Consider the following 72,089-nt stretch of genomic DNA (forward strand, 5'->3'; position numbering starts at 1 on the left):
GTGCAAACTGGTGCAGCCACTATGGAAAACAGTATGGAGATTCCTCAAAAAAGCAAAGATAGAACTACCATATGATCCAGCTATTCCACTGTTGGGTATTTATCCAAAGAACTTGAAAACACCAATTTGCAAAGGTACATGCACCCCATATCACTTTAAAATCTGTTTTTACGTCTGGCAGTTTTTTTGTTTATATTCCCAATTTCTCCTTCTGCTCATCTTAAGAATTTAGCAAATTCCATAAGGCTGAAAACATAGTGTTGTTCTCCCTTCTCTGGGTCTCCCTCTTTCTAGGATTTGGTCTCTCAATCTGACCACATAGAGAACACCAAATACCGCTTTTATCCTCCTGATCCCCTTGGGATTTTCGAAAGCTTCAGTCTCTATTCTACTCTGTAGTTATGGCCTTCTGTTGTGTTTCTCAGTTTCTACACCAAGGATCTTCAAAATATGGAAAAAAAAGCTCATAGAATGTTAGTTCACCTCTCCGCTGATCTCTTTTCTCCAGGATTTTGGCTGCTTAAGTCTTTGTTGCTTCATCAGCTCTCCAATGACTTCAAAGAGATGTTATTTGTGTTTTACCTATACTTTTTTTCTTTTCTTTTTTTCTTTTAAACAGTTTTATTTATTTATTTATTTATTTATTTATTTATTTATTTATTTATTTATTTGTGAGGATGATCAGCCCTGAGCTAACATCCATGCTAATCCTCCTCTTTTTGCTGAGGAAGACCGGCTCTGGGCTAACATCTGTTGCCAATCCTCCTCCTTGTTTTTTTTTCCCCCAAAGCCCCAGTAGATAGTTGTATGTCATAGTTGCACATCCTTCTAGTTGCTGTTTGTGGGATGCGGCCTCAGCATGGCCGGAGAAGCGATGCATCTGTGCGCGCCTGGGATCCGAACCCCGGCTGCCCGTAGCGGAGCGCATGCTCTTAACTGCTAAGCCACGGGGCCGGCCCTACCTATACTTTCTGATTGCTCTTGGCAAAAGCATTTGTCAGCCACAATCTACTCCACCATGGTTGGTCATAGAAGTACAAAATTATTTTTAATGTCTTAATAGTTGCACATTGCATGAATTATGATACATACAAAATGATATAACTTTTTCCCATTGCTTTGATTTCTAGTCAGATAAAACAGCTTTTTATATACGTAGCGACTGTTTTCTATATTTTATTTGTTGACATCCTTTGCCTATTTTTCTATTAGTCATTTTATTCTTTTTTAATTATGAGGTATTTTTATTTATTTATTTATTTATTTTATTTTTATTTTTTTTAAATTTTTTGTTTATTTCAGTAACATTGGTTTATAACATTGTAAAAATTTCAGGTGTACATCATTGTACTTCTATTTCTGCATAGATTACATCATGTTGACCACCCAAATACTAATTACAACCCATCACCACACACATGTACCCAATTATCCCTTTCACCCTCCTCCCTCCCCCCTTCCCCTCTGGTAACCACCAATCCAATCTCTGTCCCTATGTGTTTGTTTATTGTCGTTATTATCTACTACTTAATGAAGGAAATCATACGGTATTTGACCTTCTCCCTCTGACTTATTTCACTTTGCATTATACCCTCAGTGTCCATCCATGTTGTCACAAATGGCTGGATTTCATCGTTTCTTATGGCTGAGTAGTATTCCATTGTGTATATATACCACATCTTCTTTATCCATTCGTCCCTTGATGGGCGCTTAGGTTGCTTCCAAGTCTTGGCTACTGTGAATAACGCTGCAATGAACACAGGCTACATCAAACTAAAAAGCTTCTGCACAGCAAAGGAAACCATCAATAAAACAAAAAGACAACCTAACAATTGGGAGAAGATATTTGCAAATCATACTTCTGATAAGTGCTTAATCTCCCAAATATATAAAGAACTCATGCATCTCACCAACAAAAAAACTACCAACCCAATTAAAAAATGGGCAAAAGACCTGAACAGACATTTTTCCAAAGAAGATATACAGATGGTCAACAGACACATGAAAAGATGTTCAAAATCACTAACTATCAGGCAAATGCAAATCAAAACTACAATGAGATATCACCTCACTCCCGTCAGAATGGCTATAATTAACAAGACAGGAAACAACATGTGTTGGAGAGGATGTGGAGAGAAGGGAACTCTCATACACTGCTGGTGGGAGTGCAAACTGGTGCAGCCACTATGGAAAACAGTATGGAGATTCCTCAAAAAATCAAGGATAGAACTGCCATATGATCCAGCTATTCCACTGTTGGGTATTTATCCAAGGAATATGAGGTATTTTTAAATTAAGGATATTAACCTTCTAAGTTTTATATATGTTAAAATCATTTTCCTAGTTTATTTTTCAGTCCAGCTGTGGCATTTTTCATGTATAATCACTAAAAATGTGTGTGGCCTCTATTTTTCCTCTTCCATATGGTTTTGCTGTCTATCATTCTTAGAAAAGTTATCTCTATCACCAAGTTAGGGTATTTATCTATATTTTATGAGTAATACTGTTTCATATTTTATATTCAAGTATTTGAGACACCTGGAATTATTTTTATGGATTCATGTAGGGCTTCGTAATTCATTTTTTTCTATTTCTTATAAAAATGACTAGCCAGTCATTTCACAAGTACTTAATAAATCATTCTTTCACATTTATTATTTTATTTTATTATTTTTTTTAATTTTTGCTTATTGCAGTAACATTGGTTTATAACATTGTATAAATTTCAGGTGTACATCATTATACTTCTATTTCTGCATAGATTACATCATGTTCACCACTCCACATTTATTTTTAATATCAACATTTTCTTATAATAAAATATATTAATATGTTAAATTCCTATATAACTTTAAATAGATTTTGACTTTCTATCTTATTTTATTTATCTCTACAATCTTGTTTTATGTGTCTTTTAAATATATTTTGATATCTGATAAGGTGTGTCTTCCTTCTTATTCATTTCTCAGAATATTCCTGGACATATTTGTATGCTTATCTTCCCAAATAAGTTTAATTTATTTTTTATATTTAAAAAGAATTCTCTAGAAATGCTATTGGGATTAGATTGTATTCAAATATTTAGTCTTCTTATTTGGTAGAAATTACTGCTTGGGGAAAAGTACATTAATCAGTTGTTTTGCACATTACTTCATTATCCTTCTAGATTTCAAAAAAATCAACTTTATGACCTTGTTTACTATGAGCCACTATGAATTATGAATCCAATTTCTGAAATCATGCTGAAATAATCAACTCTCCAAGCATAGCCAAACAGATCAGTCAAATTTTATTTTTATCTTATGGAATGTTAGGTTGTAGATTAAGAAACTCTAAATAATGTTGATAATAATAAAAAAACATAGTAATAATGACAAGTGTAATTATATAGTGTTTTAAAAGCACAGGACTTGTAGTGAGACTGTTTGATCTCAGACCTTACCTCCACTGTACCATCACTAACAGTCTGGCATTGGGAAAATTACTTATTGTTCTGTATGTCAGTTAACATATCTATAAAATAAAGTTATTATTATTATTACTTTTTTTTTTTGAGGAAGATCAGCCCTGAACTAACATCCGTGTTAATCCTCCTCTTTTTGCTGAGGAAGACCAGCTCTGAGCTAACATCTATTGTTAATCCTCCTTTTTTTCCCCAAAGCCCCAGTGGATAGTTGTATGTCATAGTTGAACATCTTTCTAGTTGCTATATGTGGGATGCGGCCTCAGCATGGCCGGAGAAGCGGTGCGTCGGTGTGCGCCCAGGATCCGAACCCGTGCCACCAGTGGCAGAGCGTGCGCACTTAACCGCTAAGCCACGGGGCCGGCCCTAAAGTTATTATTATTAAATGGAATGGTACAGGTTGGTGTTAGTTGTTGTTGCTGTTCTTATCATTATTATCAATATTACTATTGTTATTAGTTATTGAGCATTGATCAGATACTTTGCACTATTCCAGAGGTACCAAATGACTTCTTTTCAATCTTCACACGTTTATGTAGGTACCTTAGAAAACAAATTAGATATCCTTCCCTGTTATTTATCATGGTGGATGTATGTAACTTTCCAAATGTAGGGTAGAAACATTGTACACAGGAACAAATTTACCTGGAAGTCAATATATGCAAATAAAACTTGGGGTAATTATACAATTCCAGTGATATTGTCTAAATTTTCTACATCTCCCTCTCTCTATGTTTCCTACTAGACATATTTTGATGAAAACCCAATCACCATTTCCTAGTTCCACAACCTCTCTGCTACCACTCCCTTTGCTATCATCACAGTTGGATACTGAGGATAATTGGAAAGCAAAAGGATTTAGTCTTTAAGTGGGGGAATAAGCAGCAGGAACAGATGAAACATTTTAGAAACAGAGATTGTGATTTTATGGGCCTCCCCAAAGCCACATAAACTAAAAGAGGTTAAGGAGATGGGAAAATGATTTCCCAATGGCTTGTTTTTCTGAGTTTGTTATAATTGCGTAAGGACAAATCAGAAGCTATTGCACATCCTCTTTCTTTCAAATGGGTACATTATGTAGCAAATTCAACTTTATTTGTAGTTTTGTTACTCAGAGATGTGTTAGTCTTTTTCAAAGTTTTTGCCTGAAGCTTTGGATAAACTTCAAAGTAAGACATGGAACTTAGACATTGTGGTTATAATGGAATGATCGGTTATGTCCTTAGGAGGGATAGCTGGTCCATCATAAAGCACTGCCTAGATGGTGATATATTGTTGTGGTCACCATGATCACTGGGCATATCTTTATATTTATTGTTTTAGAAACTTGATTTTGTCAGGAATCCAGAGTAATTTAGGTTTCCTACTCAATGTCACAATAGATTGATACAGAAACCACAAAGTCAATTTAGTAATTTGTACAGAAAAATACAGCATCAAAGGGACCAACCACTATAGTCTACCGGTCAATATAATCTCTCTCTAGAGATTAACTTGTATGAAATATTATTCGGCATTTGGGAGGTTGCTAGGTGAATGTGGAGTATTAATCAAGTACACTATCCAGCTGTCATATCTTCTTACATCATTTTTATCAAGGTGATATGCCAACAACATCATGTCTGTTTGCTACCCAGCAGACATGGTATTGGGGTCTTCCTGCAGATTAACCTTTGCCTTGGAATATGTTGGTAGCAAAAGTATTTTGGGGCTCCCTCTTTTAAGCCTCCAAGCTGATAATCATCCTTTTCCTAGTACAATCTTTCTTCAAACAGAGCAAAACAAATAGGATAAGATTTTGTTCTTACCATTTATATTCTGGTCTTTCTTCTACATCAACATAAATAGAATAAAGATATTTATCCAGCTCCTTGGGCACTTCTTCAATGATTATTACTGAAGTATAAATCACTTCTACATTTAGCTGACCCGATTTCTTATATTCCATTGTCCCCAGCCAGTTTCATCTCAGACAGTTACCCAATTCAAGTCTGGGAAATATCTTGTTGTTATCCTACAGTGTTGCACATAAAATGACAATTCCAATGGCATCCAGCTATATTATAGGCAATATATTTAATAAAATATATGATCGATAAAGGCACCGAACAACTCTTGGGGATAATTATACAATCTCCCTACATCTGCTTCTCCTTCAACATTTCTTTCTCTTACTCTTACCTGCTCATTTTCTTTTTCACTCATTGTTTCTTCCTCCTTTCACTCATTTATTTTCTCCCTTTCCCCCTTTTATTTTCCTTCTCCCTTTCTTCTCCTTCATTTTCTTGTCCTTCTACCCAATGCCTGTAAGTGGCATTCATAAATGTAGCTGTTGGACAGAGAAAATAGTTCTAATAATAATTAACCACAAGTAATTAAATATAGATTCTTCTCCAATATCTGCTAGAATGGAGACACAAGAACCTTCATCAAAATTTTGTTCAAAAGTAGAAAACAATTATATATATAATCATCAGGAACTGGATAAAATCATGTTTATGGTCATGGATATCTCATGATCCTTGTCTCATTTAATGTGATTTTGGGTCTCAGCAGTCATCCAGAATGTGTGATAAATATCATCTAGGTCTTATAGAGAATTTATCATTTTCAGATATGAGTTTCTTAGCTCTTCTTGAACTGAAATTTTCCCAATAATGTGATCTCTTTTTAAGTCACATTTTTAACGTATGTCTTGAAAAAGGGCTGAATTGCTATTTATTAAATTTTGATGTTCAGTCAATTTGTGATGGAATGAAATTTCTATCAATGAGTAATTTCAAGAATGTTTTCCCTCTGAGATACATATTTCTGTGGATGAAATTTAGGCTTAATTAACTAGGGCTTTATTGTATCTCTGTCCTTTGTTATCACTGATATGCTTTCTGCCTTTTTCAATGTGGGTTCTCAAATACTAATAATTTCACAATAAAACTCTCATACTAACATGTCCAGGAAGACTCCACCATTTTTTTCTTAAATATACTGAGAATTCTAAAAGTAATGGTATTTTTGTCCAGTCTTTTTCACTCAGTGCTACTAATATTGCAACAAAGCATGCACCAGTTGAGTGAAATTACCATGGTATTCTGCACAACAGGCTGCACCCTGAGCTCCTGCAAACTCACACCAAATACGAGCTCATATCCAACATAGAATTTGATCAGGGAGGAACTGAAACTAGGGAAAATTAAATAGCAGGTCTAGAATAACACAGTCAGTGACTGGATTAGGGTTGAATATATGTTTTAAAATAAACTGATCCCTGAAAATTGCCAAAGTTTAATATCTATTAGAGGCAGTGATACTTTTCATCTTTATGTCATCAAAAGTCACATATCATGACATGTTGTTGCTTCCATGTGGCACATATGGCAGAAAGTGAGTCTCTCTGGGATGGCACACTCATAAGTGGTCTCTTCTCTGTTCCAGAAAAGTCTCTAGGCCAAGCATGGAGTGCATCTCACCTCTCTCCCATCCCATGATCATGTCACATGCACTTTGGACGTTTCCTCTGAATTATGCCCAACATAGGCATCTCGTTACAACTACAAATTGAGCAGAGGTGACACTGAGACAGTCATTCCTACCTCATATTTTTGGTCATTATACCCTTTCCACTTAAGTGCCTCTCAACACAGATGCGTCGGATAATGGAACACAATCGCACATTTCTTTCCCTTCCTTTGTGATGTTTTAAAAAACATTTTATTTTTACTCCTTTAAATTATTTAAAAACAAAGTGAATCAAAATAATATCTGAAAACATTGAAAAAAAATTTTTAAATCTTTTAAAATTGTCCTGGAATTAGACAGTGAGGATCAATGCATAACATTTTGAAATTGCTAAAAGCCACTGAATTGTACACTTCAAAGTGGTGAGCTTTATGGTAGATGAGTAATATCTCAGTAAAGGTGTTATTAAAAGAAAAGTAAAAAAATCCTGTTAGCTCTGCCTTTGGGACAACTTAGAGTTTGACAACTTCTCCGCACTTCTGCGGCTACTGCCCTCCTCGGGCCGTTAGCATCTCAACTGCTTCATCTGCTTTCGTTCTTGCCCTCCCCTCTGCCCAACAGTCTGTTTTTTTTTTTTTTTTTTTTGCTGGGAAAGAGTCACCCTGAGCTAACATCTGTTGCCAATCTTCTTCTTTTATTTTCCTCCCCAAAGCACCAGTACACAGTTGTATATTCTAGTTGTAAATCCTTCTTGTTCTTCTATGTGAGCTGCCGCCGCAGCATGGCTACTGACAGACAAGTGTTGTGGTTCCCCAACTGGGAACCGAACCCAGGCAGCTGGCATGGAGAGCACCACACTTTAACCACTAGACCATCAGGGCTGGCTCTGCCCAACAGTCTTTACTTAACACAACCACCTTATTAATTCTTTTAAGAGTCAGGTTATCCCTGTGCTCAAAACCCTCTCATGGATCCCTATTTCACTCGGAGTGAAAGCCAAAGGCGTTTTAAAGCCTTCTTATGAGGCTTTGCCTTTCCAACCTCTCCTCTTATTCCTTCCCACTCACTAACTCTGCTCTGGCCACATGGACCTCCTTGCTTGTTCTTCATGCTCAGCAAGCATGGTCCACCTTAGGACATTGCCTTGAGCTGTCTCTCTGCTTGAAATGTCATTCTTCCCAACATCTCCATGACTAACTCTCTTACCTCCATTAAGTTTTTGCTCAAATGTTGCTTTCTCAGTGAGACCTACCCTGAACCCCCTATCTAAAAGAGCACCACGTCCAGCAAACTCTTACACCTCCCATGTAAGATCACACCTTCCCTCCTGGCTTCTTCTTTTCTCGATGGCACTTACCACTTTCTAATGTGCTTATGCAAATTACTTATTTATTATATTTATCCCTATGTCTGTCTCCCTCCACAAGAGTGCATATTCTGTGAGGACAGAGTTCTTTATTTGTTCACAGATAAATCCCCTGTGCCTAAAACAGTTCTCTTGGTACATCATAGGTGCTCAATAAATGTTTGTTGAGTGAAATAAATGCAAAAAAGTTGCTTATCCAGGAATTCTTAAGCTGGAGGTATCATAGTCATCAGCGGATTCATTAATCTCTGATTTTATGCAAAAACGTGTGTATAATATCTGCTTGCACATTTTTTTCTGGAAAAAGTGTCCTTATCAGACTCAGAAAAAAACATGATCCAGAAATTATAAGTATTTTTGCTTATAATCCCTATCCATGTCCTTAGTTGGATTTTTTTGATAGACTTTATTTTTTAAAGCAATTTTAAATTCACAAAGAAATTGAGCAGAAGGTACAGAGATTTCCCAGATACCCCCTGTCTCCACACATGCACAGCCTCCCCAGCTACTGGATTTTTTTTTGTCAGACTCAATGACATTTAAGTTCTGTTGCTTAATTAAATTGCATTACTATCTTAGGTGTCAGTCCACTTCGAATCATTTCTTCTTTATTTCTGAGAGAGTTTCTCCAGAACAGACCTTCTCAAATTTTAATGTGTGTAAAAATCACCAGGCAATCAGAACAGAAAAACAGATACTGATTCACGTAATTCTGGATCCCAGGGTACTTCTTTCCTAACAAGCTCTCAGGGCACAGAGTCTTCACTGCAGGTGTGTCCCGAGTCAGTACATCTGCATCATTGGCATTGGCACCACCTGGGCACTTGTTAGAAATGCTGATTCTCAGGCCCCTCCCTAGATCTTCTGAGTCAGAATCTAGACTTTAATCAGATCCTGTGTAATTTATATGCACGTTAAAGTTTGAAAAACACTGATCTAGAGAGCAGTGCTTCTCAGCCCTGGATGTAGAGTGGAATTACTCAGGGCACTTTTGAAAAATAGTGCCCAGGCCTCACGCAGAGAGTGAAATTAGCATCTCAGGGCAAGGGTGGAGGGGTCTGCACATTAGTGTTTTTATTTAAGCACCTCAAATGATTCACTTTTTACCAAATACTCAGTCTGATGAATGTCCAACATCACCTGGTACCAACAGGATTCAAATCCAAGAGAGAGGAGTGAAAAAGAAGAAAACTGGTAACTTCATAAAATTGAGCATCTGATGGCATCGGATTTCTGAATAGCAACAAAATGAGCAAAATGATGAAGACGCAATGTCTTCAAAATGAAAGAAATTATTTCTAACTTAGACTTTTATACCAATCCAAAGAGCAATCAAATGTGAAGGTAAAATAAAGATAATTTAGATTATCTACCTTTCTCAGAAGCTATTGGAAGAATGTTCACCAAAATAGAGGAATAAATCAAAACAGAGAAAGACATGAAGGTCCAACACAGGCAGAATGACATGCGTGTGTACGAGTGTGGCAGGCTGAGAGCAAACACATTGTCATGAGACAGGAGGACCAGGGGGTCTATGAGAGCTGTCTCCAAAAAAGAATGAACATAGAGTTTACCTCATGCGTTTGCTAGTAAGATTTAACCACAATAAAAGAGGCTTTAAGCTTTAGCTGCTAAGTTTGTGACTAAGTGTGTATATACACACACGCAAACATACAACTATATACACACATACAAGTACAAGAAATATATATGTGCATGTATATGCAAGATATATATGTATATATAAAGCTAACTAATTAAAAAAGGCAATTGAACTGAAAAAACAATTTAAAAATGCACAATAATTTAGATTTAATGGCTCGGTTTTTAATAATGTCTACATGGTAAAATACAGCAAACACTGAATATTGATTTAACAAACAATTGTATATTATTATATTGAAAATGGGGTGATATGTGAGTGATTCAAGAGGAAGTGATTCAAGAGGAGAATGATGTACAGAATCAAATAGATAATGTCTAAATCTAAAACTCAAGAGATACAGTAGTAGCAGGTTATTTGGAAACCTAAATAACAGATGAGTCTTCTAAAGGAGTGGCGAGTTTGCCTCTGGGAATAGGAATCAGGGTTGGGGTGGGGAAGAGAGCTTTGCTTCATTCTTTGTTTTTTATTAAAAAAGAAATAAGATGTTTTAGGGGCCAGACCTGTGGCGTAGCGGTTAAGTGCACGCGCTCCCCTGCTGCGCCCGGGGTTCTCAGGTTTGGATCCTGGGTGCACACTGACGCACCACTTGTCAGGCCATGTTGTGGTGGCGTCCCATATAAAGTAGAGGAAGATGGGCATGGATGTTAGCCCAGGATGTTTTCCTCAGCAAAAAGAGGAAGATTGGCCTCGGATGTTAGATCAGGGCTGGTCTTCCTCACACACACAAAAAAGAAAAAAGATGTTTTATACTATGAATGTGAAATTAATTTTAAGAAAAATAAAAATCAGATTTTAAAAAGAACAATATGTGGGGGCTGGTCTGGTTGCATAGTGATTAAGTTTGCACATTCCACTTTGGCAGCCTGGGGTTCACAGGTTCAGGTCCTGGGCACGGACCGATGCACCACTTATTGAGCCAGGCTGTGGCAGATGTCCCACATATAAAGTAGAGGAAGATGGGCTCAGATGTTAGCCCAGGGCTAATCTTCCTCAGCAAAAAGAGGAAGATTGGCAACAGATATTAGCTCAGGCCTAATTTTCTTCACCAAAGAAAAAAAAGAAAAAAAAATATGTGGCTATTAATCATTCCAACTCAAGGGTTTATTGAACATTTACTACAGCATTGCATTAAGCATGGAGTGGGATATAGAGAAGAGTAAGCATGGACTCTGCCCAGTTGTCATTGCACAGTGTATCCATATGGGTGTGGTTCTGATATGCAGTATCTACTGCATAGTTATGCTACTACAATAGTTGCGTTACTGCTGCATTTATAATGCATTTACTTGCTTCTGTTTCCTAACTGACCATGGACTCATTGAAGAAAGGTTCTATATGGGATTCAGATCCTCTTCTCTCTACCTCACATACAGTAGGTGTTCAATAAACATTGCTTGAATGTAATTAGTGGATTATAATTTCAAGACATAGCCTTGAATAAATCTGACCATGCTTCAGAGTCACCTGAGAACTTTTTAAAAAGTATGAAGGTCTTGTCTCTACTTTCTGAGAATCTGAGTTAGGTGATAAACTGTGGATACCAGAAATACATATTGTTTTAAAAGCTCAATACATGATTTAGAGGTGGGGGCCAGTCAAGAGCCATTGAAATAGAGCACATGCATGTGCTAAGAGGAAAGCTATGTGCTGTGGGTTTTTGAGGAGATCAAGAGTCATTTTGATAGGGGGAATTTGGAGGATCCGGTGTTGGAAGCAGACATCCCATACTGTGCCCCTATAAAATGTACCTTTGTGTTGCTGGCTCTGGCCATCGTTGTCAGCGTCTGTTGCTATTTAAAGCATGAATTCTTAAGCTTAGCGTTAACCCTGAGGCTCTACTTAAAATATTATGGCTCCATTTTTTAAGGGTTGCATAACAGAATATTTTCTCATCATGCTTTTTATCCAGATGGATGGCAGCAGTTTTCTTCCTAGCCTCAAAATTATTTCTATGCTTTTCCTTATTGCTTGAGAATTTTTTCCCCTGCAAATACCCGAGAGAACACGGGCTGGTGTTCAAAAATTAATGACCGCTGGTTCTGGCTCTGCCCGTCTATCGCTAATGTTCTAACCTCAGGCACAAGCCGTTCACCACTCTGAGCCTGTGTCTTCATGTGTTAAATGAAATAATGATTACCAACTATTTATTTTATAGGATCGTTATGAGTATCTAACGAAGTTGTGGATGGAAAAGCCTAGACTAACTGTAAACATTTACAGATCTTGGGGAATTTTGTTATTATGATTATTGTTTATTTTGTCATCATGTTAGCATTTGTTCTGCAGACTTGGTTGCCCAGATTTAGTCTGTTGGGAGGAAGATTGTTCAGTGATTCACATGGAAAGAGGAAGCTAGAAATAAGAGTTCACAGTGATTTCATGTAGATGTTATTTATGAGAATAAACATGAATGTAGATGATCAAGGTCAAAGTTGAGAAGGCAGATTGATAATTTATCCCAGTGAATTTAAATGTCTTATAATTTCAGTTGGACATTATCATAAAACAATGGAAAAGAACAGTTGAATGTGGCTCCTGGTGAGAAACAATTTTACATTTTGATACATTTTAACAAAGTTTTGAGAAATAATTTGTGGAATAAAAAATTAATGATACAGAAGACATACACTTAGACATAATGTTCCAGAATATTAGAAAACTGGAAAGATGTAAATCTGTTGGGTACAGTGAGGATTGATTGGGAGAGTAATTTTATATTTATATATTTCCAATTTTTATTTGTGTATATTTCAAATGAAATGTAAAGATTCTGTTCATTGTCATGAACAGATATAAAGCTTTGTAAACGTACAACAAAGAACAGTTCATTTCTCTATAACCTAATAGAAAAATATTTAGGAAAATAATTTGAAGTCCAATGGAGGCATTTGTTTAAATTTCCAATTTAAATATATATGTCAATTACAAAGTACTAATTTGGGGCTCATCAAAAAAACAGAAAACTCAAGTTGTGAAGCTTTGAAGTCAAAAGAAAGCAAACAGTTAGCCGCTGCAGCCAGATAGAATGACCTATTTTTCATTGGTCATTTTTTATAACAATCATAAAAATGGCATTTTCTATCACAGCAAATTTTAGACAAGTCATTTTTTACGGAATACTTTAGTTCTGGGATGCAAGAGAATTACTTCTCCACAGCATCTATATTTCACCCAGGAGGGCTTGTGGATAATATCACCCTATTTTTAAAGCAAAAGTTGGATTGTGCTATTTTGATATCATCTGTTGATAGATACTATATTTCTTTCTCTCCTGGAAAATCTTCCCTGGGTGTAGGGAAAAGCAAAAGGTAATTTTATTATTCTTCAAAATTGCTATCTTTCATAAACATCAAAAGTAAATTACACTTGTGGAAAGCCAATGCGGAAAGTATGGGAGAAAGAACAAGCATGACTCATGGTCATAGATTTCATCATCAAACGTAAAAGTCACTTACCTGTTCTTGACGTCTTGAAAAGGATGTCTCCCTGCACCATTTCAGGCCGCAGAGAGCTGTGCCCTCGGTACTGTCCTACACGGAAAGGCATTTCTTGGATCACATGAGTTACCCTCAGAACTGCCAGATAAAATACAGGATGCCCAGTTAAATTGGAATTTCAGGTAAATAACAAGTAAATTTTTAGTATCAGTATGACTTAACTCTGGAAAAAAAAAGTATTTCTTTTTTGTCTGAAATTCCAATTGAACTGGGAGTCCTGTATTTTTATTTGCTAAATCTAATTATACTTGATATATATATCAATGACATAGCATTGTTTTTGTGGAAAGTAACCTTTAGGGCATTAAATACTATTTTCTGTGGACTATCTCAACAGAGCAAAGTTTTGATTAACATCTCCTACGTGCCACACTTGCCATTGTAAGGTGATCCCAAATTCCATCCAATATCAATGAAATGTAATGAGGTAGCCAGAATTCTAGAAGAGTTGATACTCCTGAGAAAAGCAGCAGGAGGGTCTTCAGGACTACTTTCCACAATAGTGAGGCGGCTCGTGTGTCGGGGCATGGCTGTGAGGGCTCCTTCCTGACAGAAAGCGGATGGGACCATTGTGTAGGAGGGAGTGTGGGCATCCCATGGGAACAGAGAGAGCAGTAACAGATGCCATGAATTAGAAACCTTGAGAGATGAGGGATGTCCAAGGAAGAGTTTTAGGAAACTAATTAATGTTGTTATGTATTTTGTGAAATCTGTTGCCATCTTATCAAGGGACCATTACAATTTCAAGCCATCTGAATTAAGATTGCTTTTCTTTCACCCTTTTTTTTTTTTTCCAATGTGACACCAAGTACAATCAGGCCACCAGGGAGAAGGCTACTTTGGGAATGAACAGAACACCCACTTAGGACAGTTTAACTGTTGACGGAATGATGGCAAAGGATGAAGATGGACCAGACCTAAGCTTTCTGTGCTCTTGAAAGATTATCAGAAAGCTAAAGAGATTCCACAGTGACAAGTGCTGTGAGCATACATGGTTTGTTGTGAAGAACTCTAAGCAGATGTTTGATTTAAGCAGCTTTAAGTGACTTTGCTAAATTAATCTTAAAAGCTCCTATTAAAATAAGCACACTTAAATTGTTAGTTAACTCAACGTCTAGAGCTATCCAATTTCTTAAGAAATTAGAATCCTTTTACGAGGTGCAATGACAATTGGTGGCAGATATGTCCAGACTCATTCAAGGCTTTTGCTTATTCCAGGAGGTAAAATCTGAAATGGGTCTTGGCTGCCGCTACAGGGCAATTAGTTCAGGCTTTGTTTTCCATTACACTTTTTATTTTGGAATAATTTTAGATTTACAGAAAGGTTGTGACAATAGTACAAAGACTTCCATATACCTTCCACCTAGTTCTCCATAATCTTACATAACTATGGTACATCATTATTATTGATACATTTACTATCAAATAAAGTCCAGACTTTTTTTGGATTTTATCAGTTTTTTCACTAATATCCTTTGTCTGTGCCAACATCCAATCCAATCTGGGATATCACACTAACAATTAACAAGGGAATGCCCCTGGGCAGCAAAAATAGCATGAGCTTCCCCTCTATGGAGGGCTAATGTGTGCAATGCATTGTGTGGGCACGATGCACACGACGAGTGATGGAACGAAGAAAGTGTTTTTCCCCCCACCCAAATTCCAGGATGGCTGACTTTCACGAACCAGAGAACCGTGCAAACTGTGAAGGCCCTGTGGTTATCAGCAGGGAGTGTGCAGGCTAGGTGTGGGGGAGGAGGAGGAGATGGGAAAGCTGCACTGGTGAGCTGATTACACAGAAAGAACAATAGGTAAAGGTTTTTAGCACCTGCAATGAATAGGATACTTGAGGGAATGGAATATATGATCAAATGGGATTTCAGGAACCTTCCTTTGGATGGGCTGAATGAACCACTGCACCATGTCCTTAAGAAAACCCACATTAAAGATACACATAATTCTTCAAAGCTCAGGAGGATCACAGCTAGGTTTTTATATACAATACCAGGCCAAGACTGGGCCAAGAAGAAGCCCTGGTTTTATGAAGGTTACAGATATGCTAGTGATTCTTGAGATGCATTGAGAAAGCAACTATAACAATTTTTGCCCAATACAAAAGTTTGCAGACTGTCTTTACAAAAACTATTAAGGACTCAAATGAACATACTCTGAGTGCCAATATGATAGGAAAATAGATAAATATCTAAAGTCACTAGCATCCGAACTGCACCTGTAAGTAAAAGAATACCTGACTCAAAATGGCTTGTGATGACGTTATTTTCGTACATAATAAAAAATTCCAAGATAGAGTGGGCCTCAAAGTTTTTTGGTTATTTGGTGGTTTGTCCATTTCCCAGCTATGTTGTCATTTTAGTCAGCCTTGTCCTGAAGCCAGTTCCCGGTGCTGTCACAATATACCTTCAGTAGCAATCAGGGGTGAGTGGAATATAACAGCTAACTTAGGTTATGTGGCTATTCCTGACCAAAATATTTACCAGGGGAATGACACTGGGATTAATTTAAACTAATCAGTCTTCCTCTAGTGCTGGGATGGGACCATGTTCCCCCGAGTCACATAAACAAAATTAGGGTTCAGTAAAAAACCATTTGGGGGGGAATCAGCACTGTCCCCCAGTAAAACATCTCCATGTTGCACTTTATGCTGGATAGACTGTCTTTCGATTCATCTTGTTTCTCAGATGCTTGAGAAAAGTGAAGACTTTATCTAAATCCAGCTGCTGCCATCATGGATCAATCAAATCTTAGTGTAAATATTCGATTGTTAGCTCCAATTTAGAATAGGTAGAGTTTTATGACATACGTTAGTTTATATTAATATGTATTTACCTCAGATTTGCTTTAGTTCGACTGGAAACAATGGCTGCTTTTCATGTTAGTGTTTTCATTGGGGACCATTGCAAACAGCAATCCCAAGTACAGCCTTTCCCAGCCAAGTGAGCGCAGCTGGCAGACCTTGAAGTCTTATTTCAAACTTCATTTAAATTTGCTACAGTGATTTCACAGTGCCACTGTGCTTGGAAAAAAACTGTAACCAAATGAAAAAATAAAAAAAAAAACAACAAAAAACAATCAACAACAACTAAGATTCAAAGTTTTTTTATTTTTTGCTTCTAGTGTTGCAATCAACACTACTTCATGTCTTTCAGGGGTTAAGAGCATATTCATTTTCTATTGCTGCTGTAACAAATTACCACAAATTTAGTAGCTTAAAACAACACAGATTTATTATCTCACAGTTCTGGAGGTCAGAAGTCTGAAATGGGTCACACTGAGCTAAAATCAAGAGATTGGTAGGGCTGCATTTCTTCTGGAGGTTCTAGGGCAGAATCTGTTCCCTTGGCTTTTCCAGGCTCTGTAGGCCTCCTGAATTCCTCAGATCCTAGCCCCTTCCTCCACCTTCAAAGGCAGCAATGGCTGGTTAAGGCTTTCTCAAGCTGCTTTGCTCTGATACTGACTCACTTGCCTCCCTCTTTCATTTTTAGTGATCTTTGTGATTACATCGGATCCATCTGGACAATTCAGGCTCATGTCTTCATCCAAAAATTCTTAGTCACGTCAGCAAAGTCTCTTTTACCAGGTCAGATAACGTATTTAGAGGTTCTAGGAATTCGGATGTGGATATCTTTGGGGGCCACTATTCTGCCTACCACATAGGACGAGTCAAACATTCTCGTACTTATCCATACACCTGCTGATTTTTTCATTTCAGCCACACTCAAGAAGCCACCCATGTGCTAGGACCCTAATATATGTCCACATTTTTTTCTGCTAATCAAGATTGCAGATTTTTTGCCTATATGCTATCTGGTGACAGATAGCTCTAGGTGGAATTTCTTGCTTTTTTGTGGTTTATCTCTCGTTCAAGTCGAATACTCCATACACCAGCGAAGCCCAAGAAACAGTAGTTTTCCCACTTCCCACATGCTTTTGGTTCTACTACTTTCATGCTCCCTTCTCCATTTTACTAGACTTTATTTAAACTTTAAGGCTCAACTCAATTTTCATCCCTTCCGGAAAAACTTTACTGAGGTTTTCTTCTGCAAAACTTAACTTCTTTATTCTCATTGCTCTCCTTTCACTGTTAAGCCTTGTCAAATTGCCATGGATATGCCAAAACTTTGCACATCTGCCTTCCCCTTAGCCTGTGAAAACTTGCAGTAGGTCCGTGACCTACTCACTTTTATATTCGGTATTTTTTATGTGCTAAACAAATATTGATTTAATTAATCAAAGAATAAATTACATGTTGATCTTAATATTAAACAAAATATCTCGAAAATAAGTTTTAATGCTAGTGTCAATCTCCAATTTCTCAGTTCTCATCTCTGGCACATTTTTATTTTGTTTTGTTTTGTTTTTGCAGGGGAAGATTCACCCTAAGCTAATATCTGTTGCCCATCTTCTTCTTTTTTTTCTCCCTTCCCCCACCAAAGCCCCAGTACATAGTTGTGTAGAGTTGTAAGTTCTTCTAGTTCTTCTGTGTGAGCCGCTGCCACAGCATGGCTACTGACAGACGAGTGGTGTGGTTCCCTGCCTGGGAACCAAACCCCGGCCGCCGAAGTGGAGCACGCTGATATTTAACCACTAGGCCATCAGAGCTGGCTCTAGCACATTTTGTTTTTAAACTACACATTAGGGTGTATGCTATGTTGGAGTTGGAAGTCCAAATGAATATAACAATTGGAATGTAAATTATGGACTCAGGACATGGATTATGTTTGATTCACACTGTCATTTTGAGCACACAACACAAAGAGTGGCACGCTAGTGCTCAACAAATGTATGTTACAAAAATGAATAAATATGTTTCTACTAGAGAAATCTCTTTTATGATAGAATATGCTTTGGGTTTTTTTTAATTTTCTTTTTATATTTTTGTGAGCTAAAATATAATTAAATCATAAATAGTTTAAGGTTTGAGAGAAGTGTTTTCAACACATTTTGTGTGATCTGCCATGAAAATACTGCCACATTTGCACTTTTATTCATTGACCATTGATTGTTTGAGGCCACATACAGATGTTAAGTGACCGACATCTCAGACACAGGTGAGCTTTGGTAAAGATTTGCCTGGCAAAATTCTGACTTGGTGAGGTTACTGTTTAACTGGTTTGGCCATTCTGTCTATCAGAATCATAAGTAAGTAGACTAGTATGTGTTCTAGAAATTTATTAATAACGCTCAAGAAGACATTCCCTAACAGGAGCTTAATAAAGACAACAGAATTTTTTGTTTGTTTGTTTTGTCTATTTTAGAATGAGCGGACTCATATTTACACTGTTTTTATTTGGTATCATTTACTGTTTCAATCCAACCAGAAATATTTATGAGATCAGAATGAAACCATTAGATTATTTAGTGACCTTCCTTAATTTTAAAAATCTTTATTAGTAATTTACATATTTCATTTATCTTTGTGGGCTATCTTCCCTGAATTATCCTAATTATTTTTTTTTATGCCACTAAAGCTACGTTTAGAATAAAGTGTCAGTCTTCCAAGTGAGCAATTACAAAATGTGATGGAGAGGAAATGGTTTTCTTGGTAGGACCTACTAACATAAGGGAACATTCTGAGGGCATTACTTTCATTCACCATTTTCATTTTGCCCCTCTACTTTGGCATTATTTGCCTTTTAAACGAGCATACAATGTAGAGCAGATTCCAAGAGTCCACCTTATTTCTAGGTTTTGTTGCTGAGCTAAATTCCTACACAATGGAAGCTAGTGGAAGGAAGTTGGGCATTTTGGAAAGGTGGATAACTCATTCAAGCTTTTCATTCTTTTTTATTCACAAGCTGGTCTCCATTTTCTTATGACATGGCTATTCTTAACTTTAAATGAAAATCTAAGCTTTCACAAGTCTCAAAAATTTTATATTTGTAGATCTCATGAAGAATGTTTGCATATATGGGAAAGTTCTTTTTTCAGTGATTTAATAAAAAAGTCCACAATAGCTGTCCAGCTAGTTAACAATAACAAAATCCTTGATATCAAAAGTGACATTCTCAACCAGGAGGATCTGGATATAAATACATTATGGGTCTTCCCGGTACAGATCAGGTGCTAAGTGCATACAAAATAAATAATGAATTTCTTGCCAAGCTTTTACATTATTTTTGGACACATGAAAGGGTACTGAGATTAATCAGGGTATTTTTATGGGAATGGAAAAGGAGAGGATAGAGATCTATCTTTTATTTTTTAGTTACAAACTTTGCAGAGCAGAGGAAGCACACTTGCTGGAAGTATTGACTTGTTAGAAAATTCTCTCGACAGTTTCTCCAAGGATATGAAAACTTCAGCTCTTGCCAACAACAAATGCAGTTGAATTTTAGTTCAATATTTACACAATTGGAAAACTAGGAGCGGCAACAGAGCCTCTGGTGTCTGCTAAAGGCTTTTAAATTAGAGACAGTACTTGACTTGTCCTCGGGTGTTTATTTCAAGACACCTAAAAACAAATGAATGGCAACAATGGGTGTGCCACTGGGTGCCGACATGATTAAATCATTGGACAGTAAATAACTTGCTGTTATTGGAACTCCAGGGCATCCTCCTGCAGATCTCCTAGGCTTTCTCTGTGCAGCTCCCGACCCTCCAGGGTTTTGCTCTGTGAAGTGTAGCTACCTTGGTCTCTCTGAACTCCAACTCAATGAGATTGCCCACTCTGTGTTGTGGTCTTGAAACTCCTCCAGCAGGCTATCAACTGGGCCAATAGTAGGGCTCACCTCGTCTGTTTCCCTTCTCTCAGGGATCACTAATCTTCACTGCTAATTGTCTAATTTAGACTGCCTTACTTTCTCTCTTTTCTGCTTCCAGGATACAAATTACGTGTACGTTGGACCATCTATGATTGTTCTACAGCCTCTAGATGCTCTTCTTTTTTTCAGTGCCTTGTGTGTGTGTGTATTTTAATTTGAGTAATTTCTATTAACATATCTTCAAATTCACTGATTACTTCCTCAACTGTGTCAAATCTATTGATGATCCATTGAAGGATTTCTTCATCTTTTTCTATTCACTCGCATCGTTTCTGTCCCTGTGCTGAAATTCCCAAATTGCTCATGCATGATATCCATTTTTCTACTAGAGCTTTGATGAAAATAATAAGAATAGTAATAAGTTTTCACATATTGTGGTATAGAGGGAAGACATTCTAGTTTGACCCTGATTCAACCTATAACTTGTTTTTCCCAAAGCAGCCTGACTTATGGCCCACCAAACATGCATTGTACATCTGCTTCAAACATTTTCTCAAAGCAAAGAATGCACTCTTTAAAGATAGGGATGAATGTCTCCCTTTCTCCGATGCCAATACCAGTACTTCTTTGAAGGTAAGTTTTTCTTCCCAGAGAACCAAGGTCAGGTTGACCTGCTGTGTATGTGCTAAACCGCAGCAAAACATATCCTTGTGTCTTTGGGAAAAAAGTTGTATTCCTGTCATGCCCGATGTATGTTCTTTGTTCTGAAACGATATATAACTATGCTGTGAACCACGCTTCTCTGAGTGCCTTCTTCCCTGATGAAGACAGCACTTCCAGGCTAGTCCCCAGCATTGGCTCAATAAATATCACTCTATCTTTCCTATCTATAGATTGGTTATTGATCATTTGCATCCACAGGTTTAACATAGTAATTGTAGTTATTTTTAATGCTCTCTCTGATACTTCCAACATCTGGTTGATCTCCAAATCTAGTTTTCTTGATGACCATGTATGTTGACAGTTGGTTGTTTTTCCTTGCCGTTTTGTACATCTCATTAATTTGTATGGAATCCCAGACATTGTATGTAGAAGGGAAAGAACCGAGGTAAATAGTGTTTACACTCAAGAGGGGCTTTTCTCTTCTTCTGTTAGGCTATGTGTGTGGAGTGTTGAGTAATCAACAGTTGTGCCTAGTTTGGGTTTAGTTGTTGCTGTGATGACTTGCAGCATATACAAGCTTCAGATTCCTCTAGTGTTGCCTTGGGCTTAGGCTGGAGGCTGAGGTGCTGGAAGGTTTTCATCAGTGTTTGTACTCTATCATCACTGAATGACTGCCTCAGAGAGAATATACGTCCATGTTCTTGCCCCTCAGGGCTCACTAGGCTGGTGGTGGGAGCATGGAGCCATGTTCTTTTGTCCTGGTTTATCCTTAGACTTAAGTAGATGCTGGTCTTTGCAGGCGAGGCAGTCCAAGCCCTCCTGCTCCTCTTCTTCATGTCAGTCGTGCTCTGACTTGTATCTGTGGAATTTCTTATACAGGAGAGATTCTCCTGCCTCTTCCCCAGCTGCAGAAGATCATTAATGATATTGGATAGGACCATGGGCCCAGGACCCTTTCCTGTCCTTACCCAGAGGTATTGGATTTTTTTTTTCTTCTAACTTTCCTCAGCTGATTTCTTCTTACGTACTTCCTATACTATGGCCACACCTTTTCCCCCCATGCCTGACGTAGATGAGCCAGTCGCACATCCCTTTCCTTTTGAGGAAGCCTGTGCCTCACTGGAATTCATGCTACTTTGTTGCTCTGTGACCTCAGCAATCTGAGGGCTTCAAGAACAGTTATGACTTTATAGTTTATCTGGCTTTTTTCTTATTGTTAGGTCGGGGCAAATAGTCTTTCCAGCTTTCTACATGTCAGATAAGGTAAAACTTTGCCTTTCAGTAGATGTATTCCTAGATATTTGATGTTTCTTTTTAGTGCTGCTTAAAGGTAATGTTTTGAACATTTTATTGGTTATTTGCTGCTGGTATATAGGAATACAACTGATTTTTACAAATTAATATTAGATTCAGTGGCTTTGCTAATTTCACATATGAATTTTATTAGATTATTCCTTGGATTTTTCTAGATACTCAATTACTAGTCTTCAAATTATTTCTTCCTTTCCAATTATCATAAATCTAATTTCTTTTTCTGGTCTTATACCACTGCAGAGACCTTTAGTATAATGTCAAATATGAGTGGTAATAATGAAACATTTTCAGTCTCATGGGAAAGCTTTAAATACTTTACCGTTATCAAGTATGATTTTTCGTATAGAATTTCCTAGATATTTTTTACGAAATTAGAGAGTTATCTTTTATTCCTAGTGTGTTAAGAGCTTTTCTGATAATGAATATAAGCACGTTTCCGTACCTTTTCAGATGATTACAAGGCTTTTCTTTTTTATTAAGTTAATGTGAAGAATAACATTAGATTTTAAAATGTTAAGATGGCTTTGCATTTTATGAATACACTCCATTTTGTCACGATGGATTATTCTTTTTATACATTGCGCGATTCAGTTCAATCAGTTCTTGTGAGATGATTTGAATTTCAGAATAAATTTCTGTTGTCTAGAAAGGTTTATTCATATTTTTATTTATTTTAGGTCAATATTTTTTTATGGGAATTTAAGCATTTTATCTAAATTATGAAATGTATTGACATACAGTTGTTCATATTACACTCAAATGTTTTATATCACATATACCCATATGTAGGCAGATATGTCTTCTTATTTTATTTCCAATATTGGTAATCCCAGACATTTCTCTCCCTTTATCTCTCTCTCTCTCCCTCCCTTCCTCCTTCCTTTCTCTCCTTTCTCTTTTCTCTTCTATCTTCCCTTCTCTCTCTTCTTTTTTCTAAATTAGCCTTACCAGAGACTTATGAAGTTTATTAGTGTTTTTAAAATATAATATTTTGGATTTGTGGCTTTTCTCTATTGTGTATTTATTTTCTACTTCACTGGTTTCTGCTCATATCTTTATTTCCTTCTGTCTACATTCTTTGGGTTAATTTGCTGTTCTTTTTCTAAATTCTTGAGATGGATAACTAGATAATTGATTCTGCAGCCTTATTTTACTCTGATTATGCACCTGAGGCATTTTCCTTTAAGCATTGTTTAGTTGTATCCTACATATTTGATACACATTTTTTCATAATTATTTATGTTAAGTATTTTCTAACTTCCATTTAATTGCTTCTTGCAATCCGGGATTGTCTAGACATGTATTTTTATTGTCCAGACATGTATTTTTTATTGTCCAAACATTTGATAGTTTTAAAATATCTGTTTATTATTGATTTCTTATTTTTTTTGTGGTATGGAAACATTCTCTGAATTGTTATAATTCTTTCAAATTTATTAAGATTTGCTTTATTATGCTTCATATAGGTGATTTTGGTAAATGTTCCTTGTGCACTTAAAAATTATGTATATTCCATGCTATACAATTTCAACTGGGACACGTTTATGAATGGAGATGTTCAAATTATGTTACCATTTCTTTCTCTTCCTTTTTTGTTTTACCGAGGAAGATTCACCCTGAGCTAACATCTGTTGCCAATTTTCTTCTTTTTGCTTGAGGAAGATTTGCCTTGAGCTAACATCTGTGCCAATCTTCCTCTGTTTTGTATGTGGGTCACTGCCACAGTGTGGCTGTCAATGAGTGGTGTGGGTCTGCACCCGGGAACTGAACCCAGGCCACTGAAGCGGAGCACACCAAACTTAACCACGAGACCACAGGGCCAGCCCTGCTTTTCCTTTTTCACTTGAATTCCCAGTTACTGAGAGAGGTGTGGTAAAATGTCCCAGTATAACTATGAATTCATCTATTTCTCCTTTTGGTTCTGTCAAATTTTACATATTTGCATTTTGTAAATTTTAACATATTTTGAGGGTTTTTCATCATGTGCATAATAATTAAGACTTGAGTAGTGTAAATAGTAAGTATTAATCTTTGGCTCCAGTAATATGGAACTATTGATGACCTTAACAAAATTTCATTTTATTGGCATGGAGTGCAATCGAGACAGAACGAAAGGAGACATATGGAGACAGAAGTTATAAACAGCTATACTCAGAGATTTGTTCTTTAAATAAGAGCAGAGAAATGTGACGGTGGCTAGCGATGAAACGAGAGATCAAGGGAGGTTGTGTGTGTGTGTTTGTGTGTGTGCGTGCTTGCACGTGTGTATTTAAAAAGGACATTTTTACAGGATGTTTTTATGCAGATGAGAAATATGCATGCAGTAGAGATAAATTTGACAATGAAGGAGAGAGGAAGATTGGCTGCAAAAGGAGGTCGTTGAGAGAGTCTGGACCCCAGTGTACAATGGTGAAGAGTTCATCCACTGTAATACAAGGGAAAAAACAGCAAATGGACCCACATATGAGTAGATCAGTCAATTTGGTGTCAGAAACACATGGAAGTATTTTTCTCACTGTTTCTATTTTCTCTGTGAAATAAGAAGGGTCATCATCTGAGAATGAGGAGGGGTGGGGATATTGGGGATTGAGAATAGAAGAGAATGGGTGGAATAGATTTATGAGATGGTGGGAGAATAACAGCTAGAAAAACGTAATAGGATAACAAGGCAACAGTGAGGACCTCCTTGAGGATGGTGGTTGTGAAATAAAAGTGGGATCAGCTTCATGTCCCACTAACAGAAAAGCCTGAACAGCAGAGGAGGTCTATTCTAAATCTGTGGGCAGAGCACAAAATTCTTTCCTCCTTTCTACATGAAAGTTCTGCTCCTTGTCTGGAAGCTTATCTATCACACTGGGGTCATCCACTGCCTGCCTCAATTTAGTGCCATTTGCCAGACCACAGGTTGTGTGACTACTGTAAATTTCCTGCAGATTTTGCAAACCCATTAACTTTTAGTCCTAGTTCTGAGTGTTGTAAGGGCTTGATTTTTGGGTTTCAGTAGGAAGTTAGGAAGGATTGAGCAGTTGATTTTAACAGATGTCATTTTGAAACAGAAAGAAGTGGGAAGACTTGTTTATTATCCACCTGATGACACATTTCTACTTTGTGAAAATTGTCACATTACCTTGCAGAAATGTCACATGTGCTCACCATCATTTTTTCTATTTTGCATCTTTTTGTGTCCTTTTCACTGAATCTTTAAATATCAATGCGATTGTGACTTTCCCAAAGCTGCTGTCCGAGGACACAGTTGGTACTTCTTCTTCGCATCCCAGGGTCATCTAAAGGTCAACTCTCCTTCATGATGAGATAGCTCTATTTTTGTGCTAACTTAACATGTCTGAAAAACTAATTTATGTGACAGATTAAAGTGACAGAAAAACACCCTAGGCACAGTCATTTCACATGATACAACAGATTTCCAAAATAAAACAGCTTTTGTTTCAACGTAGTGCCCTGAAGAGGATTGGATACTGTTTGGCTATTAAGTCCTTCACACATCATTAATTCCCAATCAAAAAGGTGATAAGTCTCCCCACAAAGTCAGTGCAGTGCAAGTAGGAAAACAAATAGAGCCAATATTATGTCTGACTTGACCACAGAGTGTAGGCACAGTTAAAAATAAATTCTAAATTTATATACAAATTCTGGTTGACAAGGAAAATGTAATCCATGTAAAGGCTACAAAGGGTATAAGTTCAAACATCACCTCACCACATGCTCCCCCCTCTCTGTATCAACAGGTCCACCTTGGGGCCTCACTTTCAGCATTCCATAAGGATAAGCCTTTGCAGATACTTCATGGATTCAACATGCATACTTAGAAGCAAGCATGGTTATTGATTACTTCCTTCATAATTTCCTATTCTTGTACAGGAATGTCTGGGCATAATTTTCACTTTGGATCAAGTCAGAGACATCCTTGTGGCAGGACATATTTTGGACATATTCCAACTCATGGGATGCTACAGCACTGACCACTTCTAGCCAATAGCCTGGCATAGTTTGAAATCCCAAAGCCTTTCCAAAGAAGAAACACTTGTTGGCAGTGAAGCTTGGGATAGAAAGTCTGAGATCAGAACAGGATGAGAAAGCCCAGATTATGGATGATTTTGTGAATTTCTTTCTTTAGATGAGATTTTAAAGGGGTTGATGGCATCACAAAAACTATCAGCACTGGTCTAAGCAATGAATCCCTTCAAAATGCTATCCTCAAAATGTTATGATTTTAAGGGCCAATATGAAATATTCAGCAAAACAGAAAAAAAGGTTACTATTGGAACCCAGTTGTAGATCATTCCTCCTCTATGATATTTTAAAAGCAAAAACCAAACTCAATATATAAAATGATTAAAAAAAACTTAAAGAAATATCAACATGAAACCTTTCCCATTTTACATTCAAGTAATGACTACTAAGTGGGAAAAATGCTAATTATGATGCGAGAAGACAACATTTTCATTTTCTTCTAGTTGATTTCTGATATAATGGTTGCTCACTAAAATATAATCAAGAAATGTCTCCTGGAATTCAAATTAACACAATCAACTTTAACGGGAGAGAGCACAAGGTAAATGAAAAATTTAATTATAGAAAGTTGGTAAAGTAATATGATTTCACAAAAAACATTATTCTTGAGTTTGCACTCATGTCATCAAGTACAGTATTTTCCACTTCAATTCTGCCAATTTCTTTATTACCATCTGTGTTATACCAGCCATGGGCATCAACCCAATTACTGATAATGATACCAGAATAAAATTATCTTATCAGGGAAAATGCAAACCAAGTAGATTGACAAAAAAGAACCTATTTGTCTATATGATTCTTGGTGGGACACGTACCATACTCCAAAATGAATAACTTATTGTATCTAGTATTGCCTGACATGAGAGACCATCAGGGGAATGATTTAAAGGAAGCCTTCAGATAGACTTCTAGATATGCTAACATGAACAACTTGAAAAGTTTCCAAAGATATGTCATTATATTAACACGAGTGTAATTGAGGCAATGTTGTTCAATATTCAGTTCCATCTGGGACATATAAGAAAGAAGCATCCTTAATGGTGTGTGTCTTAGCAATTTGTTTCTGTGAAAATATGCTGCACTCTATTAGTTAGTAATTGTGCTGAGCTGAGATCCCATAACTCATATAAAATGTAAAGCAGCTATTGGATGACACTGGTATTTAAACACTGGAGCAGCCACACACTCCATTTTTGTGCAATTTTTTATTCATTCATTCATCCATCAATGATTCATTAATTGAATGAATTGAATTGAATCATTGATGAATTTATTGATTGATTGATAACTTTTTCTAAGTACAACTGTAGGCACTCAAAGAAGCCATGGGCCATTTCAAAATGGTTAATATTAAAGTAAATTTGCAAGCACAACTTAATAACTGAAGATACCAACACATATCTGCTCTTTATTTAACATTATTTTCCTTTGTATGTTTTATTATGTATATTTAAAAATACACTGGTCTATACAGATTTTACTCTTTATTAAATGTTTAGACAAACACAATGTCACCCTTTATCAATCTATTTGGTTCTCTTTCTCACTTTATCAAGGTGTGAAAGCACAAACATTTTCTGGCATATAGAGATTTCAAACCAAAACACTCCCTGAAACCACAACAGAAATGCAATAAAATGAAAGAAAAAATATATTTGCTTTTTGCCCTGTCTCCCAACCCTCAGCTTTTTTTTCTTTCATTTTAGACATCTTTATAATTGGACTAATTCTCTTTAGACTCGAGGCATTTTTGGCTGGTCTAGCATACTGTTTTGTTATTTTGCTTTGAAGCACCATTTTTATGATTTTGGTGCAGTACTTTTCCTTGTAGAAACTTTGGACAATACAGGAAAGTTAAAAAAAAGCTGATAATATTTCCTGCTAGCCTTTAAGTACAATTTAGAAAGTTCTCATTTTTCTGAGATAATTGGTACTACAAAAATGATACAAACAAAATCCAATTAAAATGAGTATTACGGTATTGAGGCTTCCAGATTTAGCAAATATAAATACAGGACATCTAGCTAAATTTGAGTGTCAGATAGACAACAAATAATACTTTTAGTATCAGTATGTCCCATATAAATACTGCATGAGACATACATATAGAATATACTGAATATAAAATTTTTTCATTGTTTATATGAAAATCAAATTTAACCCAGTGTCCTGTCCTTAATTTGGCAATCCTATAATATATAAAGAAAAAAGGCTGAGTGTGACTCGATTTGAAAACTATATACAAGTTGTATCTGGTATTTAAACAAAAATTATAATTACAGTCATAATAATGCACTAACACCTCAAATGAATCGTATTGACTTTTTCTTTCTTTTGGGGGTAATTTTCACTTCAAAATTGTATGTAAGCATAGCAGAACATGTTTTACTTTATATCTTACACCCCAAAATAAAACATCACATAGGTAGATTTTACTAATAATGACTACTCTTTTCCTTTTGATATTTAAATGGTTTGATTTTAGCACTGATAATTTTATGTCCATGTTCACTTTCTTTTCTCCAATGGTTATCTAGTCAAACTCTGCTAGATCCTCAATTACTGAGGACATTGCTGCTGATCTGAACAAGCATGCTTAGGTGCCAGGAGGGCTGGGAAATGTAATCCTCACTGCAAGTGCCTAAATCTATGTTCTGTTAATGACAAGAAAAGAATGGACAGTGTGTAAGTAGTTATAAACCTCTCATTTACTTGAACAAAGTGTGTATAGGTTTTAAATTTTGATAGATGTTTCATAAAGACGCCAATTTTCTTGAAATTATACTACCACCAATAATGCATAATAGTGCCTATTTAACAATATCCTATCAACTTATGTTAACATTAAAAAAAACTGGGGAGCCAGCCTTGATGGCGTAGTGGTTAAACTTTGACGCGCTCCACTTCAGTGGCCGGGGTTCGGTTCCCAGGCACAGAACCACAGCACTCATGCGTCAGTAGCCATGCTGTGGTGGCAACTCATGTAGAAGAACTAGAAGGACCTACAACTAGAACATACAACTATGTACTGGGGCTTTGTGGAGGGAAAAAAAAAAAAAGAGAGAGGAAAACTGGCAACAGCTATTAGCTCAGGGCGAATCTTTCCAAGCAAAAAAAAAAAAAAACATTTGGAAACCTGTTAGGAGAAAAGTGGTATTTCAATGTTTTTTATTTGCATGTCTCATTTGATCAGTGAGAATGAATATCTAATGCTATAGTTTTTTGTTTTTGTTTTTTTACATTTATAAACTAGAACATAAGCCATGGTTCCAATTTATTTATTTTTATTTATTTATTTTCTTTTTGAGGAAGATTGGCTCTGAGCTAACATCTGTTGCCAATCTTCCTCTTTTTATCTTTTTTCTCCCCAAAACCCCAGGACATAGTTGTATATCCTAGTTGTAGGTCGTTCTAGTTCTTCCAAGCAGGATGCCATCTCAGCATGACTTGATGGCCAGTGAGTAGGTCCACAGCAGGATCCAAACTGGTGAACCCTGGGCCATGGAAGCAGAATGCGCAAACTTAACCGCTGTGCTACTGGACCGGCCCCTGATGCTGTAATTAATAGACATTTGTGTGTCCCTTTCTGTGAACTCTCAGCTTATGTCCATTTGCTATGTTTCCATTTGGGGCATCGATCTGTTTCTTACTAATTGGTAGGAGTTCTCTACATATGAGGGAAATTGTGACATATGCCGCCAGTGTTTTTTTGTGTATATATGTATCACGGATGTTTTCTCTCAGTCTGTGGCTTGCTGTTTTAATTTTCTTAATGATGTCTTTTCATGAGGAGCAGTTTTTAATTTTGGTTAAGACTAGTTTATTAACTCTTTTCTTTTATGTTAGTGCTTTCTGTGATCTATATAAGAAATCTTTACCTACACAAAGTCACAAAGATAATTTCTTATGTTTGCTTCTAAGATCTTCATAGTTTTAGCTTTCATTTTCAGCTTATGACCCCATTTCAAGTAAATTTTGCACTTGATGTGAGGTAGGGGTCAAGATTCATGGATTTTTTTTTTTCCCCCACAGATATCCACAGACTTACTATCATTTGTTAAAAAGACATTTTTTTCCTCCATTCGATTGCTTTGCTGCTTGTGTTGAAAATAAATCATCTGCACATGAAAGGGTTTATTTCTGGACTCTCCATTTTGCTTTATTGGTCTGTTTATCTCTATTTATGTCAATATCACTCTCTCTTAATGCCTGTAGATTTATAGTAAATTTTAAATGAGATAGTGTAAGTACTCAAGCTTTGTTCCTTTGTTAGATAGCTTTGTGTATTTTAAGTCTTTTACAGTTATACATTTAATTATAAGGCTGTCAATTACCACTAAAAAAAGGTAAGGATTTTGAATATTGATGGTGCGCAGGGCAGGCCACCCCAAGATGCACCACTCTGGTATGCGGATTATTTCGAGCTGAGGACAATAAAGACTCAGAAAACTCAGAAAGAACATTTGAGTTTCCCCTCCCAAACTGCCTAAAGAACTTAACATAAAAGATCTGTTTCAGGAAGGAGTTACTATCATGATGGCTGTAATATAATGTAAAATAAATGTTACAATAGGAAAGGCACCAAGCCCCTCTTATCAAAATTCTTTCTCTTCCCAGCCACATTTTCTGGGTGGCCCTGCTGGGAGTTGCCAGACAAACATCTACATTTATAAGGGAAGTCTCCATTTGTAAATGTATCTCCCTCTCTGTGCTGGGAGGAGGGGGGGATGATCTCATCTCTAAAAACTTATCAGTGTGAAAGGTGAGGCCTTAAATCTGCATAATAATCTTACTTTTGTTTACTGTGCTTTTCTGGTAATCTCCCGTAACTGACTGCCCCCACCCCCAACATCCTCCTTTGTCTTTGGCTGAAGATGGTATTTAAGACGAGAATCTCTGCTATTGTGTTGAGAAACTCAGTTTCCCTGGTTTCTCCCATGTATACATGTTATTAAACTTGGTATTATTTTCTCCTGCTAACCTGTTTTTTAGTTATTTGGCCAGCCAGAAGAACCTTAAGGGAAAGGGCAGAGGGGGATTCTCCCTCTTCCCCTACAATATAATTTAGAATTTTGATGAAATTGACATATTCCTATTATCTAGTCTTCCAACGCAGAAGCATAGAATATCTGTCCATTTATTTAGTTCCCTAATTTTTTCCAATAATGTTATGTAATTTTTAGTAGAGTGATATTTTACATTTTTTATTATATTTATTCTCAGCTTTTTAATGTTTTATGGTGATATTACTAATAGTACTGTTTGTATAATTTCATTTCTCATATTTAGTATGTAGAAAGACAATTGATTTTTGTATGTTGAACTCGTACCAAGAGACTTGCTGAATTCATTTATTAAACTATTTTTTTTAGATTCCCTTTACATATTTTCTACGTACATGTCAATTGAGAATAGACTGTTTTTCTTATTATTTATGCCTTATTTTTCTAGCTTTAGATTATTTCTAGGACTTCCAGTATAATACCGAGTATAATTGAAAAAGGAAGCATTCTTGACTTGTTTCTGATCTTAGGTGAAAAGCATTTAATATTTCTCTATTAAGTATGATGATAGCTGTTGGTTTTTCTTAGATACCTTTGTCAGATGAAAGTTTCCTTTAATTCCTAGTTCACTGATATGTTTTGTGTTTGTGTGTGAACATTCATTGAATTTTGCCAAATAATTTTTCTCTCTTTTCTGAGATGGCCTTTTATCTTTTTCTCTTTTTTTCTGGTAGGAGTGAATTACTTTGACTGAATTTTGTATCTTAAACTAAACTTGTGTTCCTTGAGTCAACTTTGTGTGTGTGTATACTGATACAGCTTCAAGGAGTTTAATTTGTTATTGGATCCAATTCACTAATACATTGTTGAGAATTTTTGAGTCTATATTTGTGAGGGAAATTTATCTGTACTTTTCTTTTTTCATAATGTTTGCGTTCAGCTTTGATATTAGAAGTGTGCTGGCTTCCTAAAAACAACTGGGAAGCATTTCTTCCTCTGATTTTTTTTTTTTCCTCAACTCATGGCAGTGGCTTGGGCCTCAGTAAATGTTGAATATGAACTGTAAAAGCAGGAGTCCTTGCCCTTATCCTTACCTTGAGGTACACAATTCAGTCAATACCATTACTGATTTTAGCTGTAGATGCCTTTTGTTGTTGGTAGATGCCTTTTATAAGATTTAGGAACTTCCATAGTTTGCTAAGAGGTTTTTTTTTTATCATGAATGAGTGTTAAATTTTGTCGAGTGATATTTCTTCATCTGTTTAAATGACCATAGAGTTACTGTCATTTATTCTGTTAATATGGTGAATTGCACTGATTGCTTGTCAATTGTTGAAACAACCAACCTTCCATTTGTAGGTTAAATCCTACTACATCATGATGTATTATTCTATTTATATATTGTTGGATATTTTACCAATCACAGCAGTAGTAGTAGGCTGCTGTAACAAAGTACTACAGACCGGGTGGCTTAAACAACAGAAATTTATTTTCTAGCAGTCCTGGAGGCTATAAGTCCAAGATCAACGTGTCAGCAAGGTCGATTTCTTCTGAGTGTTGTTTGGGAAGGATCTGTTGCAGGCCTCTATCTTTGGCTTGTCGGTGACTGCCTTTTCCCTTTGTCTTCATGTCGTCTTTCCTCTGTGCATGTCTGTGTCCAGATTGCCTCTTCTTATAAGGACATCAGTCGTATTGGATTAAGGCCCACTTTATTGGTCTCTTTTTAACTTAATTACCTGTTTAAAGATCCTCTCTCCAACTTCAGTCACATTGTGAGGTACTGGGTGTTAAAACTTCAACAAAGGAATTTCAATGAGAATACAATTCAGCCCTTAACACCAATATTTGATAATATTTTCTTAAGGACTTTGTTTCTTTATTCATGAGAGATACAGTATGCAATTTTTCTTTCTTTTTTTCTTTTTGTAGTGTCTGTCAGGTTTTGTTGTTAGGGATATGCTGATCCCTTATAATGAATTGGGCAATGTTCGCTTCTCCTTAGTTTTCTTTTTTTTTTTTTTATGTTCCCCCAAAGCCCCAGCAGATAGTTGTGTGTCATAGTTGCACATCCTTCTACTTGCTGTACGTGGGACGCGGCCTCAGCATGGCCGGAGAAGTGGTGCGTCGGTGCCCGCCCAGGATCCGAACCCAGGCCGCCATCAGCGGAGCCCGCGCACTCAACCGCTAAGACACGAGGCCGGCCCTCTCCTTAGTTTTCTAAAAAAGGATTTTCTAAGACTGTTGTCATTGCTTCTTCGAAATTTGATAAAATTCCAAGAGGGCCTGGAGTGTTCTGTTTGGGAATGTTTTTAGCTAAAAACATCATTTAAAAAATATTTATAGGGCTACTCAGATTACCTATTTCCTCATGATTGAGTCTTAGCAGTTTGTAGCTTTCGAAGAATTTGTCCATTTCATCCAAATTGTTAAATTTATTTGTACTATTTTTTTTTATTATCCATTCAATATTTGTAGCATCTGCAGTGGATATCAGCTGTCTCATTCTTGATATTGCTAATTGTGTCTTCTCTCTTTTATTCTTGATCAGTGGGGATAGAGGTTTATCAATTTTAATGATATTTTCAAAGCAGCAAATTTAGTTTTATTGATTTTTTCTATGAATTTTCTGTTTTCTTTTTTATTGTTTTCCACTCTGATCTTTAATATTCTCTTTTTTCCTCTTAAATTATGCTTAATTTGCTCATCCTTGGCTCTTTTCTTATGGAGAATGCTGAGGCTATTGATTTGAGACCTTTCTTCTTTGTCAATAATGGTGTTAAGTGCTATAAATGTCCCCCTAAGTACTACTATAGTACCTAGTGGGGGGTTTGTGTTTGCCGAGTTCCCTTTACTTTTTTAAATCTTTCCTTTAAGTGCTGGCCTGTGTTGGGTTATCGCACAAATTTTGATATGTTGTGTTTTTATTTTCACTCATTTCAGGATACTTCCTAATGTCCCTTCTAATTTTTTTTTAGCCCATGTGTTATTTAGAAAAATAATATTTGTTTACCTAAAACTTAGGGAATTTTCAGAGATCTTTCTGTCATTGATTTCTGTTTTAGTTCCATCATGGGAAGGAAACATATTTATAGCATTCCTTGTATTCTTTTAAATCTACTGAGACTTGTTTTATGGCTCAGAATATGTTCTATCTTGGTAGATGTTTCATGTGCATTTGAAAAGAAGGTGCATTTTGCTGTTCTTGGTTGGAGGGTTCTACAAATGTCAATTAGGTCAGATTAGTTGAGAGCGTTCAAATATTCTATATCTTTCCTTATTTTCTGTATACTTGTTCTATCAAGTATTCAGAAAGCACAGTTGAAATCTGTGACCATAGTTGTGGATTTGTCTATTTCTCCTTGAAGTTCTAATAGTTTTTAGTTCATATATTTTGAAGCTCTGTTATTAACTGCTTAAATTTTTAAGATTATTTTGTCTTCCTGATAACAGAATCATTTAACTTTATAAAATGACCTTCTTTATCCTTTGTAATATTCTTTGCTCTGATATTGACTGTAATTATATTAATACAGCCATTCCTTCCAGAATTAACACTAGCTTACATTCTAATCAACAGAGTATAACGGTGTCTATTAACAACACCCTAACCTTCATTGAGAATTATCATTTTATCAAATAACCACTCATCTAATAGGTGAAAATGATATCTTATCATCTAAATCTGTCTTACTTAATTTTTCATGAATTTTAACATCACTTTTGTGTTTGTTTTAGGCATTTGTATTCTTTCTTACTTGTTAGTCCTGTATTCACATTTGCTTATTTGTCTGTGAAAGTTTTAATACTTTTCCAATTGGTTTGCTTGATTAACCTTCTATTTCTAAGAGTTGTGGCAGACATATTTCTAATATTGTGCTATGTTTTTTAATTTCTGAAGTCCTAAGGCTTTATTATATCTAGATAAATAAATTTGTGATTTTCTTTGTGATATATGTCATTGAATATTTGCCTTCTCCACACAAAATCAATTTAAAGGCATGTTGACCTGTGTTTTCTAAATTTTTTTCAGACATAATTATTAATCCATCTCAACTCTGAATTCTATTAAGAAAATGTTTCCAGTAGCAGCACAACTTATGTGATTAGTAGATATTAGTATTTGAAAGTACAGTGAATAAACCTAGCTTCATTAAATGTCACTATTAAGCAAACTTAAAATTTGAAAAATCTTAAGCATGACAGTATCTCTTGTTGTTGCAGAGGTTAAGGGATGTACTAGTTACTCAATATTATTTATTGACCTGAATTGACTTTTGCTTTACTGGCAACTTCAGGTTAGAAGTCCCATCAAGGTGTAGTCTCTCCATGTTGCTCATTACTCTCTTCCCTCTGTACGCCATCAAATGAAATTGATGAAAGACCCAAACAGCCCATTGTTCTGCTTTTTCATTCTTGAGTCCATGTCCTGCCTGAGTTCCCTGAATTGAGCCCAGGAGCCGGGAAAATAGAAATAGAAGAAACAAAGATATATAGAACTACCACAAAACTCTATTCTTTCTTGTAAATTCTTCATTTAAACTTCACCTCAACATTTTGAGTTATGCATCGATTAATTTTAATTTATTGAATGCTTATTATGTGTAGCTAATTTGCTAAGAGCATTATCTGGATTATTTAATTAAATAGTCACAATAACATTTGAAGATAGATAGTGTGTATTATTTCCATAATACAAATTGGAAATTATATGTTATCATATAGTAGAAAATTATGTAAGAAAAATAGTAATATATAATATAACAAGGTTGCATAATTTTATCAGTTACAATTACATTTATCCTTTAAAAATGACTTGTAAAGAGGAGAGTGGTTAGCATGCAGACTTAAATATTTGGAGTATGAATACTGTGCTTAAATTTTCTCAATTATCAAGAAAAGGAGAGATAACTCATAAGAATAGTTTTCAGAAATGAAATAAAGATAAAGACTGATAAGATTTGCAAAGAAGCCAAGGGCACATTTGGTATTTAGTAAAGTGGGACAAAGTTAGCCCTAAAGATTAAACTGTGCACGTACCATTACTTGAGCCCTCAGTTAATGTTAGTAATGTAACATGAAAAGCTACATGCAAATAAAACCTGTGCATAATAGGGACAGAGAAACCTATGCTCTAGCTAGCTCCATCATGAAGGAATGTCTAAGGACACATCTGTGGATAGTTTGAGGATAAGAACAGAGTGCTTGCAAATAAGACAACTAACTCAGTTTTCAAGTTTGTGGACATGATAGACCTGGGATATCCCTCACTTATTTGGTCAATGAGGGAGTTTAAATGCTTTAAGTCTCTGTCTCATGTGGTCTAAACACATGACCATTACCATATTAGAGGAAATAATAGAATTGGAAGACGGTAGAGCTCAATCTCCTGGTGTGGTAGTGTTTGTAATTTAGCTTGGGTAGTTAGCAATATGGCGCCTCCTGCTTTGAGTGCTTTCCCAGATCTTTGCAAACCATGAAGCATTGCCCCAACCAAGGTAATCAACAGGAAATTTGGGGTGTGGAGTAGGTAACTAATTTGCACAAGCAAAGGAAGGAGCAAGAGCAGGAGAATTTCAGTTAGTGGGGTGATCTGTCTCCTCAACCCACCTTCTTAAGGGCTGCATCGCCTTCCTTGGGCTCCCAAAAGCCAGGGGATCACTGCCAAGTGCAAGGTTCTGTGAGTGTCTTGAAAGTCAATAGGCATTGACTTCAAGACCCCAAGAAGCCTATGACTGCTGGGATCCTTTTGGAATACTAAAGAAAAAATGAACTAAATGTCTTGGTCTGATGATTTTATTTACCTAGTACATTCCTTTCTTCTTGTTTTTCCACATGTCTTCTTGCTTAAAGTATGCCTAATCTTCAAGACCTATCTTACAGCCTAACTCTAGCTGGGAGTCTTTTCAAATCCCCTGTGTTTCTCTTCCCTTAATGAGCTTTCAAACTTTCATACAGTTTCAACAACAGAAATTGAAAAGCAAAAATGAATAATTAAGGAGTAAAAAACAACATTTTTACAAAAACAATTAACTAGGATGTCACTTGCTTTATTCTAGTGGTCTTCTATTAATAGAAAATTTCCTAAAACGTATACTTTGTTCCTGATAAGATATCTATTAAAAAATCACAATTCAGGGTTCTAGTCAAAAGCAATTGCTACCTGGTTAAAGCACTTATAAGAGATACTTATCTTTGGTAACAATTCATGAGGGGACATTTTAATATGCCTTTTTACATATTTTAATATTATACAAGAAACTCATGAAGTTCTATTGACCAAAACCAAAACCAAGAAAATTTCCCTCCAAGTTTTCATGTTCTCAGTTTGTAAATCATCATTATTATAGTTTAAAAATAAAGTGACTGCTCAGTAATTTCAGAACAATGTAATTGCTGACCTTTACCTCTTTCCATGGCCTTACCACAAATCTAAATAAAGATTGTGATTTAAAAGGACCAATGAGTCTCTTGTATGGCCTGGTGCATATTTATAGAATCTTAGCTTGAAAACAACATCATATTTAAACAACAACAGAGCTCATACTTGTTTTCTTCCCTCAGCCAGATGGTGCATCATCTTGGGAAATGGTGTAACCTGTCACAATGTATAAGTGTGATCTTGTGTGAAAAAATTCTGTAAGCTTGGGACACTGTCTGTGGAGGCCACATGCTGCCTCTCATTATCCCAAATAATTAAAATTTTCTATTTTCCCCACCAACACATTATTGAGATAACAATTAAGAATCACTGACTAGAGTCCAGAAAGCATAAGAATTCGATAGTTAGAAAGGAAACTTTTCTAATTTTTTTCTATCATATTTACATCCATCTTTCTTAAGAAGATGTTAAGACCTGAGAAAGAATTTGCTCTCAAATATGCCCAAACAATAAAATAACACAACCATATTTGTAGAGAAAATATGTGCATTTGGGATGGCATATAGACTTTCCTCTTGTAGATGAGGAAAATTTATAAAACCTAAGTATTTATTTTTTGAATGTGATTTTCTTAAATTCATAGTGGAATTTTAAGACAAAGGGCTCTGTTCTTAGGAGTCAAAAGATATCATTCAAGTTATATTTCTGCCATTTTGTATATGACCTTGGGAAAATAACTTACACTCTGTCATCTATGAAGCAAATTATGATTTTAAAAAACCTAAATGCTAATATTAATGTGAAGATTGAATGAGACAATCTCTGGAAAGTAATTTATAAGCTGCAGAAAGATGACTGCATGGCATTATTATTCTAAAAAGATGGAAAGTGACATTTTTTTTTCTTGTATATCCCTTCTGTTTTCCTGGTTTTTCTTAAAGGTATAAAGAAAATTGTGGAGAAAAACACCTTCAAGTAATTTAATAATTTACCAAGTGTAACAGTCAGCATCCAGCCAGGGGATAGGAAACCACTCTAGGTCTTTCAAGTAGAGAGGAATATAATGCAAGGAACTGCTTGAACAGATGTCAGAAGGGCTGGAGGAGTGAATGGAGCAGAGGGACCACTAGAGGAGCCCAAGACAGGAAGAACTTATCCAGAGAGATGGAATCTGTTACCATCCCTGGACTGGATGGAGGCTCTGCTGGAGGCAATGTCACTGCTGTTGCTGCTGCCCTGAAACTGCACCAGTGCACCTGAACAGAAGTCCAGGAGCCCACACATCCTCTTATGCTCAACTCCTAGATGCACTGCCATATTTTTCCCTTTCTCACTCTTCCAATGTCCTGCCAGTACCTCCCAGTGACAAATCAAACCAGGACCTAGCAGGCAAGGGAGTCTGGGATATGCAATAAGAGACCATTCCTTAGTCGTTGTCTAAGAATTTCCACCCACCTGGAATCAGAGGCTTGACTGGAGCTGAAGGCCAACCTGCCACATGTATTTCATGTGATTTATTTGCACAGCTCATGATGTTATCTGGTAAGTCAATCAAATCCACTTAGTTTCAGACTACCAGTCATGTTTAGCTCAGACAATTAGTAGAGAAAACTCACTCACTTATACTTATTGTGGGCAAATAGGTCTTACCAAAATGTTTGTAATGTGGATAGATTTTAGACTTTCAACATATTTAAAGAAGCTCTTCTCAAAATGTGATTTATGGACCACCTCCATCGGAAGCTCCTGATGCACATTGTAGTAAAACAAAACGAACAAAAAAATAGGTATCCAAACTCTACCTTAGATATGCCAAATCAGAGTCTCTGATTATAAACTCTGAGAATCTTCATTTTATTTAAGCTGTCTTTGGCATCAGAGTCCAGTCAGTGTCCCTGCAGGAGAATAGGCATCCACTCGAGCTTTTTCAAGCAGACAGGGATGCACTGCACGAAATTGCTTATACACGTGTTACATGTACTGGTTTAGAGAAATGATCCTCAGTGATTAGATGGTGCTATCGATTGAATAGTCTCCCCCTAAATTCATATGTTGAAGCCCTAACCCCCATGTGACTGTGTTGGAGATACAGCCTTTATGGAGTTGATTAAGGTTAAATGAGGTCAGAAAGGTGGAGCCCTGATCTGATAGAAATGGTGTCCTTCTAAGAAGAGGAAGAGACCCCAGAGCTCTCTTTCTGCCATGTGAGATCACAGGGGGTAAGGTGGCCGTCTGCAAGCCAGGAAGAGATCTGTTACCAGAAACCGAACCCTGATAGAACCTTAATCTTGGACTTTCCAGTCTCCAGAACTGTGAGAATATAAGTGTCTGTTGTTTAAGTGATCCAGTCTATGGAATTTTATTATGGCAGCCCAAGCAACGAAGACAGAAGGTGAGTGGGAGCAGGGCTGTAGGGTGCAGCAGAATCCTTACTCTCTACGCCTCACCTGAGTGAGAATGGTATGCAGATGGGTTGCAGTACACACTCTACCAGTGCCTGAGTATCATCTCTGGACACTTGTGACCCTCCGCTGCTCCCCACATTATTCAATCTCAGAGATGAAGCTACTAGTTTCCTTTTTCCAAAAAAAATCGAGGCACTAATAGTCAAAACAGCTTTCCATTGGTTTGTCAGCTGCTCACCTGTCCCAACTTTCTCTTTCCTCAAATTACAAGCCTGAATTTTAGTGTTGTGACTTTGACATCCTCTGGCTTTGATCTCGGCTATGTCCTGAGACTGTGTTCTCCCTGACCCAATGACTAACTTCTCTTTTCTCAGCCAAACCTTCTGCAACCCCTGCTTCGTGAATTTTCCTCTCAGGCTCAATTTATTTTATATCGATGCCCGACACCCTCAGTTCTGGAAGTGTAGTTGGAAAGCACTCTCAGAAATTGATGACCAGACTGCACTTCTTGTCGGTCCTGTCCCCATAGCAGCCACCCACGGAAATGCTGCAGCTTTTAGAGTGAGCTAAGGTTCTGCCATGTGTACAGCTGCCCCTCATGGCTCTAAAGGGAGCAGCTGGTGTCACAGTTGATGCCAAAATTCAATCGAACCCACTGGGTAAATGATGTTCTGCTTGATGCTTAGTGAGATATTTCCCCACTCTAACAACCTAGTATAATGATTGCACAATGAATGTGAAGTGTTTGACTTTTATGAAAATATCCACTGCTATGATCTGTGTGTGTCACCGTCAAATTCATATGTTGAAGTCCTAATCCCTAAAGATGATGATATTAGGAGCTGGGGCCTGTGTGATGTTCTTAAGTCATGAGGGTGGAGTGCCCTTATAAAAGGGACCCCAGAGAGCTCTCTCACCCTCTTTCCACCATGTGAAGATACATCGACAAGTTGGCACTCTACAAACAAAGAGTGCTCTCAACAGAACCAACCATGCTGATACCCTGATCTCAGACTTCCAGCCTCCAGACTATGAGAAATAAATTTCTATAGTTTATAGACTATTCCATCTGTGGTATTTTGTTGTAGTAGCCTGAATGCACTAAGACATCCATCATTGTCTCTTTACTTTGGGGGAAGATGATTAAAATCCAGTGAGAAACCTAAAGGTACAATGAAATGCCACTTCTGTTTTTTTTTTTTTTTATACTATACTATTTGCTTTATTTTTTGTTTGTTTATTGCAGTAACATTGGTTTATAATAGTGTATAAATTTCAGGGGTACACCATTATACTTCTATTTCTGCATAGATTACATCATGTTCACCACCCAAATACTAATTACAACTCATCACCACACACATGTGCCGAATTATCCCTTTCGCCCTCCTCCCTTCCCCATTCCCCTCTGGTAACCATCAATCCAATCTCTGTTTCTATGTGTTTGTTTATTGTTGTTATTATCTACTACTTAATGAAGGAAATCATACGGTATTTGACCTTCTCCCTCTGACTTATTTCACTGCATAATACCCTCAATGTCCATCCATGTTGTCACAAATGGCTGGATTTCATCGTTTCTTATGGCTGAGTAGTATTCCATTGTGTATATATATCACATCTTCTAAATGGGCAAAAGACCTAAACAGACATTTCTCCAAAGAAGATATACAGATGGCCAACAGACACATGAAAAGATGTTCAAAATCATTAACTATCAGGGAAATGCAAATCAAAACTACAACGAGATATCACCTCACGCCCGTCAGAATGGCTGTAATTAACAAGACAGGAAACAACATGTGTTGCAGAGGATGTGGAGAGAAGGGAACTCTCATACACTGCTGGTGGGAGTGCAAACTGGTGCAGCCACTATGGAAAACAGTATGGAGATTCCTCAAAAAATCAAGGATAGAACTACCATATGATCCAGCTATTCCACTGGTGGGTATTTATCCAAAGAACTTGAAAACACCAATGCGTAAAGATACATGCACCCCTGTGTTCATTGCAGCGTTATTCACAATAGCCAAGACTTGGAAGCAACCTAAGTGCCCATCAAGGGAAGAATAGATGAAATGCCACTTCTAAACCTTATCCATCCTGCTGTCCTCTCTCAGCACACTGGTCCCTCAGCCTCATAGATTGCTCTTTTCTCAATTTCATCTGTTTTCTTCAAAGGTTTGTGTGCCCATTCTCTAAATCACAATTCAGCAAGTATTACCAGAGTCAGAAAACTCCTTAGGGATTATTCCCTAGTCTTTGTCAGTAAAAATTTTATGTCATCAACTTGGTTTTTCTTGGCAAAATCTCTCAACCCATCCTCCATTCTCAGTGTTTTCTCCATCAGACAATCCAGTCTGCCTGGGGGAAAGCGACTTCACGGAAAAACCTTTTGAAAACAGAAAGAGGACATAATTGAAGACAATGCTAACTCAGAGAACAAAGAAAGGAGAGAAGCTTCATTCTCTGTTGCCTACTTTAGCAAGAACCAAAAAGGAGCATGAATCACTGCCCTTCATGCCCTCCAGCAGTGCCAGCGTCACCTGCAGATGCGGACAGCAGTGACAGCATCAACATCCAAACACTGCCCGCTCCAGCCTGGGTGGGGAACCAGGGCTCTAGACTCTGTTCTAGGCACAGCCCTGCTTCCTTCTGGGTCTTATCTACTGTGTCCAGAAGATGAGGCACTGGCACTGCAGGTTCTCTAAGGCACCTGCAGTTCTCAAGATTCAATAAATCTTTGTTTCCATGGGTTCTGTCAGCTCCAGCACTAAGTATTTTTAAAACACTATTTGTCTAATTAGAAATGTTTTAAAAACATTATTGAAGCATAAAATACACATACAAAAATACGTATTCATGAGTATAGCTTGATGAATTTTCATGAACTGAACACACCTGTGTAACCTGTGCCCAGATCCCAAAACAGAATATTCTAGAAACTCAGAAACCCTCTCATGATCTCTTCCAGTCACATCTCCCCAAAGGGTGCTAAAATAATATAAGCCAGGGTAGTTTTCAATAAAATGCATATTGCCAGAGGAAAAAAAATGGTATTTTATAATGATAAGAGGGTTGATTCATCAGCAGGACGTGACAATCCAAATGTGAACATTTCATAACGGCTTTAACACACAGGGAGTACTGAGACCCAGTCCTCTGGTTCTGCAGGTGTTCTGTTGGAGTTTTATGCTCTGCTTGTTGCTGGCTGCAGCCTGCCCTCAGCTGAAACCCATTAAAATATGGGAAACTCATGCTGCCTCATGTTCTTCTTGCACCTGATGTGGTCTATTTCCTATCTGTTTTTTTTCGTTGCAGTCATGTGATTTTAATTTTCACCCCCAGCGTTTGTTTGTTACATGTAGGATAGTCATTCTGGAAAGACTTTATTTGGCCATAGGAGAAGTGGAACATTCACTAATGTTTTATATATTCCGATGTAGAGATCGTACACATCTCTCATTACATTTATTTATTATTTATTTGATTATTAAATATTTAAATATTAGTGTAAATGGAATATTTTTCTTGAAATTTTAATCATATATGTCTAACGTACAGTAATACAGTTGCTTTTTGCTTTTTGTATATTGACCCCGTGACCAATAACCTTCTAAATTAGCTTATTCTAATGGTTCATCAGTAGATTATTTTGTATGTCTAGATTATATCCAATCACAGGTTCTGGGAAGGATGATAGTTTTCCTTCTTCCTTTCCATAGCTTACACCTTTTATTTATTTCTCTTGCCTTATCCCACTTGCTAGACTCTAGTATAAATTATAATAGAAGTGGCTATAGCAGACACCATTTTGTCTTTCCTTTCTCAGGATAAGACTTTTAATATTTCACCCCCTAAGTGTGACATTTGCTATATGTTTTTAAAGATGCTCTTTATCAGATTAAGAAAATTCCTTCCTATTTTTAACCTATTAAGTGCTCTTTCCTTGAATGAATGTTGACTTTATTCAAATAATTTTTCCATATATCTTATATGAATATAGGATTTTCCCTTTATTCAAGTGTGAAAAACTATAGTGGATGTTATTTCAACTGCTAAAGAACTCTTTCATCCATGGAATACCACAATTTGTTGATATCTTACTATCTATGTGTCTATCTATGTATCTATGCCTGTATAAATCATCTGTTTATCTGTCTATATCTATCTATCTATCCACTGATCTATCTACTGATCTATCTATCTATCATTTATCTGTTATAGTTGCAGTCAATTTGAGAAAACTATCAATCTTTTATAACATCTTTCAGAAGCTAGAAACGGTAAGCACCTAATAACAACATTGGTATACATTTTGATATACCATTTTCTTCTGACTTATGCTGTTGGTGTTGAAAAGTCAACGCTTACTCTTGTCATCTCTGCGAAGGTATTGTGTGTGTGTGTGTGTGTGTGTGTGTGTGTGTTCTGGCTGCTTTACAATGTTGTCTTTGTCTTTAGTTTTGAGCTATTGTCCTATGGTATGGCTCGAAGTGCTTTTCTTTGAATTTAGCCTGCTGAGGATAATTTAGAAATTCATGTAATATCAGCACAACATCTTTTATGAGTTTTGGAAATTGTATTGGCTGTTATGTCTTCAAACATTGCTTCTGCCATGCGTCTTCTGCCTTTTCCTCTAGGACTCCAATCACGAGAGCAGTAGACTTTTCACCGTATCCCATGTATCTCTTATGCAACTCCCTTCTTTTTTGTATTTTACCCATTTTGTTTCTTTGTACTTCAACCTGGATATTTTCTAGTAATTTTGTTGTTTTGAGATGAATTGTGTTCCCCAAAAATTCATATGTTGAAGCCCAAAAACCTATAACCTCAGAATGTAACTGTATCTGGAGATGAGGCCTTAAAGAGGTGATTAAGTTAAAATAATTCCATTAGGGTGGGCCCATAACCAATCTGACTTATAAGAAGAGGAAATCTGGACTCACAAACAGACACCTGGTAGGGGAGCATGCATATACAGAAAAGATATGTGAGGACATAGAAAGAAGGTGACCATCTGCAAATCAAGGAGAGAAGCCTCAGAAGAGACAAAACCTACTGATACCTGATATTGGACTTTTAGCCTCCAGAACCGTGAGAAAATAAATTTCTGTTGTTTAAACTCCCCAGTCTGTGGTATTTTATTGTGGCAGCCCAAGCAAACTAAATCTGTGTTCTCCATTTTGCTAGTTCGTTCTCTAGTCCTACCAATTCTCTTATGAAAACTATCTATTGAATTCTTAGTTTATTCTTGTATTCTTAGTTTCAAAAATTCTACTTTTTAAAATAATGCCGAGATTTGAGGCAAAATTCTCCATATTTTTAAAAATATTACTTACAAATATTTTAAAGTCGATGTCTGATAATTGCAATATTTAGATCACATACAATGTTATTTCTAACATCTATACTTTCTTTTTATTGGTGTTTAGCTTTTTGTTCCTATTTCCTGGCGTGACTGTTACTTTTTTTTTAAATTTAATCCTGAACATTCTATGTGAAAATTTGTAGATAATCTCGGGGATATTTTCTTCCTCAAGGGACGAGCTTTTTCTAATATAAAAATAGAGTAAAGGCTTATAGCCATAAGCTAGTTGAAGCTATTTCTGGCTTGCCCGTACTCTTAGGGTGTTGCCCTTTAGAAGTCTCAGTTAAAATCCTGAATCCCTCCTCATCAGCAGCCCTACACTCTAAGGTTTGTATTCCTAGCACCATACGACCATTAAAACTCTGCTAAGATATTTAGTCACATAGCTTTCCACTTCTTTTCTGAGCATTTCTTCTATGATTGTTTCATTTCTTCTTACGTGTGCATCTTAGGAGTTTTCAAATACTTTATTTGTAAACTGGTCTTAGAATAGTTACTCACTTCATGTGGGTTCCCATTCTGCTGTGATCTTGGTCCCTCACATCCTGGCTGTGTCAGTAGCCCTGAACTTCAATATCTGCCTCCACAGCCCAGTGGGATTGCTGCACACAACAGAGAAATGTTTTCTGTTTGGTGCCTGTGCCCTGTTCTGTGAATCAGCAAATGCCTGAATGTGAAAAGCTGTGCAGAAGGAAACCTCAGTGGGTTTCCCTTCTGTTTGAGATCTTGGCCTCTCAAGTCCTGACTGCCTTTATTGCTTTCTGACACATTTCAGTAGTTTTTAAGTTAATTTTATCCAGTCTTTAACAGCTGCTCGCAGCACGGGTATGGATGTGACATCAAATGCTCTTGCTCTGTCATAATCCAAAAGAAAAGTCTAAGTTTAAACATATACAATATTAACTTTTTGACCTTTACAATATTATTATCTCCATTTTACAGATCAGAAAAACTAAAGAAACGAGAGGATAAATAACTTGCCCAAGGTCATGTAGCTAGTAAATTGCAGAACAGTATTCAAACAGAGATAGTTTGACTCCACGAGTCAGGTTTTTTTACCACTAAGCTATACTTCAAGTAAGATAAAACTCAAATGAGAGTGGCTTATGTAGTCATTTTCTCTTGAAATCAAAGGTCTATAAAATCTCTTCAAGTCCTCACATTTGTGTTTCAGGAAGTCAAAGCAAGGAAGAAGAGGAATGGGGTGTTGTGTGAATAAGGAAAGCACAGATACAAGGGAATCGAAGAACTGTATTTTTTGACTGTGCTCAAGTATAAACTAGCAGTGAAACAAACTGAGTTCAAGCTTTCAGTTTGGATTTTAAAAGCTGTCATGCTCTTCTCTTTTCACTTTTTCTCATGAGATAATTTCCATCAACCAATAAAAAACGTAAATGTATTATCAGAACTCCTGGTTCTATTCCTGCAATATTGGTATGTTCATACCAAGCACAGATTGTCCTTGTGTGTGGTCACAAATGATTCATTGGATTCTAAGGAAATTCCAAGAGGTTGCAAATAATTTTCCTTGTAATATTCTGTATGGATTTGCTCTATGTATGGAAGAGTTTATGAAGATGGTGTGGGCATGAAATCAGAGCTATTGTTTTATTGGGTTTGGGGATACTTTAGCTTTTTTGCAATTTAGTTTTTGAGACACTTAATACTACCAAGATCAAAGATATTTAGGGGCATGTTAACATTTTGCACAATAGTTGACAGGTGAAGCATACTAGAAAACTATTGAATATCTCTAATTATCTCCTGTCCCACATGTTTGTAAATGCAGAGCTGTGTTGTTCATAACCTAGCAATGCAGGTAGCAAGGACTGAGGAATTTTACACTTTAGCTGTGAAAAAAAAATCAAGATCTTTGTAGTAAGGTAGACCCTTTGTGGTAAGTGTTAGAATTCATCTCTGCCACTAAATAGTTACAGAACTTTGAACAAATTAAGTTCCCTTTTGCTGAGACTCCAGTTTCCTATTTGTAATATGGAGATTAGGGTCTAGTTCTTTGTGTTGTTACATAGTTTTTAATAAATGTTACTCTACTGCTCTCTCCTTAATGTGTACATTATTTTATTACACTGCTTTGAAAATCTTGTTTTGTAATTGGTTATATTTTTGGTCTCAAATATTATCCCCAAAATTAATTCTTTAGTACTCTTGCGTAGAAAATAAGAGATAACAAAGATAATATACACTTTGTTAGTTTTTGCTGCACCTCTTGTTCCATAGTCAGTCACCTAATATTTCCTTGTCTCATGCAGAAGGAGTAATGGACAGTGTAATGTTGTAACCACTGAAGACCTTTAAACATTATTTCTGGAATAGCTTCCAATTGGTAGTTACACTTTGTTTTATTTCCACATCATCTCACAAGATTTGAATTACTAATATTTTAAAAGCTTTTATTCTTTTCTTCAGGCAGATATAACTGAATTATTTATCCAAATAAATTGTCGGTATCAGAACTTTTTTTTTTGTTATAACTATCTAGTTCTATTTATTATTATTATTTTTGTAAGTGACTTTACAAACCCAACACTGACTCCCTGTGTTGTAACTACAGTATCTCAATATGGAGAAACATTCAGCCAAACTCCTAACTGAAATTAACGTTATTATTACTACTGTTATTTTGATGGTGATCATTATGATTTTTACTTGAAATTTTACCTCCCCTTTCTTGCAGAGTGGCTTTATGGTAGCAAGTTAATTCTATAGTAGAAGGAATAGTAACATCAACGACTTTTAACATTACCGTTAATTGAAACTACGTGCCGAGCAATGAGCTCTTCTCTTTACATATATCACTTTATATTTTACTCTTTCCAAAAAGTTTTCAAGGTAGTTATTACTTCCTCATTTCACAGATGAGGAAACTGAGATTCAGAGAGGTTGAGTCTTCCCAAGTTCATTGATAATGTCAGTGGCAACACCATATTTAGTTTTAACTTACACCGTCTGACTCCACCATGGTCCACCGCCTCTCTCACTGCATTATGGTGTTGAACTTACTTGGTATATCTTGAATCTTTAATAGAGATATCATAAAGCAGAAGATTTATGAGTAATGTGTGAATTAACAGACATGTACCAGCCATTTTTTGGCTAAATAGTTCCTATATTGATATAATGAAGACAATCACTCGTAGTAACTATCCCTTCCACTACCCTCTCTTGGATCTTCCCAAAATCACATTCATTATTTTTTTTTCTGATTATGAAAGTAATATATGATCAATGTGAAAAGCTGAAAATTATGTAAACCAAAAAAATATTTCACCGAAAGAGATCACCATCGCTTCATTAGACATATTAGTTCAATCTTTTAACCCATCCTATAATGTAGTATTTAATTTGGCATGAAATATATAAAGACACATATGCGTATTTATAATTAAATAACATGTACTATTTTTTTTCCTGCATCTCCCACTAAGTATTTTCTTGGTAATGACTTCCCAATTCATTATTTTGGAAAATTATTGTGATGTTATGGTTATATTATATCCATCATAAAAGTACGCATTTATTTAACCTTTTCAATGTAATTAGAGCATGTATTTGTTTCAGAAAACTCTGATACAAACTTAGGTTTTCTTCATTTTTTTGTATACTATGTTAAAATGTCTTCAGTGAAAATCTTTGTTTAAAAACGCTCGCATGCATATTTGCTTATCATCTTAGGACAGAAGTGAGATTTTCATCTACATGCTGATAAAAATGTTTAGTTCAATATGTCACTTAAAAAGCAACCACTAGATGAATAGAGATAGGATATTTATCTTTCAGACCCTAGTGGGAATAAATTTAATGATGAAAACTCCATCACAAGAGACCACATGGGATGATGTTGAACATATTAAAGATAGGAGTAAGAGGCAGAAGTTGACAAATCTCTTCAAGAAAGACTTTGCAAAATTCTGCTCCTGTATCCCCAAAAGACAGGGAGTGGTAATGAAATGAGGAAGGGGTACCTCCTGACCCTGTTTGGGCTCTCATGTCACTTTGGCATCCCAAGGATTCTAAAACGAGAGCATGCAGAGGTAGCACCTTGGCACACATATTAGCTTTTTTAAGCTAGGCAGTAGTAAATTTGGCTTCTCTGAGTGGGCTTTCGAGCTGGAATTTGGAACTGAGGAAGTGAAATAGAAGTATAAAAAAGGAGGGGAGTAGAAGCTGCAGCTTCTAATTGGTTTTTAGGCTCATGTGAGAAATATCTAGACTTTGAGGCTGTTGAATTCCTGCTACTAGATGATTTGGAACAATCCAAGTGGTAAACTTCTGGACTCCAATAGTGGGACTGGAAGCTAGTAATAATTTCGCAGTATGTCCATGCTGTGTACTCCAACATCCATAAATTTCACTGATGTTCTACCACTAAATGACTCTGATCCATAAAGTATTGCTGGACGCCTGCAATCTTTGGAAATGCCAGCGCTAACATTCCCTCTCAACTGTTAATACTCTTTTCCAGGCTTTCAACCAACTAAACTGCTATTAATTATTCATTACTAACTAAACTGCTACCACTCTTTCTAGTTACCTTCAGCTCTTTCAAAATCACCCCTTATAATAGCAAAGGTGTTAACTCATCACACAAAATCCCCTGCTCAGAAATCTTTGATTGGCTTCACTATGCCAAATAATAAGCAGTAGGTTCCTTACACAGAATTGCAGGTAGTATAGGAAAGAACTCTAGCATACTTTCCACCTTCTTGTTTCACAATTCTCTCTTTCCCACTAGAAAACTCCCCAACTGTATTAGTCCTCCAGCAAAGCAGAACAGATATAGAGATAGATACAGATACAGACATAGAAATAGAAATAGAAATAGATAGATATAGATATAGATATAGATACAGATATAGATACAGAGATGTTAAGGAATTGGTTTATGCAATTGTAGAGGCTGGTAAGTCCCGAATCTGCATCTTATAGGACAGCAAGTTAGAGACCCAAGGAAGAGAAGTTGTGGCTGGACTATAAGGGCAATCTGGAGGCAGAGTTTCCTCTTCTTTGGGGGATCAACATCTTTCTTCTCTTTAGGTCTGCAACTGATTGGATGAGGCCCACCCACATTATTCAGGGTAATCTGCTTTACTCAAAGCCTACTGATTTAAATATTAATCTCATCTAAAACGTATCTTCACAGCACATTTAGACTGTTATTTGACCAAATAGCTGGATACTGCAGCTTAGCCAAATGAACACATAAAATTAACCATCACACCAACTGAAACACATGTAATTTCCCAACACTCAAAGTGCTTTCAGACATCTGAATTTTTGCTATTACTAATCTCAAGTTGAAAATACCTTCTTTCTAATCTTTTGAAACATGTTAAGTCTATGGTTCTATGATTGAAAAGTTGCAATCACCTCCTTCATGAAACCTTTTCTGATCTCCCCAGTCCTGAGTCATTAAACACTTTTCCATACTCTCAGAGCATTTTACTTATGCTTTACCTTAGCAATTCTCAGATCATATCTTGGATTCCAAGCACTGATGTACACTGTGCATGTGTTTCTCTCAGTAGGGTTTATTCTGCTGCAATGCAGAGCATTTTGTTTTGTTTATCTTAGGGAACAAGTGCAAGGAGGTGTGTAGAGGCAGAAGTCAATAAATGTGAGGTAAAGGCACAAGTCTAATAAGAATTGGACAATTTAAGACAGTTTTTTCTTATTATCTTGCATTTGGAACTGCTTGTGAAGGTCGTGAGGCTGAGTAATGCTCCTTGCCTGAGTTTTGGAGTGGAACCCTTTCTACTGAATTGATAAACTTCAACTCCAAGGTTACTCAGGAACCTGGTAGATTCAGATCCTGAAGGCTTTATGCTGGTGGTGAGAAGAGGGAAACGGGTATTAGAAAATGCCAGTCTCCTCTGGACGTGAATAGAGCTGGTGACTGCGCTCCATTCTTTGTGGGTGATGTGTGTCTAGATATTTTACCACAAGTGCAGACGTCGAAGTGAGCATTCACAGCTCTCACTTCTGTCTTTCTCAAGAAGAGTCATGAAATTGTCTCTAGGGTGGAGGGAGAATATTGGGAGACCAAAACTAAAATAAAATAAAACCTATCAAACAACCCAACCTTCCTTTGTTGCTCTTGTTTTCTTGCTTCTTCACTCTTCCCAAATAAGTAATGAGCTCATTATAATTTCGTCTCAGTAAAATCCCCAGAGCATAGCTTCATCATCTCTGCATATATTACAGAGTCACATTTACTTACCACTCTGAACCTGCTTCTTTTTATTAACTTGTAAAAATTCTGAGTACAAATGTTTAGAGAGGCAAGAGAGTAAAAAAATAAAAATAAAAATCCAGTGAGGTACAGAAGTACATGTCGGGGGAAGAGGGAGAATCTCCCTCTGCCCTTTTCCTTAAGGTTCGTATGGCTGGCCAAATAATTAACAGGACACGTTAGCAGGAGAAAATAATACCAAGTTTAATAACATGTATACATGGGAGAAAGCAGGGAGGCTGCATTTCTCAACACAATAGCAGAAATTCTCGTCTTAAATACCATGTTCAGCCAATGACAAAGGAGGATTTTGGGGGTGGGGGGAGTCAGTTACAGGAGATTACCACTAAAGCACAGTAAACAAGAGTCAGGTTATTATGCAGCTTTAAGGCCTCAACTTCCACATTGATAAGCCTCTAGAAATGAGGCCATCCCCCCTCTTCCCAAAACAGAGAGGGAGATACCTTTACAAATGGAGATTTCCCTTATAAATGTAAATGATTGTCTGGCAACTCCTCGCAGGGTCATCCAGAGAATGTGGCCAGAGAGACAGAACTTCCGATAAGATGGGCTTGTTGGTGCCTTTCCTATTGTAACATTTATCCTACATTATCTTTACAGCCATCATGATAGATCTGTTCCAGGAAGGAGCCACCATGTCAAATTCTTTAGGCAGTTAGTGGGGGAGGTCAAATGTCCTCAGAGAAAACAACCAAGGTAAAGAGATAGATTTCAGGGTGGCCAAATCTTGATCTCTCACAGTCCCGCCTTTGAAACTACAAGTTTCACAGTCCTTTTGAAACTTAAAGAAGTTTCATAGTACAGAAGCTGAGTTGGTAGATTGTTTCATCTCACTGAACACATTTCTTAGTCCTGATAATAGACCAGTTCAATTAAGTTCATTTTGGAAGGTGGTGATGCAGGTGGGCTCTCAAGGTTACCCCTATATTATGGAAGCAAGCAATCAAGTATTTAATGGAAGCATTTCTATGTAAACAAAAAGAAAAACAAGGTTAATGGTTGGAGCAAACTAGAAACAAGTTTGAGATAAGAGGACAGCCAGTTAAGAAGATTTTTAGATGTCAGCGGCAAAGTATCTTTTGCAGTTTAAAATGTCTCTGATGGTGTCGTCAGGTCATCTCTTAAGTTTATATCAAGTCCATCAGCTTCAGTTTGTAAGGCTTCAGGAAAAAGGGCAGGTTCAGTTTTCAGTGATTTCAAATGAAAATGATGGAAAAAATCAAAAATGTTAGTTTGGACATCTGTAGCCAGATATTTCAGGAGACTAGAAGAAATCAGGATCCAGTCCAGTCAACAGATATAAAACAAAAACCTTAAAAGACAATTAACAAAACTAGGATCTAATATCCGCAAATGTATACTATAGTTTTTACTGAAATATAATTTTTCTCTCTAAAATCAGCCTCATTTTTATCAAAGATAGCCAAATTGAAACTAACTAGTTTGCAAAATAAGTCTAGTTCCAATAGAGTTGGCCCAATTATTTACATAAGTACAGCAAGAATAGCAATTGATCACATAGGCTCTTTTAAATCTGCTTTGCTGGAACTTTTTATAAGGAATCTCAGATTTAACTTTAAAGGCCTCTCCAGGCCAGGAAAGCCAAGCCAAGGATTTTGTTATCAGACTTTGCCTGTAATACCTACAGATTTGGGTGAATTCCTCTCTTCCGAGGTTTCCCCAAAATATTTCGAGGTTCCTTGTACCTGCCAGTTAAGTGACATTCTTTACTTATCCTGGTAAGTGCTGCTTGGAACATAAGGTACCAGGCCAATATTTCCACGTGGCTTTATTCCATAAAGTCCAATCTTCATTCCTCAAAAGCTGTATGGTTATATCGCAAATATGATGTTCCAGTCACAACCTTGGTAATATAACCAGTGTTTCCAATTGTGTCCTGTTATAAGGAGAACAGATTCTTACTGAACTTATGCAAATAACTATATTGCCATGAAAACAACAATACTCACTTACCAAGAGTTTCCAAATCCTGGGGGGATCAGGTAGAGAGAAAAAGATAAATATTTCCATTTTACTTACAAAAGTATCATTTACCAAATTGCTATAAGTCATAGCTATCTCGGGAGAAAAGAGAAAAAGTTTTCCTTAAATCTGAAAAAACAAAACTTTAAAAATTCGGCAATACTTCAAATGAAAAATCATAAAAATTATAATCAACCTTATCAGTTCATTCAGTCCTGTGTAATCCATTCTTGATCCCAATCTTTTTGTTAGCAGCTTCATGAAGTTATCAGTCTCTCCAACAGATTTCTGTCATTTCTTACCCAGTTCAGTTTTATGATCAGAAAGTTTATCAGAAGCCTGTACTTCAGTGTAAATGTCAGAGTCCTTTCCATGAATTTTTCTGAAGTTGAAACATTTTGCAAAAGCATTAGAGCAAAGAAATGTCTGTAAACAACAAGACCTCAAAATGGCAATTGACAAAGAAATTTGGTTAATTTTGTGACATACAACACTTTAAAATAATAATAACCAGAATTATGACTGATAACCAGGACAGATCAGAATTTCAGTAATGTTATACAATTTTAAAACACCTATGTCAATAACATTTGCCCACATAATACCACCTAAGAAGGTTTATCATCACTTGTCTGACAATGCTTTCCATGTAGTTTAACATACTGAATAAGCCTAATAAGTTTAGTATCTTTCTCTTTATAGGCAGAGAGCAAATTTCTTTGAGAAGTTCCAGGGCCCTTTGAAAATTCCCAAAGAAAAAAAGTAGAAAAAAGACTTTATTTAAGATATGAATTTTGGGGAGCTTGTCAAAAATATAAAAAGTCAAAACAAACAGAGCATTAACAGTCCAAAAAGCCTTAATAGAGACACCTCAGTCTTTTGAACACAGGAAATTATTTTAACAGTTTTTTTTTAGGTAGACTTACTCAAAGGTAAAGAAAAATCTTTTATAACCTCTTTATCAAGTTTAAGAAAATTATCCTTTTAAGAGACAGAAGACCAAATTTTAATTTTGCACCAGCTTACTTCTGCTGTTAAAACTCATTTACTTAATTAAATTCATTTCAATCTTAGCCAACTTGACCATGCATAAAACTCCTTTTCCAGAATTCCTCTTCCATAAACCTACAACTTTCTTTTTACATTCAGAATTTGTCCCATGTCTTTCTTTTCCCTCCTAGTACTTGAGGACAAATTTATCTTTTTTAATCAATCAAACAAAATATTTTCATTCTTTGTATCTTTTTTATACATCTTACTTTCCCTGTACACAGACAGATTTTTCTTAATATTTAGTAGCTTTAATCACATATTAATTAGAAATTTTAACCCTTAGAAACCTTAATTTGTAAGTAAAAACTAAGTAAACAATTGTAAACTTTTTTTTTACATTAGTATCTTGTAGCTTGGAAAATTTATAAACACTTCATAACTTCTGGAAACACGTTACTTTATAGTACAATCTTTTAATAAAACACATGTTTACCAATAGACCCAAAACACCTTTTAGTTTTCCTGTAATGAAAAGCCAAATGTAGACAAACGTAAGTTTAGCAATCAATGTCTAATATCTTATCTTATTTGGAAATGATCTACTCAACTGAATTTTTATCATAAAATTTAGAAAAACTCTAAAGTTTTAAGTCACCAACAAGTGTTTGGAAGCTGTAACCACCATAACACATAATTATTGTTTAAAGTTCATCCAACATTTATCTTTTTCACAACTATTTGGTTACTTATTCCCAATAATTATTTAGATTGCCTATAAGACTTCATAAGACATTAGATAAAATTAGCCATCATTTAAATTACTATTTTTGTTAACCAGTTCTGTAATAGAAATAATATCAGTTTTTTTCTACAAAATTTCTTGAAAATTTCATCACCTCTTATACCTTTAAACATAGTTATCATTAAGATTTTTATCAATAGGTCTTGGTCTTCTAATTTTGGACAAGGGAAGCATTCCCGGTCAGACATTTTAAAACATACTAAGGCAAAGTGGATGTAACCTCTTTATATAAAATTAGCTCAAACATTCCAACCTTTATAATCTTACCAACACTTACACTTTTACATGTTCTCAATTCAACTGTAACCTGAGTCAAGGTCTTCAGGCTAGTCAAATTTTTCCCTTCCTTTTTCTGGCCTTTTATCTTAGGTACCAATTAAACAATTATGTGAGAGCTCTCAAAAAAAATTTTTTTGTTTTCCTCAATTTAGAAGTTTTCCCAATTCAAAGAATCCGTCGTCTGGCCATTGACGAGTAGGATCTTCATTTGTATATTTATTCCAATAGTGACTCGAACCAATAAGCCTTTTTAAGGAAAGACCCGGAGGTAACTTTCCACGCTTAGAATAAATCTTTACCATGGACGCAAGAGGCGTCCCTGGTGAGGGCGCAGATGATGTAGCCCCCGTGATCCACAGAATTCACTCCCAAAGATATTCAGAGAAAGTAAAGACCTTCGTTGCACAGGCGGTAAGGATGGTGTCTCCGGTCTCCCACAATAGCGTGGGACGCCTCCAGTCACAGACCCGCTAATCTGTGACACTGGGCAGGCAATACTGGAATGGGATTTTTCCAGCACTAACAAGCAACGAAGGTAAAGATGACAAAAGCCCTTATGGACTGGGCCTTTTATGACAAACTCCCTTGAGAGCTTGGCACAGCCGGACAAAGAGACAGTTCGGAACCCCAGTCTACTCGACTGGCCACCAAGGTGCACCCCGGTAAATGCACCTTCCGTATGGTGGAGACCAAGGAGAATATTCTCACTGGTCACAAAGCCAAGTTTTCTCAGGACACAGAACAAGACAGAGACTACTCTGGGAGGAAAAGGGATCAAGATCAAAACCAAGAGTACTCTACCAAATTTAAACCAAGAGTCACTAAAAGCACAAGAAACTAGTTTCCCAAATATTTTCTCCTGTCAATCTAAATTTAGAAAGAGAAAAAATTCTCACCATTTCTTTCCATTGGATTCCGCAGATGGAGATTCCGGGAGGCTGACGTGGTAGGAAGTCTTACCTTTTGCCGGCTTTCGTCAGGCGTTCCCGTATCTCATCATCTGCAGTAGTCCAGGGAGAAGGCAGGTCTTCCAGCCAGAGAAGGCAACTTGCCAGCCAGTGTGGCTCATGGCGACTACGCCAAAACTGTCGGGGGAAGAGGGAGAATCTCCCTCTGCCCTTTCCCTTAAGGTTCTTATGGCTGGCCAAATAATCAACAAGACAGGTTAGCAGGAGAAAATAATACCAAGTTTAATAACATGTATACATGGGAGAAAGCAGGGACACTGCGTTTCTCCACACAATAGCAGAAATTCTCGTCTTAAATACCATGTTCAGCCAATGACAAAGGAGGATTTTGGGGGTGGGGGGAGTCAGTTACAGGAGATTACCACTAAAGCACAGTAAACAAGAGTCAGGTTATTATGCAGCTTTAAGGCCTCAACTTCCACATTGATAAGCCTCTAGAAATGAGGCCATCCCCCCTCTTCCCAAAACAGAGAGGGAGATACCTTTACAAATGGAGATTTCCCTTATAAATGTAAATGATTGTCTGGCAACTCCTCGCAGGGTCATCCAGAGAATGTGGCCAGAGAGACAGAACTTCCGATAAGATGGGCTTGTTGGTGCCTTTCCTATTGTAACATTTATCCTACATTATCTTTACAGCCATCATGATAGATCTGTTCCAGGAAGGAGCCACCATGTCAAATTCTTTAGGCAGTTAGTAGGGGAGGTCAAATGTCCTCAGAAAAAACAACTAAGGTAAAGAGATAGATTTCAGGGTGGCCAAATCTTGATCTCCCACATACACAAAGCATTTTGGTTTTTTTCTGACTGAATTTTATCTTTTTTTTTTTTTAAAGATTTTTATTTATTTATTTTTTTCCCCCAAAGCCCCAGCAGATAGCTGTATGTCATAGCTGCACATCCCTCCAGTTGCTGTATGTGGGACGTGGCCCCAGCATGGCCGGAGAAGCGGTGCGTCGGTGCTCACCCGGGATCCGAACCCGGGCCGCCAGCAGCGGAGTGCGTGCACTTAACCGCTAAACCACCGGGCCGGCCCTGAATTTTATCTTTGTGTGGGAACATAAGTCTCTCCCTGAGCTTGGGTTACGAATCAATAGTGTATGAATGACTCCCAAACTTTTATCATGAGGTGGAAGGAGGAGAAGAACTCCAACTAATAATTACACAATCCATTGAATGCTTATGATAAAAAACTGCCCACCTCTTTCTCACTCATTTTTAAAATAAATAAATGTCTTTTAAAAAATGAAAATAAATTAAGCAAACAAGCTGGGCTACCATCAGATGTTAAAATTATTTAACTGGTTGCCCTGGAATCCTCTTGCCTCTTATCAAACCTGAATACTGCTGCTACTTCTGGAGGATTGTCTGGCTTCTAAAGAAATATGGATGGAAACACAGTGCTGGTGTGGTCATCTAGACCTGGGCCAGCTGTCTGGGCCAGGTATTATTTATGTTTTTTAGAGCAGACTCTCCCACTAACTCCATGGAATGATATGGAGCTTTAAGATAATTTCAAGACAGTGCTTGAGACTTAGAGATTGGATGAAAGTTTGCTCAAATAAGTTGACTGTTGCCTTTATCAAACTTTGATACTTGCCTTCATTTCAAAAATATTTTGAAGGACTAGGGTGAAGGGGAGTAGGAAAGTTCTCTGGGATTTCTAAATACCATGTTTTCAACAGTTCATCATTTCAAAGACACTTACACAGTTAGAACTAACAGGACTATGGAATTCTGCCAAGCCCTTTATCTTTCAGTCAGCAAAGCCATCACAGCCATTCATTGTTAAAGCAAAATGCCTCTAGGAACCTAAGGACATTTGCCTCTTTTGCACCTCCCCTCCATTTTCCCCTGCTCATTACTATAAATTAAATAGGCCTAATGTGGGACTAGAAACAACCACAAAACAAAACTATTTAACCCACCTAAATCAGATGAATCAATCTGTTCTCAAGATTTACTAGGCTCCTTTCTTTGTAGCTCCTATTTGTAAAGTGGATGATTTCAAGGAACCCAAAAGAATACAATACTTAATGTAAAATAAATGATGTTGGCAAATCAACTTACTTAGGCTGTGGGCAGTGTGGTAGGACGGTTTTTTGTTCTTAACCAATTTGCCCTTTGAGATAAGACAATAGATTTACTGGCATTTTTTTCATTGAGATGTCAATCTTGTGAGGTGCATATGGTACCACATGGATACAAAAGAATAACAGCCGAGGGGCAGATGGGGTCTAGGATGTACTAAGGATAGCCATTTCAGGAAAGGTGCCCCAATTCCGTGTTCAAACCAGGTATCTCACAACAGAGCAAGTCAGAACAAAATTTCTTTCTTCGCCTTCTCCTCCCCAAGAAGCCATTAGCTGTTTAAAAAGTTTGATTCATTTAGATTTCTCTGTAGACTCAGTATGACCCCACAGACCACTAATTCCATTCTGAATCCACTTATCCATATCTTTGAGAATCTGCAGGAACATTATTCTGCAGATCAGTAAAATCTATGCTGTAGACCTTAGGTGTAAGAAAACAGAAGATGTGGAGAGGGGTGTTGTTATTTCTGCTGTTCCTGATGAGATAATGGCAAACAGAAGCAACAAGCGAGAGTGACCGACAAATTGATTTGATTGTGTACAGACTAATGATTTAAAAACAAGTTGGAACATCTGATACTTAGTAAAAGTTTCTAAATTTTCAGACTACCAGTCGCATTAAGATATCAAAATAACATCTGTTAACATCTGTCCTTAGCATCTAAACTGCATGAGAACAGATCTGTTTATCCTGTTTGTTGCTGTATCTGCAATGCTCAAAACATGATAAAAGCTCAAAATATACTCATTAAATATTTGAATAAATGAATGAATATTATGTGATTGTAGCTGCTGTCCTATTTTGGGGGCTGAGCTGTCAGTTGCTGGGATTAAGATTTTGCAGAGGGGTTAAGGTTACCACATAAGGGTATTCTTAATTCTCCCTATTCTTAATAGGGAGAGTAGCTGGGATTATCCAGATGCACCCAATCTAATCACCTGGACCTTAAAAGCAGGGAATGTTCTCAAGCTGGTTACAGAAGAGGAAGTCAGAAGAGGTAAGCAGAGGAGAGATGAGGCCAAAGGAGACGTTAGAGAGATTTGAAGGATGAGAAGGACTCATTGCTGGCTTTGAAGATGGAAGAAGGGGGCCACAAGGTGAACCATGTGAGCTGCCTCTAGAAGCTGATAATGACTCCGAGCTGATAGCCAGCAAGCAAAAGGATCACAGTCCTACAACCCCATAGACTGAATTCTGCCAACAACCTGAATGGTAAGAATCCTTGGAAACATATTCATCCCCAGAATTGATTTCAACCTTGTGATACCCAGAGCAGAGATCCAGCTGAGCCAGGATGTGCCTGGTATAGGAAGACGATGTGTAAGAATTCACCAAGAAGAAAAAGAGAGATGGCAAAGCAAGCTTGACACAGGCAGAAACTTTAGTGATCAGGAGGGGTGATACTGAATTTGGCTTACTGATTGTAATTCAGATTTGTCAATGCAATGGGGCACATGAAACATTGCTTTTGAATCTGATAAAGGGAAAGGAACAGTAAAAATAGAGATTTGTCCATCACCCACAGGCAATAGAATATCCTATAGCCTTGATACCTAGAATGCATAGGTGCCCAGCAGAGATATCAATGCCCAGTGGGAGTATTAGACCACAGCAAATGTGGAACAGGAAATGCAAATGCACAGTCCCTTCATCGCTCCAGAGTCTTACCATTCAGTATCACCACCTGAATGCCTAATAAGTATATTATAATTCTTCTCTCCTCCCAAATCTAGCTCACTCAAAGTGTACACCATTTTAATAAATGGTACCACTCCCTGCCACATTTCTCAGACCAGAAACCTTGAAATCATGCTTAGTTCCATTCTTTCCCTCTTGCCCTACATGGTACAGGGTACATACAGTTCATCAAGGAGCTGTTTTGATTCTAATTGTACTGCAAACCTATCACACTACGCAGCACCTCTACGTCAGCAACCCTTGTCCTAGCAACCTCATCCCTTGTTTAGAGTTTCGCAACAGCTTCTTGTGTAGTTTCTCTCCCTCTGCTCTTTCTCCAGCATGCCTCCACAACGTGATCACCAGTTCCAAATAAAGCAGCCAGGCATCTTTCTTTGTTCCTAGCATAAACTAGACCATGTCTATCCCCTGCTTGAAATACTTCCCTGCAACCAGAATACAATCTAAGCTCCATTCTGTGGCCTACAATGACTTCGTGATCTTGCCCCAATCTTCCTCTCCACCTTTACCTTCCTCCACTCTCCCTGCATTTCACCACAGCCCAGTCGTACTGGCCTATATCTGTCATCGAACATCTCAGTCTTGTGCTTCTTTCAAGGATTGGGTACTTACTCTGCTTGGAATTTTCACATTGTCTTCTCAGGTCTCAAGTTAAACGTCGCTTCCTCAGACAGCATGTCCTTGAAGTTCTATCTAAGGTACTTCCCCGAATGCATTAATGTATTTATTCTTTTATAATACATTTTATTTTTCAATATGTTCCTTCATTCATTTTTTCATCCACTTCTTGATGGCCTATGTCCCTTTAAAGGGCAAATACAAATTAAAAATAAGGGACTTAATTCTCTCTGTTGAAATTAAGGGAAGAGACGCCCTTCTCTCTCTTCCTAAAGCATTTACTTTAGAAAATTTCGTAACTGCAAGCTCTTTCTCTGCCTCTTTGAAATGTATTTAAATCTTTTAAAAGGCTAAATAAGCCCCCTGAAAATTTTACATCTCAGGAATGTCCTTAAGGACCTAGGAACCATCTCTTTGAAATGTAGTCATCTAGGAAGACAGTGTCCCTCTTCTCTAGTTTCCTGGAAGGATAGGACGCTAACTTCAGCTGGTAATGGCTCCACGTTGCAAACTACTTCAGGTCATAGAGATATGAGAAAATTATTTTTTAAAAGGCCTTAGCAACACAGGTGGCTACCCCTGTTGTCAAATAAATTTAGGGTAAACTATGAATGACAAATGATGTTGTCACCCCCTCTTATTTGAGGACTAGATAGTTTGTCTTGAGAATATGCATGTAAAGTGTTTTATTGCTTCACTGCCTACAAGAATGAGATTTCCTTCTGTCTTTGTGATCTCTTTCATGGATTGACTGTGGTGCACATCACATTTTGGTTTAATGCTTATCCAATAATAAAAGCGTTTTCCTTCTCTTTTACTTTGTGGATAGATTTTCTGAGGTGATAAGGAGAGTTTATTTTTAATTATATTTTCCCCAGCAGCCTTCATTGAAATGTAAAATGCACAGGAGAAAGACAATTGCTATCATCGTTGATCTGTACACCAGCGCTGGGCACTTGGTGCTCCATAAATATCTGTGGAATAACTGATCAGTAAGAATCGTGATACTTCAAGCAGAGGCAGGACTGCTGGATGGCTGGGAAGCTCCTGGAGGCCACAGCAGTACTCCACAGAAGAGAATCGTGCTGGAAACATGGATGAGGGTCAGAGGAACATGATATGCAAGTAACAGTGAAGCAAAGAGCTTAGTGGTCTCCTTTCACGGTACATGTGAGAGACTTCCAGGATACCTCAGACATTGCTTTGGAAGATCTCCCGGGTGTGGACCTGCACACTGCTCATCAAGCCATGCTGTGGCGGCATCCCACATATAAAAAAAAGAGGAAGCCTGGCACAGATGTTAGCCCAGGGCCAATCTTCCTCACCAAAAAAATAAAAACTAAAAATAAAAAGTAGTAGAAAGAATTATAAGGTTCTCCTCAGCAGGCAGTTGTAGAACAGAGAACAAGGACCACTAAAATGTCAAGATGATTGTATTTGACATATACTTTGAAAGTTTAATTAAATATGGAATTAAGTAAACTAGAAAAACAAATTATTCATTCTTTATGAACTACATCAATTATAAGCATTTGCATTTATTTGTAATATTAGTTTATTTATAGGAAGGAACAAAAGTAAATCTCCTAGATTCAAAATAAATAGATAATCAGATGGACAGCAAGCAACCTTCAGCAGGACTTAATTTAGGATTGAGACATCCAGACTACGTTAAGATTAGCAATGACCTTGAACTTCAAAATATCTCTGGCACTAGACTTATACAGTGTAAAGGAAATCCTAACAGAACTGCCTGTGTCTGCTATACGAAGCTGTGGATGAGGCTTGAGTTTAGAGAGGAGAACAAAAGTGGGAAGAAAAGGTGGTCTAATCATTATCTAAATGTTGGTAGAAGATAAATGACTCACTAAGATGAAAGCCAAGAGAGACCTATAATCAACTTTAGACACATGTTGAGCTCTATGAAGTTCAGTGTTTGCTTTTATTAGGAGAAAAGAATGATATTTCTCCTTGGCTGGAATACCCTTTCATCATTTTTCCACTGATACTTACAATTGTCCTCCACTCATTTTTCCAGAAGGTTTTGGCAGTGTAAGATGCCTTTGGGTATAAAGTCAGCCAACTCTGAATGCCCCTACCAAGTCCTTATCCTTTACAATCTTATCAGCACAGAACAAGGAATACTGGACTAATTGAAAACAGGCTTTTTCTCCTCTGGGTTTCAGCAAAGAGGAGATTTTGAAGAGATGAGTCATGTAGCTTCAGGGAGAGAATTTAAAAGTAGAATACCAAGAAGGTTCTGGAGTCACAGGATTGAAAAGATGTTAATTATTTCTGTCAACAAAAAATGTAAATATTAAAGAAAGCACCGAATTATTGGGAGGTCAAGGAAGGAACATGTATTATTTCTTGAGGATAACCAGTTGGACCTTGGTCAGATTTTGCAATGTTTAAAACAATGTGTTTGAGAGTATCAAAAATAGTTGTAATTTCAACTTTACCACTTGCTAAATGTGTGATTTTGGGAAAGTTACTTAATTTTCCTGAACCTTAGCTTGTCATCCATAAAATGGAGATAATACTACCAAAATCCCATAAAATTTATGAGGACTTGATGTGATTATGTATGTAGAGGATTTAGCAAAGTATCTGGCAGATAGTAAGCATTCAGAAATAACTGCTGTTAGCAATAGTCATATTAATAGCTATGAATTTCACAAGCCACATACTCAGAGTATAAAAAGAAAAAAAAATAACTCTTTTGAATTTACTTCACTCTCAAATTGTTATTGCCCTGGTGACAGAAAGATTAATCTGGTCATTTCTAGATAAACTCAGATATTTTGAATTTTCTTATTCCTTTTCAGTTTAAAGTCAATGTGTCATTTTCTACTCTTTCTTCTCCCTGAAGTGGTACTCAAGGCTCTGTGTGTCAGGAGGTAGAGACGAGGTATTTGTCTGTGCTTTCATTCAATTATACTCACATTTGATTCAAAATTTAGTATTGTGTATAATAATAGGTTAGAGTTACATCTCTTCAGAATTTTCAAACCACCCTTCCATTGTTTTCAAGGAGTCGATGTTTTCTAATAAATGTGAACTTAGTCTGACTCTCAGTCTATTGAAGGTGACAGCACTGTCTCCTCTCTGGAAATTTTTTTGAATTGTATTTTTATTCATGAAGCTTTGGAAATTCGTCACTTGTCTAGGTGTGGATACTTGTTATTCATCCTGCTTAGCATTTCTTGCAATTTGACCATTTGAGTTTACTTTCTGCTCTAGAAAATTCTCTTGTATTATTTCTTTGATAACCTCTTCCCGCCCATTTTCTCTATGGATGAACAATTCTGCACATAAATCTTGGTCTAAACATATAATTATTTTCTTAGGATAAATTCCCAGAAGTGAAACTACTGGGTTAAATTTTATGCCTATTTTATATCATTTTACAAATAATATCAAATTATTCTCTTGAACGGCTAGACCAATTCACATTTCCAACTTAATAACAAGTATAAGGATACTTAGGTATTAAATAGGTCTTCAAACATAGGTTATATTTTAATGATATATTTTAAAGGACATACAACAACCTTAAAATCAAACCATTCATTTTCCCTTTCTTTAGTTCAATTGCACGTTAAAATAATTGTATACATTTATTTTATAAAGTTTTGTGCAGAATATTGTTAATTTTATGCCAGCTTCTATAAAAGTAAGATGAAAGTCATGCTGAATATGTTTAAGTTTAGATGTTGAGTATGTTTTGCCTTAGATTATGGATGAATTAGATATAACATTGTAATCTTAGCAACATCTGGCTACAACTATGTTTAGTACTTTGAATATGGCTTCCAAGGCCAAATAAATCAGTAAACCAATAATTAGTCCCAGCTTAGCAAATATAATGTTTTAAATAAGCTAAAGAAAATAAAACGGTCTAGTTTCAGTTAAAATGCCTTGAGGGAGAAGGGACAGTTGGATCTTGCTTCCCATTCTCTGATGGTATTAATTCCTTCTGCCCCTTTGTGTGCACTTTACCCAGTAAGTAGGATAATTTTTAAGTGGCTGGTGTTAAGAGCGTTTACTTAGTAAGATAGTCTGAATTTTTTTTTTAGATAACCAAGGACCACTTGGTACATATTTATGTTTTTAAAATAACATTTCTAGAGCCATAGAAAATCTTCTTTGCTTATCTATTCCTTGCAAAGTCATTGATAAAAAAGGATATGTGTGAGACTGTTTTTTTGTGTGTGAGGAAGATCAGCCCTGTGCTAACATTTGCCAATCCTCCTCTTTTTTTGGCTGAGGAAGACTGGCCCTGGGTTAACATCCATGCCCATCTTCCTCCACTTTATATGGGACGCCGCCACAGCATGGCTTGCCAAGCGGTGCGTGGGTGCACGCCCGGGATCCGAACCGTGAACTCCGGGCCGCCACAGCCGAGCTCAAGCACTTAACCGCTTGCACCACCAGGCCGGCCCCTGTGTGAGACTTTTTAAAAGGATAAAAATGCTCGTAATCTATAAAAGATTTATGCACTGGATAGTTTTGGTCTCCTAGCTACAAACTCAAATTGTGTCCCTCCTGCTGACCTTTATAGTCTTGTATCAACAGTCTCTCTAACTTCTTACTAGGTTTGGCCAAAGACATTGGCAGGTGTTGGTAGGATGGGAGAAGAGAGAGGATGGGGTCCGCTTTTCCCAGGCTCACTCTCTGTTGTAGGTTGGCTGCGTTTCTCCACAAAAGGACACAGCTCCTGTAAAGGCGCCCTCTTCTACACCGCAACTGGTACCTGCTCCCTCTTCTTGCCCACTCAGGTGCAGGTGTGAGAATAGCTTATCTCTGATTCATCATTCCTTGCTTTGCCATCCCTTGTTGGTTCTCTTAACCCTACATTCATTTTGTAAATAGGTTCTCTATTAAGCTCCCCTCAGTTACTTTGTTGGATGTACCATTTGTTTCTTGCTGGAATTCTGACTGACGCGCTCTACTGTGGTTTCTGTTTGATATATATTCCTTTCCTTTTCTGTTTATCTCTGGGTATGGTGACAGAAACGTGAAATAGAAGTAAGTATTTACTACAAAGCAGTTTTTGCTATAAAAATGATCTGTCTTGAAATCCATTCAGGCAGTTATATTTCTATTCCAAAAAAAAAAATGAGATGTTGCTATAAGGTAGATTCATCTAGAAGGAAGTTCTTCTGCATAGGCTCCAAAAACAGGTAAATGAATGAGTTTGATGCTTCCTGGTAGGATTTCCCAGCACATTCGTTACTATATGTTTATAATTAGTCAGTATATGTGCCAAGAATGCAAGATCCAGTTCTATGGCAAAGAAAGTGGTTTTTGAAACTAAAGGATAGTGGTTGATTTTGGTTGCTTCAATTTTAGTCAAGAACCAATGCACTGTCTTGGAATAGAAGATAGCATTAACAGAAATGTTTATACCTGGGAAAGAAGCAAAAATAGCATTGTTTGTTTTGATTATTATTACATTTGGTTATGTTATTGAAGTTACTTTAGTTCAAGTTTCATCTGCTTTAATGGCACAAGTGTTGTTTTTGGATTTTTTTCTTTATGCCCATTATCTTTTTATTTTCCTCCAACATTTAAAAAGAAAATATTCAAATATAGAGAAAAATGGAAAGAATTTCTGGTGAATACCTCTAAAACCACCACCTAAATTCTAATATTTTACTATACTTGTTTCATTACAAGTCTATTATTATTCTATGTCTCCACCCATCCATCTATCCAGTCATCTATCCATCCATCTGTCCATCTATCCATCCATCCATCCATCCATCCATGCATCCATCCATGCATCCATTCTTCCTATTGATTTTGTTTTCTTCATGGATTTTTAATAAACTCTTATTCTCTTTAGCTATTTTGAATTCTTTACATTCACTAGATATTTTCTAGCTATAGAAATTTATCACACATACAGATGATTAAGATCCTTAACAAAAGGCACCATAAAGTGAAATGATACAATTTTCTCATAAAACTGTTTCAGTAGGAAATTATGTCCCTAAGGGATTAATGACTCACTTTATAGAAACAGCTACATGTATACAAAATAATCACAAAATATTATACTTATTCTGCAATCAACATAATTCTAACAAACAGAGCAATAATTTTATGTATTTTACAGTATTCAACATTCAAATGGACAGTGAAGGGGGTTAAGCATAAAGTGTCACTCTGTGTCCTTGACAATGGCCTTTCATTTAAGGATAAATATATAGGAAAGAAATAGAGCTTTAAATATTTCTGCTTGCATTTCTCAATAAGACGGATGACCACTTCAGGGAGAAGTTTGTAATTTAATAAAATTTAATAAAAAAATTTAATAAAATCATTCATACATATGCCCTGAAATCCAACAATTCCATTCCTAGGAATTTACTCATGATAAAATTCTTACACATGTGCAGAAGATATTTTTATGACCATATTTATTGCAGTACAATTTGTAGTAGCAAAATAAAATCTGTCCCTCAGCAAGGTCAGGAATAAATGTAGTGGTTGTATTAATACAATGGAATTCTATTTGCAATTTAAAATAAATGATCTAGTCCTGCATGTATCAAGTTGAATAAATCTCAAACAAACATCATGGTGAGTGTAAGTAAGTTTGCAAAAGGTTATGTATAGCATGATACTCTTTATGCAGATGTGTAAGACACATGAGAGAAAGCATGTGGAAATTTTTAAAATACTTTGGAAAAAATAGGACTAAGTGTTAATGTTATAACTTATGAAACATCTTTTTTTCTTTGTTTCTGTGCCTTCCTTTTTTCTCTATAATTAACATAAATTACTATTTTTACTCCTACTTCTACCATTATACTGTCCCCTATCATCACTTCTATTTTTACATGCAAATAACATTTCAACATCGGTATTTACTTTTTTGTAAAATTGAATCTGATTTTCAAGACAATCAGGTGAGTTAGCCCCATTTTTCAGTTGAAGAGTTAGATGTCATCACTCAAGAGGGACTAAGTGACATGCCCAGGGTCACATACCCAGTAAGTGATAGAGCCAGAATGAAACAGGTTTCTGATGATAAATTAGTGGTTCTTTTGCTTGCTGTTTCTGCATGTTAGAGTGATATACACCTGAGAATTCAATAAGTGTTTTTATTGGCAGATAGTCACAATAATACCATTACCCGAATGATCAATGGTTATAAAACACTATGTTCTAGGTATTGTTCTAAGTACATCAGATATATTAACCACTTGGTCCTCGCAACAACTCTGCAAGGAATTGACTATTACTATCTGAATTTAACAGAGGAGGAAACAAGTGCAGAACATTTGAGGAATTGTTCAGTCTTCTAGAAAGAACTGGCAGTGCCGGGATTTGAACCCAGGCAGTCCAACTCTTGAGACCACACTCTCCACCACTATGCCATCCTGTTGCATAAAAAACCTCTGTTTCAAATCCTCCCAGTAGAACGGATAAGTGCAGAATTCTCTGAGGGAGCTTTCCAACGCTGATGTGATTTTAATGAAAGCACTCTCTGGGGGCTTCTTGACACTTTTAATTTACTTTAATTTTGCTGAGTTTATTTCTCAGCGTGCTAAAGAATTTTGTTGGCAGTAAAAGCAAATGACCCCAAATTGACCCACTGTGATAATTATTTCAAATTTTCTTTCAATTTTTTTCCATCATTGATGGCCATTTTCTTACCATTTTACTTAGTTTTTTTTCTTCTAAAGATGTCAGTGTAACTATTCCACACACTAAGATTAAATTGCTAACCTAAACTGAGGCTTAGACAAGTTAAAAAAAAAAAGAAAGAGAAAGAACATTCTAAAAGCAGCAGGAGCCTTGGCAGTGAATATTTCTTTTGATATATTTGTAATAAAATATAATAATTCACTGCTTGAAATAACTTTATAGAAAACTCATGCTGTTATTTTGGCAATGTCAGTTGATTATGAACACTGGCTTTATTCATGATAGGCAATATGAATTTCCTCAGGAAATGGGTCTTTTGCATGAAGTAAAAATTCAAAATTAACAAAAGAATGTACAGTGAAACAAAATGCACTCTGGTCTGGATTCCCACTCAGGGGTAACTATTATTACTAATTTGTAAGATTGTATTCTTAGATAAAGTAAATGCTTTTATTCAGTTAGTCTTACCTTCTATGCAATGTTTCACATATTGTTTTTCCCTTAAAAGATTTAAAATATATCTTGGTGTTTACATATATGTATACATATGTTGATCTTTTTAATATTTACATAGCATTCCATTTATGGGTATATTCTAATTTCACTAGTTACCTATTGGTGGACATGTAGTGCATTTAAAATATTTTACTATTACCCACAAAGCTGCAACGAATTCTGCGCTTGTAATTTTGCATATATACTCTAAGCAAGCTTATTGGTGGAATGAATTTACAGTGAAATTTCTGCATTAATTTCTGGGTAGATAAAGAAATGACCTTTTACATTTATTTTTATAACTTATTTCTGGCTCATGGCTGCTACTATATGTGATAATTCAGTTACTCTTGATTATGTGTTCATTTGCCTGTCCTTTATTAAAATAGCCTTTGAAGGATAAAATTGATGTTAATAAATTTGTAGCATTAAAATAAAAAATTAGCTATTTAAATTTAAATTTAAATAGTATTAGGTTAAGTGTTTTGTGTAGGACATATACTTTGTCACAGATGTTTTGTGTAGTCATGATTAGGTGGTATCTTGGACGTTGTGTTTTTTTGGTGGGAATAGAATATATAAGAGAGTTGATTAGATTAACAATGATACTGTAGCAGAGAAGAGCATGAGTCGATAAGTATGATTGGAGTTGCCCACATGATACAGAGATAGAGCCAAGGAGGGGTTTTTATATTGTGGTACCATGACAGATGAAGGGACTGCTGTGCCTTTGTGAAGTTTTTACAGAAGATGATGGCTGGGAGCTTTTGTGGAAGGGCAGGACTGGGAATCAGAGGGGATCTGTTCAGCATTTTGGACGCTGCCCGGAAACCTGGTTTCTCCCACTGGTATAGTTGTGACCAACACAGATGAGCCAAGCATCTGGAGATCCAAATGAACCTGGCCCATCTTGTCTCTTATCATCATTGCACACTGAAAACCTTGGCTTGGATGATACTGGAGTTCCTGGTAGCTTCTGTAAGTTGTATGGGTTGTTAGTGCTTGTGACAATCCATTGCCTCCACTGTCAACTTTGGCCTTTATTGCTGCCAGAGAGTGTGGGGCCTCCCTTATTGGGTGGGATAAGGAGCCAATGGTTCTTTTTCATCAGCTCACCTCTCCATTGACCCAGATCATCCCAAGTACAGATCACTACTTCTGATATTTACTTGACCCAATTATATCCCATTTTCCATTTCATATTTTTCTCTATTCCCCTAAAAAACCATCTGAGTTGTTCTTGAGAGCTCTCTGGCTAGGCTAGAGAAGTAGAAAGTGGGTTTAAAATGTTTGCCACGCACAATTTGATAACATTTTTACAAGAGATCTGGGGTAAAGGATGCTATGTCAAAAGTCAAATGGCATTGAGCACTGGGAGACTGCAAAAGCATAAACCAAAATACCAACTTCCTCCCATTCTCAACACTATATCTTGATGCCTTTAAAATTTTCTTCCATCTATTAAGTTGTAAATATACAAAAATTTGAAGTGTTTCATTAACCTTAGTGAAGGCATTTTCCATGGCAAATTTCAAAGTAAAAATGCTTTACATTCATGGTACAAAAGTATGTATGACAAGACTAATGAGTGTTCAAAAATAAACTTTAGCATGAATAACACCATCCACTTTATTAGATACCATATTTTAGATAATTTATAAAATTTTAATGCTTTTTGAGCTTTCAGAGTTAAATACAATGTTCCCCTGGTTGCCACATGTCTGTGGAGTGAACAGAATGGGGATTACCTTGTGACAGGTTTAAAGGGATCAGTCTCATATTTATGAAATGAGTTAAATGAAAGAAAACAGAATGACTATCAACTTTGGAAAGGGAACCACATGCCATCTTTGACCTTGAAATATGAGATAAGAGCTGTTGAATATCTAGCAGGGGGTATATTTAAAATGTATATTCTTTTTGAAAAATATTTCCTTTGACAATTTTGTCATTTTTTGGACTTTTAATAATGTATGTTTTCTTATAGCCATTTAATCTTAAAGCAAAGTGCAATTATATGCAAATGTATGAATTATACATATATATATAATATATAAGAATGTCATAAAAGAATGCCACCTATTCCAATGTTTTTTCTTATTAATTTCATATGGGTCAGTACGTATATTGTTAAATAGTTCAAGAGAGAATAAAGATAAAGAAAGGAAATATTTATTAGTTTCTTCTATTTGCCTGGTTGTTATTACGTGGTCTCCACTTTTAAACTCATTTAATCTTCATCATTATCCCATCATTTACTGATAAGGAAATGGAGACTCAAAAAAATTAATGAATTTTCACAAGATCACAAAGATAATAAGAGGCAGAGATGAATTTGAACCTAGTTGTGTCTATTTCTAAATTCCTTGTTCTTGTCCCTTCTCCACGTTTGTAAAAAAAGTGATGACATCAGTCATGATCACCTTTAATATCTTTTCCTGACTTACAATGCACCAGGTTTTGTATTAAGTGCTGTTTCGGTGCTGTCTCTAATAATTCTCACATAGAAACTATCATTGTTCTCCTTTTATAGAAGGAAGAGGGATGTCAGGGAAATAAGATTGATTTCCCAAATCCAAATAAGGGAAGAAGAGGGAATCGAACTCTGTTAAGCAGCATTTCTGTTGTGGTGACTCATGCTACTCTTCATGGAAAACAAGCAGAATTAGAAACTCACTGCTCACTTTGAGCATAATGGGTTATGTTTCCATAGCACTAATTTTACACTTACATTATATTTTTGCTGACTATAATGTATGTTTTAAAACATTATCATTTTGTACTAAACATTTATTTCTCAAATCCTTTTGAATTCTAATAAAAAGTCCTTGATGTCCTGCTATTATGAAAGAAAGAACTACAGAAGCATTTACAGCACCAGTGGTCTTG

This window comes from Diceros bicornis, chromosome 37, assembly GCF_020826845.1.
Source record: "Diceros bicornis minor isolate mBicDic1 chromosome 37, mDicBic1.mat.cur, whole genome shotgun sequence".
NCBI lineage: Eukaryota > Metazoa > Chordata > Mammalia > Perissodactyla > Rhinocerotidae > Diceros > Diceros bicornis.